The sequence below is a fragment of the Nicotiana tabacum genome, chromosome 9 (assembly GCF_000715075.1).
Source record: "Nicotiana tabacum cultivar K326 chromosome 9, ASM71507v2, whole genome shotgun sequence".
Classification (NCBI taxonomy): Eukaryota; Viridiplantae; Streptophyta; class Magnoliopsida; order Solanales; family Solanaceae; genus Nicotiana; species Nicotiana tabacum.
Window position 1 is genome coordinate 86790523 of NC_134088.1, and position 72089 is coordinate 86862611.

At 39.9% G+C, this 72089-nt stretch overlaps 1 pseudogene; it reads right to left on the bottom strand.

The window, feature by feature from the left end:
• Positions 1–28303: 28303 nt before the first annotated feature.
• LOC107778087 (6,7,8-trihydroxycoumarin synthase-like) lies at positions 28304–47639 on the bottom strand (annotated as a pseudogene).
• Positions 47640–72089: the final 24450 nt, after the last annotated feature.

Genomic DNA, 72089 nt, shown 5'->3' on the forward strand with positions numbered 1-72089 from the left:
GGCTCCAGTAGCCCCGCCAGTTGGGATAGTTCAGCCAATTATTGTGGCACAGATCGGTGATAGGCCCGCCATGTCTTTTGAGACCTTATTGAGACTGGATAAGTTCACTAAGCTGTTTCCAGTTCACTTCAGTGGTACACCTTCTGAGGACCCACCGGATTATCTTGAACGTTGCCATGGGGTGCTGTGGAACATGGGTATAGTTGAGACCAATGGGTTTGATTTTGCTGTATTTCAGATGACGGGTGCCTTCAAGAGGTGGTGGAGAGATTATACATTGACCCGACCAGTCGGATCGCCTGCACTTACCTGGGTGCAGTTCTCTCAACTATTTCTGGAGAAGTTCCTCCCTATCACACTGAGAGAGGAATTCCGCAAGCAATTTGAGCATCTACAGCAGGGCAGTATGACTGTTACTCAGTATGAGTCCCGTTTTGTGGATTTGGCTTGTCATGCTCTCCTTTACTACCTACGGAGGGAGAGAGGGTGAGGTGGTTTATTAAGGGACTCACTCACCCTATCAGGCTTCAGATGTCCAAGGAGACCGGAAGTGAGATTTCTTTTCAGGCGGCTGCTAATGTCGCAAGAAGGATCGGGATGGTTCTTGCACAGGAGAGAGGGCAGAGATCCGACAAGAGGCCTCGTCAGTTCGGTGGTTTCAGTGGTGCCTCGTCTGGAGACAGAGGTAATTTTGGTAGGGGTCATCCTCCCAGACCATTTCACTCATCACTTCATGCATCTCCCAGTGCTTCAGGGAGTCACAGTCCTATTATGCCTTACTCTGGACAGCCGGCATTCAGTGCACATTCAGCTCCTATCAGTGCTTCACCACTCCAGAGTTATTACAGCAGTTATCCGGCCCATTTGGGTCAGCTTCAGCTTCAGCAGCCACGGTATCAGGATGGGTGTTATGAGTGTGGAAACATTGGTCACATCAGGAAGTATTGCCCTAGATTGGCGAGTAACAGATCTCGGCAAGATTCTCGTGCCATCATACCGGCACCGGTTGCTTTATCGTCTGCTCAGCCAGCTAGAGGTAGGGGTCAGACAGCTAGAGGTGGAGGTCAGGCCATTAGAGATGGAGGTCAGACCGTTGGAGGTTGAGGCCGGTCAGCTAGAGGCCGTCCCAGGGACGCAATTCAGAGTGGTGGGGCCCAACCCCGATTCTATGCTTTTCCAGCTAGGCCTGAGGCCGAGTCATCTAATGCTGTGATCACAGGTATTATTCAAGTTTTCCATAGAGATGATTCAGTTCTATTTGATCCAGGATCTACTTATTCCTATGTGTCCTCCTATTTTGCTTCATATTTGGTAGTGCCTTGTGATTCTCTGAGTGATTCTGTGTTTGTATCTACAATGGTGGGAGACTCTATAGTAGTAGATCATGTCTATCGTTCGTGTGTGGTTACTATTGGTAATCTTGAGACTGGTGTGGATCTTCTACTTCTTGATATGGTAGATTTTGATGTCGTCTTGGGTATGGATTGGTTGTCCCCTTATCATGTTATATTGGATTGTCATGCCAAGACAGTGACCATAGCTATGCCGGGGTTACCTCGGTTAGAGTGGAAAGGAACTCCTGGCCATTCTGACAGTAGGGTTATTTCTTATATGAAGGCTCGGCGTATGGTAGAGAAAGGGTGTCTAGCCTATTTGGCTTATATTCGTGACCCTAGTGCGGATGTCCCTTCTATGGACTCAGTACCAGTTGTTCATGAATTTCCAGAAGTATTTCCTACAGATCTGCCGGGGATGCCACCCGACAGAGATATTGACTTCTGTATTGATTTGGCTTCGGGCACTCAGCCCATATCTATTCCGCCATACCGTATGGCCCCGCCAGAGTTGAAAGAATTGAAAGAGCAGTTACAAGAATTTCTTGACCAAGGATTCATTAGACGCAGTGTATTGCCTTGGGGTGCACCAGTATTATTTGTAAAGAAGAAAGATGGCTCTATGCGGATGTGTATAGACTATCGGCAATTGAACAAGGCCACTATCAAAAACAAATACTTGCTGCCAAGAATTGATAACTTATTTGATCAGCTTCAGGGTGACAAGGTATTTTCGAAGATCGATTTGAGGTCTGGTTACCATCAGTTGAATATTAGGGCATCTGAAGTCCCTAAAACAGCTTTTCGAACTCGGTATGGGCATTATGAATTCCTAGTGATGTCATTTGGGTTGACAAATTCCCCAGCAGCATTTATGGATTTGATGAATCGGGTGTTCATGCCTTATTTGGACTCTTTTGTAGTTGTATTCATTGATGATATCTTAATTTAATCCAGCAGTCGAGAGGTGCATGAGCAGCATCTTCGAAGTGTGCTTCACACTTTGAAGAATAATCAGTTATATGCCAAGTTTTCAAAATGTGAGTGTGGTTAGACTCAGTTGCGCTTTTGGGGCATGTTGTATCGGCAGAAGGCATAAAGGTGGATCCTAAGAAGATTGAGGCTGTTCAGAATTGGCCTAGACCTACTTCAGTTACAGAGATCCGGAGTTTCCTGGGTTTAGCAGGTTATTATCGTCGGTTCATGGAAGGGTTTTCATCTATAGCAAGCCCATTGACCAGATTGACCCAGAAAGGTGTCCCATTCAGATGGTCAGACGAGTGTGAGTTGAGCTTTTAGAAGCTCAAGACCGTTTTGTCTACAACGCCAGTGTTGGTATTACCCACAGGTTTAGGATCGTATACGGTATATTATAACGCATATCACATTGGGCTTGGTGCAGTATTAATGCAAGATAGCAAGGTAATTGCATATGCGTCGCGGTAGTTGAAAGTTCACGAGAAGAATTATCATGTTCATGACTTTGAATTGGCAGCCATTGTTCATGCGCTGAAGATTTGGAGGCATTACCTCTACGGTGTCTCGTGTAAGGTATTTACTGATCATCGCAGCCTTTAGTATCTGTTCAAACAAAAAGATCTTAATATGAGGCAGAGAAGATGGTTGGAGTTATTGAAAGACTATGATATCACCATTTTGTATCACCCCGGAAAGGCCAATGTGGTGGCCGATGCTTTGAGTAGAAAGGTTGTGAGTATGGGCAGTCTTGCGTATATTTTGGTTGGTGAGAGGCCATTAGCTGCAGATGTTCAGACTTTGGCTAATCAGTTCATGAGGTTAGATGTTTCAGAACCCAGTCGGGTTCTAGCTTGCACAGTCGCTCGGTCTTCTTTATATGAGCGCATCAGAGAGAGGCAGTATGATAATCCTCATTTACTTGTCCTTAAGGACACGGTGCAGCACGGTGATGCCAAACAGGTTGATGTGGGTGAAAATGGGGTTCTACGAATACAGGGTCGTATTTTTGTACCTAATGTGGATGGGCTTCGTGAATTAATTTTTGAAGAAGCACATAGTTCCAGGTACTCTATTCATCCAGGTACCGCCAAAATGTATCAAGATTTGCGGCAATATTATTGGTGGAGGAGAATGAAAAAGGATATAGTTGCATATATAGCTCAGTGTCTGAATTGTCAGCAAGTTAAGTAGGAGCATCAGAGACCTGGTGGTTTGCTTTAGAAGATAGAAATTCCTGAGTGGAAGTGGGAGCGTATCACTATGGATTTTGTTGTTGGGGTCCCACGGACTCAGAGAAAATTTGACGCAGTTTGGGCCATTGTGGACAGGTTGACCAAGTCATCACATTTCATTCCAGTGGCAGTTACCTATTCTTCAGAGAGGTTAGCTGAAATTTACATTCGTGAGATTGTCCGCCTTCACGGTGTGCCCGTGTTTATTATTTCAGATCGAGGTACACAGTTTACCTCACATTTTTGGAGGGCTGTACAGCGTGAGTTAGGCACGCGGGTGGAGTTGAGTACAACATTTCATCCACAGATAGACGGACAGTTAGAGCGCACCATTCAGATATTGTAAGATATACTTCGCGCTTGTGTTATAGACTTTGGAGGTTCTTGGGATCAGTTCTTACCACTTGCGGAGTTTGCTTATAATAATAACTACCAGTCGAGCATTCAGATGGCTCCATATAATAAGGCATTATACGGAAGGCGATGCCGATCGCCAGTTGGTTGGTTTGAACCGGGAGAGGCTCGGTTATTGGGTACCGATTTGGTACAAGATGCCTTGGATAAGGTCAAGATTATTCAGGATCGACTTCACACAGCTCAGTCTAGGCAAAAGAGTTATGCCGACCGTAAAGTTCGTGATATTGCATTCATGGTTAGAGAAAGAATATTGCTACGAGTTTCACCTATGAAAGGTGTAATGAGGTTCGGAAAGAAGGGCAAGTTGAGCCCTAGGTATATCGAACCCTTTGAAATTTTTGAAAGGGTGGGTGAAGTAGCCTACATGCTTGCATTACCACCTAGTTTATTAGCGGTTCATCCAGTGTTCCATGTGTCTATGCTCCGAAAATATCATGGTGATCCGTTCCATGTGTTAGATTTAAGCTCAGTCCAATTGGATACAGATTTGACTTATGAGGAGGAGTCTGTGGCTATTCTAGCCCGGCAGGTCCGACAGTTGAGGTCTAAGAGTTATCCTTCAGTTTGGGTGCAATGAAGAGGTCAGCCGGTAGAGGCATCTACCTGGGAGTCCGTGTCGGGCATGCAGAGTAAATATCCACACTTATTCACCAGCTCAGGTACTTTTTTTCCTAACTCCGTTCGAGGACGAATATTTATTTTAGAGGTGGAGAATGTGATGATCCAAAATGTCATCTTTAAATTTAATAAGTAATTCTGTGTTCTAAGACATCGAAAAGCACCATTTATCATTCCTCGACTTGCGTGCGCAGTCCGTAAAATATTTCGGAAAGTTTTCATGTGAAAAATGGATTAAAATGTGAAATAGAGCTTTAAAACTCAACTAAGTTGACTTTGGTCAACATTTTTAGCAAACGGACCCGGATCAGTGTTTTGACAGTTCCAGTAGCTCCATATCATGATTTGGGACTTGGGCGTATGCCCGGAATTTAATTTGGAGGTTCCTAGCTCAAGTTATGACCATTTAACGAAATTAGCAATTTAAAGGCTAAAGACTTTCAAGTTTTACCACGGAGTTGACTTTTTGATATCGGAGCCGGAATCCGATTTCGAAAATTTGAATAGATCCGTTATGTCATTAAGGACTTGTGTGCCAAATTTGAAGTCATTCCGGATTCATTTAATATATTTTGGCACGAGATTTGCAAATGGAAAAGTTTAAAACTCAAAGTTCGAATCGGGGTGTGAATTGTAATTTCAGCGTTGTTTGACGTGATTTTTGACCCCCGAGTAAGTCCGTATTATGTTATGGGACTTGTTAATATATTCGGACGGGGTCCCAAGTACCCGGAGTGTGACTCGGATCGAAATCGGAACAAGAATTGAACTTAAGCAAAAATCTAAAATTTGGCCTTCTGGTATAATCGCACCTGCGGATTTTTGACCGCAGATGCGAGCTCGCAGAAGCAAGCTTTTGATCGCAGATCCGCCGGGGCGTGGCTGGGCAAAAGTTCGCAGGTGCGGAAACCTGCACGCACCCGCGCGTCCTCCGCATGTGCGCATTTTTCCTCCGCAGGTGCGAGGCCTCGCATGGCAGTCCCATTTCGCAGATGCGAGATTTTTCTCGCAGATGCAAGATCGCATGTGCGAGTCCAGGCACCGCAGGTGCGGAAATGCTTCGGCAGTGTATATATTGAGAGTCCGATATTTTTACTCATTATGGTCATTTTGAGCTCGGTTAAGGCGAATATTTGGGCGCTTTTCACGGGAAACATTGGGGTAACTGTTCCTTATCCTATATTGATTATATTTCATGATTCTATACTCGTTTATATCATGAATCCGTGAATTTATGGAAGAAAGATCAGATTTTTCATAAATCTTCCAAAAACGAAAAATTTAGATTTGAAGGTCCATTTGACATTGGAATTGGATAATTTTTGTATGGTTGAACTCGTAGCGGAACGGGCATTCAGATTTCACGAGTTTTTTTGGGATTTGAGATGTGGGTCCCACTGTCGAATATTTTAATGAATTTCGGATTTTTATCCGAAAAATTTATAAATTCATATGGAATTAATTTTTATGATTAGTATTGAATATATCGAATTGTTTGTGAATAGATTTGAAGCTTTCGGAGACAAATTTAAAAGAAAAAGTTGTGCTTGATTAATTGATTGGAATTTACAAAGCGAGATAAGTGTCGTGGTTAACCTTTACTTGAGGGAATAGAACCCTCAAATTATTTGTTATGTGAATTGCATGTGAACGATATATAGGCGAGGTGATGAGTGTCTATACGTCGTCAAATTAATTGTTTGCATACTTACTTGAAAAATCATAAATTATTTTAAATCATGAATTAATTATTATAATAATTATTTCTCACCTATTCTTTGTCAAATATTAACTTTTGAATTCCTGCATTAATTGTTACATGCTATTTGAATTATGTACCTTAATTGTTATTTGACATTTAGCATATTAAATATTAAACTGCATATTTTCTCTCTAATTTCCATAATAATTTGTTATTTGCCTTAGTTTGTTTCATAATTAAATCATAATTATTATATGCTTGTTGTCTTATAATTTTATATTAATTGTTGTATTTATTGGGGAAATTTCTTCTATAAGAATTGGTAAATGAATATGTTGGAGGAGCGGGTTGCACGCCGCAACAGAATTAATTATAATAAATATATTGGAGGATCGGGTTACACGCCGCAACACACTTATTAAATGTCCATATTGGAGGATCGGGTTGCACGCCGTAACAGACTTATTAAAATTCCATATTGGAGGATCGGGTTGCATGCCGCAATAGACTTATTTAAAAGTTGACGTACATACACACACACACACACACACACACACACACACACACACACACACACACATATATATATATATATATATATATATATATATATATTGGGGGATCGGGTTGCACGCCGCAACAGACTTGATTAAAATGAATATATTGGAGGAGCGGGTTGCACGCTGCAACAGAACTGAATGTGAATATATTGTGATAGCGGGTTGCACGCTGCAACAGAATTGAATGTGAATATATTGTGAGAGCGGGTTCCACGCTACAACAGAATTGATGGAAATGATAATTGGTTATGACTGCTGAGTTAGCTTCAATTATTATAAATGAGTTACCTGATTTATTTCTATTATTGTTGTTGTTACTAATATTGCGTACAGGTAATGTAAGTGACCCGCCTTAGCCTCGTTACTACTTCGTCGAGGTTAGGATCAGCACTTACCAGTACATGGGGTCGGTTGTACTGATACTACACTCTGCACTTCTTGTGCAGATTTCAGAGTTGGTCCCAGCAGCGTGCCATAGACTTGCTTGGATTTTAGCTACTCGGAGGAGAGTTGAGGTATAACTGCATGGCGTCTGCAGTTCTGAAGTCTCCGTCTATTTTACTTTAGCTGTGTATTTATTTTCAGACAGCTTTATTTTATTCAGACATTTAATTGTATTTATTCTAGAAGCCCGTGCACTTGTGACACCAATTCTGGGATGGTATTTAGACACCGTTGTTTTTATGGATTATTCACTATATTTTAGACTTTACTTCCGCATTTGTTCTTTGTTATTAACAAATTTAAAAATTATTTTATAAAAGGATAATATTATTCTAACGTTGGCTTGCCTAGCAAGTAAAATATTAGGCGTCATCACGGTGCGAAGGAGGGAATTTCGGGTCGTGACAAAGTTATCACGGTAACATAACAAAATCAATTCACATTACAGTTTGCTCAATGGCCACAACAAATTTCAAGGATATACAAAATCAATTAATTTTATAACAAATAGCCAAAAGCTCCACACAATGTGTACAACACCCAAAAAAACTAATAGAGATAGAAACTACTCAACATAAAGCAAAGTCTTCATTAAATTCAAATTTTTAATAATTATATAAACATCTCTTCTTAAGCTCATTTAATTAATTATTTGCAGAGGAAAAATCCATAATGAAATTCAATTCCAATAATTATCAAACCAACAAATTCACGGAATTACATAAATAATCAAGTAACAATCACATCAAATTGTCATATAACAACAGATTCAACAACAACAAGGATTTAGGCACGATAAATAGATGATTAAATATATACCAACAATTACCCAATTTACCACACATTATGCTCAAGACTTTAACTCAATAAACATTTACACATATAAGCCGAGTACGTACTCGTCACCTCGCGTACACGACTTTTTACATTTCACAAATGGCACATAAGACTCGATGCCTAAGGGGTAATTCCCCCACTCGAGGTTAAGCAAGACACTTACCTCTTTGAAGTTATGTTGATATTCCAAAATCGTCTTCTTACTTGAATTGACCTCCGGATAGCTCAAATCTATCCAAATTAATTGTATAACTTCATTAAAATTCATCGAAAATAATTCCGGATAATAATACGTCGACTTAAAAATTTATTCCAAAAAAGTCAACAAAAGTCAATGCGGGACTCGCCCCTCAGAACCCGACATAAATTTCATGAAATCCGAACACTCATTCTGATACGAGTTCAACCATATAAATTTTATCGAATTCTAATAAAAACCCAACCTCCAAATCTTAAATTTTTGTTTTTGGAAGATTTTACAAAAACTTGATTTTTCCTCCATTAAATCTGAATTAAATGATGGATTCAAAGACATAATCATGAAAATTAATCAAAACTGAATAAGAATCACTTACCCCAAACACCCACGCAAGAATCTCTCCAAAAATCGCCTTCTACCGAGCTCCCAATTAGATTTTGAGTTATGAACTCAAACCCCCATTTTTGGGACTTCTAATTCTGCCCAGATAGGCCTTCTTCGCGTTCGCAACCTCTGTCTCGCGTTCGCGAAGGCCAAAAACTCGCTGCCTCAAATTCTTCTTCGCGTTCGCGTTACCAGCGTTGCGTTCGCGAAGGCCTGCCATGCATAACATAGAGTTCACGTTCAAGATCTCGCGTTCGCGATGCACTCAGGTCCTACTGCTTCGCATTCGCGGTTGAAGCTTCGCGTTCGCGAAGGCTAATGACTCCAGGCCCAGTCCCCTCCTTCTTTCTACGCGTTCGCGACTGGCCCCTCGCGTTCACGTAGGTTCTTCAGGTATACCTTCGCATTCGTGAGCCCTCCTTCGCGTTCGCGAAGGCCAAATCCCAGCAGCCTCAAAACTCCTTTTCGCGTTCGCATGACTCTCTTCGCGTTCGCAAAGAAGGAAGTCAGATACCAAATACAGCAGTTTCGGAAGAGCCCGAAATGATCCGAAACTACCCCGAAACACACCCGGGTCTCCCAGGACCTCAACCAAATATACCCACAAGTCCTAAAATATCATACGAACTTAGTCAAATTCTCAAATCACCTCAAACAACATCAAAATGACGAATCGCACTCCAAATCAAAATCTATGAACTTTGAACTTTCAAATTCTATAACTTGTGCTAAAACACATCAAATCAATCCGGAATGACTTCAAATATTTTACACAAGTCTTAATTGACATTATGGACCTACTCCAACTTTCGAAATTGGATTCCGACCCCGATATCAAAAATTCCACTTCCGGTCCAATTCTCCAAAAAATAGACTTTTGCCATTTCAAGCCTAAATTGGCTACAGACCTCAGATTCACAGTCTGGACACGCTCCTAAGCCCAAAATCACCCAATGAAGCTAAAGGAACCAACGAAACTCCATTCCGAAGTCGTCTTCATATAGTTCTGACTACAGTCAAAATCTTAAGACTTAGGCTTCCGTCTTAGGGACTAAGTGTCCCAAATTACTCCGAATCATCCGTAAATCAAACTCGACCACACACGCGGGTCATAATACATATTGCGAGGCTTCTCGAGACCTTAAGTTAATGAACGGGGCGTAAATTCTTAAAACGACAAGTCGGGTCGTTACATTTGATTACAGGCTGGTGGTCATGAATTTGACGAACTCCGATTGACCTGAAACTTGATAGGTTCATCGAAAACGATCTAGTGAGAAAAACTATGCAGCGAATCATGTTGTTTTTCGACATTTTGAGGTCGTTTAGATGGGTTTCCAAGCAGTTTATTAAATTGAATTTGTTATAAATATGAAAAATTATTCTTTATATATCGGCTATATTTGTGTTAAATCTGAAACATGATGATTTAATTTGATATGATATATATCAAGAATGCAAATCACATGGATTTAATCCTAAATACACCATAAATAATTTATTCGAATTTGGTCTAGTTTTTGGCGATCGTGAATTTCATACTTTCTATCATTTTATTTATGTCTAATCTGGAACATGATAACACATGTTGATTTGACATGAATTGGTATATGATAATATTGTAGGTCAATTTTAAATTCTTAAAAAATGTTTAAAATGGTAATTTTCCAAATTTGGTCGCAATTTTTGGAGATTGTGATTTTAACGATCTCTGATTGATCTGAAATTTGGTAGGTTTATCAGAAACAACTCAGTGATCAATACTCACTGCGATGCAGTGAAAAACGTTAATTTTAGCATTTTAAGACTGTTTAAATGGGGGTTTTGAGCATTCTTTTAATTATGGAACTTAATCCTCACAGAAAGGTTCGTGGTTGTGATAAAGTGGTGATAGGAATTAACCCCTATGGTCTCCATTTTTTATTTATAGTGAGATAATAAATTTACGCGTTGACATTAGGTCTTTCTCCATATCGGATAAATTTATTATGAACTCACTGGGTATAGTTACTAGTTATTAATAACATATATTAACTCTCTATCTGAGTTTAAGGGTTGAATCAATTTTGTAACTAAAATACAATCATGATTAAGTGGTGATAGAAATATATTTCTATGATATTCCACTATTAATTTCAAGTGAGTAATAAATTTGCTCGTTGACTTTAGGTCTTCCTCCATATCGGATAAATTTATTATAAGCTCACTAGGTGAAATACTAGTAATTGGAATCGTGTGCTTATTCTCCATCTGAGTATACATGTTGGATCAATGGAACTAGAGCTATTAATTATGATGTTCACTTGACTTAAATTAACAGTATACTCTCCATCTGAGTTAGGTCTGTTTTAATTATTGGGATGAATAGTCTGGCATTACATATGTATGTTGCATGAGTAATTCTTTTCCCATCGAAATTGCTATTTGAGATGCATGAATACATATATGTGTAGCGTGTTTAAAATTTTCGTATTAAAAGGTTATATATAATTGACATAAATTAATAGTATACTCTCCATCTGAGTTGGTTCTATTTATTTTTGAATTGTATAATTCTTGCATTATATAATATACTTTGTATGAATGATTATTTTTCCATCAAAATTTATTATTCGAGATGCATGTATGTATATAAATATTGAATGCAATCTGAATTTTATTATTCAGTATTTTGACTTATTATGATCTATTTAATGTTTTTATCTCAACTCCACAATGACTTTATGCAATTTGTCATATTACTTGTTAAAATTTTCTTTTAGTGATAAGACATTAATTTAAAGGATGCAATATATGTACCTTTTGTTAGAAGGAATTTAATTCCGATTTCTGGGCAAAATAAGATATGGATATTTGTCTTATTTTTCGAATAACTCTTGACTTATTGAGCTTGATAAAATTTTTATCCCTTGTGGTACATGAATGCATGACCTTGTTATGGTATATTAATGTCTCTCCTGAACAGGAAACAATATTAGTCTACCTCATAAGAGAATATGTTCTTCAAAATTGAGTAAAACTTATCTGTGCATTTTTGTTTAAGTCATTGAAAGTAGAGACACTACCAACTTGTGGATCCTGTTTGGAAGGAAATTTGACTAAAGGATATTTCCCTTCAAAGGAAAATAAAGCTAGTGATAAGATAGAATGAATCCCTTCTGATTTGTATGGTTAAATGAACATACTCTAAGATATAGTTTTGAGTATTTTGTGACGTTCATAAATGATTATTCAAAATATTAATATATTTATTTAATGCACCGTAAGTCTTGATGATTTAAGAAATTCAAGGTTTTTAAGACTTGAAAGTGAGAAGCACCAAGGAAATATATTAAGCTACTGTAATTTGATTGTAGTGGCAAGCATCTCTCTAAAAAGTTCTTTTGTTACTTATCAGAATAAGAGATTACATCTCAATTGTCTACACTATAAACTCCATAATTGTAATGACCTAGCCGGTCGTTTTGAGAGTTATAGTCCCGTTTTCCCCATTTCTACTTTTTTGTGTTATTCAGCTATATTATATTATATCGGGTTAGTTGGTTTGGGTCCTAAAGGAACTCGGAGTGAAATGAGACACTTAGTCTCATAATTGAAAAATTAAGTTAGAAAAGTGGACCAGATATGGACCTATGTATAAATGACCTCGGATTCGAATTCTGATAATTCTAATAGCTCTGTATAGTGATTTTGGGCTTAGGAGCGTGTCCGAAATATTATTTGGAGGTCCGTAAAGGAATTAGGTTTGAAATGCCGAAAGTTTAATTTTTGAGAAGTTTGACCGAGGGGTTGACTTTTTTTTATCGGGGTCGGAATCCAATTCTAAAAATTAAAATACCTCTATTATGTCATTTATGACTTGTGTACAAAATTTGAGGTCAATCGGACGTGATTTGATAGGTTCCGGAGTCGTTTGTAGAAATTAGAAATTTCAAAGTTCATTAGGCTTGAATTGGGGTGTAATTCATGGTTTTAGCATTGTTTGAGGTGATTTGAGGGTTTGATTGCGTCTGTATGATGTTTTAGGACTTGTTGGTATATTTGGTTGAGGTCCCGAGGGGCTCGGGTGAGTTTCGGATGGTTAACGGATTGGATTATGGACTTGGAACTCTGCTAGAATTTTTCAGATGCACCATCTGGTTTGCTCTACGTGTTCGCGAAGAGAAGAATGAGTTCGCGAAAGGTGGACTAGGTGTGCATCGCGAACGCGAGAGGTGTTACGCGTTTGCGAAGAAGAGAGGAAGCAGCCGAGGACCTCGGGCAATTGGTCTACGCATTTGCGTAGGGGGTGTCGCGTTCGCGTAATGAGAAGGAACGAAGCATCGCGTTCGTGATGGGTTGAACGCGTTCGTGTAGAAGGCATTGAGGGAAGGAGGAATTTGGACGGGAGCTATTTTGTGCTTCGCGAACGCGTGGCACTGACCGCGTTCGCGAAGAAGAAAAGCCTGGGCAGTGAGTTTAAGTTCTGAAAATGGGACTGAGTTTACGTTCTGAAAATGGAACTTCGTCCCATTTTCAGTTTTTGACGATTTGGAACTCGGATTGAGGCAAGTTGGGTGATTTTCAGAGGAAACAACGGGGTAAGTGTTCTTAACTCAATATTATTTAAATTACCCGAATCCATGGTTGTTTTTATCATTTAATTGGTGAATTGAGTTGGAAAAATTTGAAAACCCACTTGGTTTAAATTGAAGATTTGAGGGTCGAGTTGGGGTCGGATTTTGGTAAAATTATTATAGTTAGACTAGTGGTTGAATGGGATTCCGGATTTTATAGCTTTTGTCGAGTTCCGAGACATGGGCCCCACGGGCGATTTTGAGCTAATTTTCGGATTTTTATGGAAAAATCATTATTTTCTTACGGAATTAATTCCAATGAATTTTATTGACTAAAACGAATTATTTATGACCAGATTCGAGGTGTTTGGAGACCAATTCACGAGGAAAGGACATTGCAGAATAAGAATTTCACGGCTTGAAGTAAGTAACGATTGTAAATCTAGTCCAGAGGGTATGAAGCCCCGAATTTCGTATCATTTTACTACTTTGAGGTGACGCACATGCTAGGTGACGGGCGTGTGGGCGTGCACCGTTGGGGATTGGTGACTTGGTCCGTCCCGTAGCAACTATAAAGTTGCATATTTTGTTGAAACTATATGATACTTATAAGTTTTAGAAAGTGTTTCTGTAAATTGGGCTGAATGCCATGTTTGGGCCTTGTACCTATGCTGTTTGGACCCTTAGCAGCCTTTTCTTACTATCCTCTCATGAGTGTGGATCGGGGCTGGCCGCCTACAGCATACTTTATTATTATAGCACGTGAGTTGTCCGTACAGCACGCGAGTTATCCGTGCAGATTATAGCGCTTGGGTTGAAGGAGCCCCTCTGGAGTCTGTACACACCCCTAGTGAGCGCAGGTACATACTGCGTGCGAGTGCCGAGTGCTGAGTGCTGAGTGACTGGGAGGTATGAGGGATTGTGAGGTATTCCCGAGTGGCACGAGCGACTGTGAGGTTTGCCCGAGGGGCTGTATATGAGTGATGTTTTTGCCCGAGGGGCTGTATTTCATCCTTTTTGCTCACCTTTGCATTTTTCCTCTATTTAAAAATTGTTGAAAAATATTTTAACTGATTTTTACTGGAACTAGGTTTAAACGAGATATTTTCATTCAAATCCTGATTTTTAAAAGCATGTGGTATTTCACTGAGATTTCCTGATATGAATGTTATATGCTTTGTTGCTCGTCACTACTGCTCAGTATTTATTTAATGTTGTTACTTACTGAGTTGGCGTACTCACGTTACTCCCTGCACCTTGTGTGCAGATCAGGTGTAGCTGGACACGGTAGCGGTTATTGATTATTCTCGTTGCAGATTTTCTTGGAGATAGCAAGGTAGCTGTTTGCCGATCACAGCCCCTGCTCTTCTCCCTCTTATCTTCCTCTAGTTGTATTTAGCTATTTTTCGGGCTGAGTTAGCCTTGATATTGTTAGATAGTTTGTAGTAGATGCTCATGACTAGTGACACCCCGATGTCGGACTTTTCCTTCCGCAATTTTATTTTGATTGGAACTCCTTTACGAAGGTTTCTTTTATGTTAAATAACATTAGAATTATTTTTGAAATAAAAATATCGGTTTGTTTTTTTGAAATGAGTCGGCTTGCCTAGTTCCACGATAGGCGCCATCACGACAGGGGTTAGTTTGGGTCGTGACATATTGATATCAGAGCCTAGGTTACATAGGTCTCACGAGTCATGAGCGGGTTTAGTAGAGTCTTGCGGATCGGTACGGAGACATTTGTACTTATCTTCGAGAGGTTGCAGAACCCTTAGGAAACTCCACATTCTTGAATTCTTGTCGTGCGAATCTGTTGATTCTAGTAACTAAACATCTGTTGTTTCATTCTCTCATAGATGGTGAGGACTCGTGCTACCGATCAGGAGGGCCAACCACCAGTACCACCAGCAAGGGTCGCGAGAGGCAGAGGTCGCGGTAAAGGCCGTGGTAGGGGCAGAGGTGCAGCCCGTATAGCAGCTGGGCAAGTACCTGCAGATCCACCGGTTGTCTCAGATCAGGACCAGGTTCCAGTTATTGATGCACCAGCTCAGGCACCACCTGTGCCTATTGTGATTCCAGGCCTTCAGGAGGCCCTAGCTCAGATTCTGACAGCGTGTACCGGCCTTTCTCAGACTGTCTCTATTTCGACGGTCGCAGCCACTTCTCAGGCCAGGGGAGGCACTAAGACTCCCGTCGCTCGCACACCCGAGCAAGTTATTCAGGGACTTCAGACACCGGAGGTACCACCAGCCCAGCCGGTTGTAGTTGCTCAGGATTATGTGGTTCTTGCTATGCTTGAGGATGATCAACGTAGGTTGGAGAGGTTTGGAAGACTCCAGCCACCACCTTTTAGTGGCATTGAGAGAGAGTATGCTACGGACTTTTTGGACAGGTGTCAGAGGATACTCTGTACTGCTAGTATTTTGGAGACTTGTGGGGTCTCATTCACTACCTTTTAGTTTTCTCGGGCTACACTCAAATGGTGGGAGACTTACGAGAGGCATAGGCCTGTTGGCGCAGCACCCCTTACTTGGCAGTAGTTCTCTGTGGTCATTTTGGAGAAGTTCGTGCCTCGATACCGCAGAGAGGAGCTGCAGAGACAGTTTGAGTGGCTCCGCCAGGGTGATATGTATGTGACGCAGTATGAGATGCGGTTCTCCGAGTTGGCACGTCATGCGATCTGGTTGGTTCCCACAGACAGGGAGAGGATCTTGAGGTTTATTGATGGTCTCACTTATCAGCTACAGTTGCTCATGACCAGGGAGCGGGTTTTGGGTGCTACCTTTGATGAGGTTGTTGACATTTTTCGGCAGATTAATATGGTTCGTGGTCATGAGAGTGTTGAGAGGGAGGCCAAGAAGCCTCGTGGTCAGGGTGGATTCAGCGGTGCTCCTTTTGGGGGTCAGTTCCAGCACGATAGAGGTCATCATTTTAGACAGGCTCAGTCAGCTCGGCCATTTCACCGTGGTGCATTATCTGGCCATGGTTCTCACAGTTCTCATCAGGGCCACTCATCACTTAGTGCCCTTCCAGCTCAGAGTCCGTCCCGTGCTCCACCTGTTCAGGGCTCTTCCACGCCAGGTTCGTCTACTAGTTATCCCGGTGCTATGGGCCGCCAGCACCAGGGAGTTATTTTGAGTGTGGGGAACTTGGGCATATGTGGAGGCAGTGTCCTCGTCGTCATGGAGGTCTATCTCAACAGAGGAGTCAGCCTCCAACTACAACACCAGTTACCTCACCACCCGCCTAGTTAGCTCGGGGTGGAGGTCATTCAGCTAGGGGTCACCCTAGAGAGGGAGGCAGATCAGGGGGTGGCCAGGCCCGTTTCTATGCCCTCCCTGCCAGACCAGATGCTATTGCTTCAGATGCTGTGATTACATGTATTGTCTCAGTTTGTCACAGAGATGCCTCAATATTATTTGACCTTGGTTCCATGTATTCATATGTTTCCTCGTATTTTGCCCATTTTCTGGATATGCCCCGTGAGTCTCTAGTTTCTTCTGTTCATGTATCTACTCCTGTGGACGATACTATTATTGTGGACCGCGTATATCGGTCATGTGTGGTGACTATTGGGGGTCTGGAGACCCAAGTGGACCTTTTGCTGCTCAGTATGGTCGACTTTGACGTAATATTGGGTATGGATTGGTTATCTCCATGTCATGTTGTTCTAGATTGTCATGCTAAGACGGTGACGTTGACTATGCCGGGAATTCCGAGGGTTGAGTGGAGCGGTTCTGTAGATTATGTACCAAGTAGGGTGATTTCATATTTGAAGGCTCAGCGCATGGTTGAGAAGGGTTGCCTATCTTATTTGGCTTTTGTGAGGGATGTTAGTGCAGAGACTCCAGTCATTGATTCTGTTCTGGTGGTATATGATTTTCCGAATGTGTTTCCTGCAGACCTGCCGGGCATGCCCCCTGCCAGGGATATTGATTTTGGTATTGATTTGGTGCTGGACACTCAGCCCATTTCTATTCCACCATATCGTATGGCACCGGCGGAGTTGAATGAATTGAAAAACCAGCTTCAGGAACTCCTTGATAAGGGTTTTATTCGGCCTAGTGTGTCACCTTGGGGTGCACCGGTTCTATTTGTGACAAAGAAGGATGGTTCCATGAGAATGTGTATTGATTACAGGCAGTTGAACAAGGTCACAGTCAAGAACAAGTATCCTTTACCTCGTATTGATGATTTATTCGACCAGCTTCAGGGAGCGAGGGTGTTCTCCAAGATTGATTTGAGTTTTGGTTATCACCAGCTGAAGATTCGGGATTCAGATATTCTTAAGATAGCTTTTAGGACCCGATATGGCCATTATGAGTTCTTGGTGATGTTTTTTGGGCTGACCAATGCCCCAGCAGCGTTCATGCACTTGATGAACGGTGTATTCCAACCCTATTTGGACTCATTCATCTTTGTATTCATTGACGACATCCAGGTGTACTCTCGTAGCTAGGAGGAGCATGCTCAGCATTTGAGGGTTGTATTACAAAGATTGAGGGAAGAGAAACTTTATGCAAAGTTCTCCAAATGTGAGTTTTGGCTCAGTTCAGTAGCATTCTTGGGGCACGTGGCGTCTAGTGAGGGTATTCAGGTAGATCCGAAGAAGATAGAGGTGGCGTAGAGTTGGCCCAGACTGTCCTCAGCCACAGAGATTAGGAGCTTTCTAGGTTTGGCGGGTTATTACCGTCGCTTTGTGGAGGGATTTTCATCTATTGCATCGCCCTTGACCAAATTGACCCAAAAGGGTGCTCCATTCAGGTGGTCGGATGAGTGTGAGGAGAGCTTTTAGAAGCTCAAGACTGCTTTGACCACAACTCCAGTGCTAGTTCTGCCATCAGCTTCAGGTCCTTACACCGTGTATTGTGATGCGTCGAGGATAGGCATTGGTTGTGTTTTGATGCAGGAGGGTAGGGTGATTGCCTATGCCTCGCGCCAGTTGAAGACCCATGAGAAGAACTATCATGTCCATGATCTTGAGTTAGCAGCCATTGTTCACGCCTTGAAGATTTGGCATCATTATTTGTATGGGGTTTATTATGAGATCTATACTGATCACCAGAGTCTGCAGTATTTGCTAAAGCAGAAGGATCTTAATTTGCATCAGCGGAGTTGGTTGGAGCTTCTCAAGGACTATGATATCACTATCCTGTACCATCCGGGGTAGGCCAATGTGGTGGCCGATGCTTTGAGTCACCGGGCAGAGAGTTTGGGGAGTTTAGCATATCTTCTAGCAACAGAGAGACCTTTGGCATTGGATGTTCAGGCTTTAGCGGTCTAGCTTATCAGATTGGATATTTCGGAGCCTAGTCGGGTATTGGCTTGTGTGGTCTCCAGGTCTTCTCTTTATGACCGTATCAGGGAGCATCAATATGATGACCCCCCACTTGCTCGTTCTTCAGTACAGGGTTCGGAGAGGTAATGCTAGGGATGTGACTATTGGTGGTGATGGCGTGTTGAGAATGTAGGGCCGAATATGTGTGCCTAATGTAGATGGGCTTCGAGAGTTGATTCTTGATGAGGCCCACAGCTCGCGGTATTCCATCCATCCGGGTGCCGCGATGATGTACCAGGATTTGAGGCAGCACTATTGGTGGAGGCAGATGAAGAAGGATATAGTTGGGTTTGTGGCTCGGTGTCTCAACTGTCAGCAGGTTAAGTATGAGCATCAGAGACCGGGTAGCTTGCTTCAGGGATTAGAGATCCTAGAGTGGAAATGGGAGCGGATCACCATGGACTTTGTAGTTGGTCTCCCACGGACTTCGAGGAAGTTCGATGCTATTTGGGTTATTGTGGATCGGCTGACCAAGTCCGCGCACTTCATTCCAGTTGGTACTACTTACTCGTCAGAGTGGTTGGCTGAGATTTATATCCGAGAGATCATTCGCCTTCCTGGTGTCCCAGTTTCCATCATTTCAGATAGGGGTACTCAGTTCACATCGCAGTTTTGGAGGGCCGTGCAGCGAGAGTTAAGTACTCGGGTTGAATTGAGCACATCTTTTCTCCCTCAGACGGACGGGAAGTCCGAGCGCACTATTCAGATATTGGAGGACATGTTACGTGCTTGCGTCATTGACTTTGGGGGTTCATGGGACCAGTTTCTGCCACTCTCGGAGTTTGCATATAACAACAGTTATCAGTCGAGTATTCAGATGGCTCTGTATGAGGCTTTATATGGGAGGAGGCGTAGATCTCCGGTTGGATGGTTTGAGCCAGGTGAGGCTAGGCCCTTAGGTACAGACTTGGTCCAGGACGCATTAGATAAGGTGAAATTGATTCAGGAGTGGCTCCGCACGGCGCAGTCTAGGCAGAAGAGCTACGCGGGTAGGAAGGTCTGTGATGTGTCTTTTATGGTTAGGGAGAAGGTTTTGCTGAAGGTATCACCCATGAAGGGTGTTATGAGGTTTGGGAAGAGGCGCAAGTTGAGCCCTCGGTTCATTGGGCCTTTTGAGGTGCTTCAGAGGATTGGGGAGGTGGCTTATAAGCTTGCGTTGCCACCCAGCTTGTCGAGTGTGCATCCATTATTTCATGTTTCCATGCTCCGGAAGTATATTGGAGATCCGTCCTATGTTTTGGATTTCAGCATGGTTCAGTTGGAGGGTGATATGACTTATGATGTAGAGCCGGTGGCTATTTTGGATCGGCAGGTTCGAAGGTTGAGGTCAAAGGATATAGCTTCAGTGAAGGTGCAATGGAGAGGTCAGCCAGTGGAGGAGGCCACCTAAAAGACTGAGCGGGAGATGCGGAGCAGATATCCATGCCTATTCGAGACTCCGGGTATGTTTCTAGACTCGTTCGAGGACGAACGGATGTTTAAGAGGGGGAGGATGTAACAACCCAGCCGGTCGTTTCGAGAGTTATAACCTCGTTTTCCCCATTTCTACTTCTTTTTGTGTTATTCAACTATATTATATTATATCGGGTTAGTTGGTTCGGGTCCAGAAGGAACTCGGAGTGAAATGAGACACTTAGTCTCATAATTGAAAAATTAAGTTAGAAAAGTAGACCGGATATGGACCTATGTATAAACAACCTCGGATTCGAATTCTGATAATTTCAATAGCTCCGTATGGTGATTTTGGGCTTAGGAGTGTGTCCGGAATATTATTTGGATGTCCGTAGAGGAATTAGGCTTGAAATGCCGAAAGTTTAATTTTTGAGAAGTTTGACTGGGGGATTGACTTTTTGGTATCGGGGTCGGAATCCGATTCTGAAAATTAGAATACCTCTGTTATGTCATTTATGACTTGTGTGCAAAATTTGAGGTCAATCGGACGTGATTTGATAGGTTCCGGAATCGTTTGTAGAAATTAGAAATTTCAAAGTTCATTAGGCTTGAATTGAGGTGTAATTCATGGTTTTAGCGTTGTTTGAGGTGATTTGAGGGTTCGACTAAGTCCGTATGATGTTTTAGGACTTGTTGGTATATTTGGTTGAGATCCCGAGGGGCTCGGGTGAGTTTTAGATGGTTAACGGGTTGGATTATGGACTTGGAACTCTGCTGGAATTTTTCTGATGCACCATCTAGTTTCCTTCATCGCGTTCGCGAGTGGAGCCTCGCATTCGTGAAGAGGAACTGAGAGGCTGGCAATATCTGCTCTTCGCGTTCGCGAAGAGAAGAACGCGTTCATGAAGGGTGGACTGGGTGTGCAACACAAACGCGAGAGGTGTTACGCGTTCGCGAAGAATAGAGGAAGTAGCCGAGGACCCCGGGCAATTGGTCTACACGTTCGCGCAGGGGGTTTCGCGTTTGCGTAGTAAGGGGGGAACGAAGCATCGCATTCGCGATGGGTTGAACGCATTCACGTAGAAGGCATTGAGGCAGGGGCATTTTGTGCTTCGCGAACGCGAGGGTGATGTCGCGTTCGCGAAGGAGGAATTTGGACGAGAGCTATTTTGTGCTTCGCGAACGCGAGGCACTGACCGCGTTCGCGAAGAAGAAAAGCCTGGGCAGTGAGTTTAAGTTCTAAAAATGGGACTTTGTCCCATTTTCAGTTTTTGACGATTTGGAGCTCGGATTGAGGCGATTTTTGGATGATTTTCAGAGGAAACAACGGGGTAAGTGTTCTTAACTCAATATTGGTTAAATTACCCGAATCCATGGTTGTTTTTATCATTTATTTGGTGAATTGAGTTGGGAAAATTTGAAAACCCTCTTGGTTTAAATTGAAGATTTGAGGGTCGAGTTGGGGTCAGATTTTGGTAAAATTGGTATGGTTAGACTCGTGGTTGAATGAGCTTCCGGATTTTGTAACTTTTGTCGAGTTTCGAGGCCTGGACCCCACGGGCGCTTTTGAGCTGATTTTCAATTTTTTATGGAAAAATCATTATTTTCTTATGGAATTAATTTCAATGAATTTTATTGACTGAAACGAATTATTTATGACCAGATTCAAGGCGTTTGGAGACCAATTCACGAGGAAAGGACATTGCAGAATAAGAATTTCACGTCTTGAAGTAAGTAACGATTGTAAATCTAGTCCTGAGGGTATGAAACCCCGAATTTCGTATCATTTTACTACTTTGAGGTGACGCACATGCTAGGTGACGGACGTGTGGGCGTGCACCATTGGGGATTAGTGACTTGATCCGTCCTGTAGCAACTATAAAGTTGCATATTTTGTTGAAACTATATGATACTTATAAGTTTTAGAAAGAGTTTCTGTAAATTGGGCTGAATGCCATGTTTGGGCCTTGTGCATGTGCTATTTGGACCCTTAGGGGCCTTTTCTTACTATCCTCTCATTGTTTTCGATTGAAAATCTACACTCAGTCATGTTTATACTTGTTTAACGCATAACTCAGTTTTATGACTCTATTTTGATGCATATAAATATTTTGGGCTAAATGCCCTATTTTATTGAAATGCCCGAGTGGCTTAAGAGGTTTATGACTGAGTGAGGCCGAGGGCTTGATTGTGAGGATGAGTGTGGATCGGGGCTGCCCGCCTGCATCATACTTTATTATTATAGCACGTGAGTTGTCCGTGCAGTACGTGAGTTGTTCGTGTAGATTATAGCGCTTGGGCTGAAGGAGCCCCTCCGGAGTCTGTACACACCCCCAGTGAGTGCAGGTACCTACTGAGTGCGAGTGACGAGTGCCGAGTGCTGAGTGACTGGGAGGTATGAGTGATTGTGAGGTATGCTTGAGTGGCACGAGTGACTGTGAGGTTTTCCCGAGGGGCTGTATATGAGTGATGTTTTTGCCTGAGGGGCTGTTTATGATTTCATCATTTTTGCTCACCTTTGCATTTTTCCTCTATTTAAAAATTGTTGAAAAATATTTTAACTGATTTTTACTGGAACTGGGTTTAAACGAGATGTTTTCATTCAAATCCTGATTTTTAAAAGCATGTGGTATTTCACTGAGATTTCCTGATATGAATGTTATATGCTTTGTTGCTTGTCACTACTGCTCAGTCTTTATTTATTGTTGTTACTTACTGAGTTGGCGTACTCACGTTACTCCCTGCACCTTGTGTGCAGATTCAGGTGTAGCTGTTCATGGTAGCGGTTATTGATTGTTCTGGTTGTAGATTTTCTTGGAGATAGCAAGGTAGCTGTTTAGCGATCGCAGCCCCTGCTCTTCTCCCTCTTATCTTCTTCTAGTTGTATTTAGTTATTTTTCAGGCTGAGTTAGCCTTGATATTGTTAGATAGTTTGTAGTAGATGCTCATGACTAGTGACACCCCGATGTCGGGCTTTTCCTTCCGCATTTTTATTTTGATTGGAACTCCTTTATGAAGGTTTCTTTTATATTAAATAACATTGGAATTATCTTTGAAATAAAAATATCGGTTTATTTTTTTGAAATGAGTCGGCTTGCCTAGTTCCACGATAGGCGCCATCACGATAGGAGTTAGGTTGGGTCGTGACAACAATAGAGTGGTGTGGTAGAAAGAAGAAATAAGTCTCTTTTGGATATGGATAGATTAATGAAGTGTTATTCAGACTTGCCTTATTCGTTTTTGGAATATTTCCTAGAAACTACAAAATACATTCTGAATTTAAGCTCAGTCTGTGGCATGTTCAGATATAGGATTGTCCAGCATATGTGCTGAAAGGGAAAGCAGATATGTAAGTTGGAACTAAGAATGGATAGGTGCATGTTTATTGAATATTCAAGAAAACGAATGTAGGTTTATTTTATTGTCCTAAAGAAAATAAGGCAATTGTTAAAACAAATGCATTTTTCTAGATAAGGACTGCTCAATAAACCATGTTCCTAGAAGTAAACTATGTTTACAGGAACTAGGCAAAGAAATAACTATATGTTCAAGAACATCAAAACTCACACGTCGGAATTGACGTTCCATTGCATTTAAGTAGTGGGAGAACATTAATAGACAGAATATGCCATTGTCGAGTGGGAGTGATGTTTGAACAGTAAACAATATAGTAAGAAGTAGCTAATATTTCAATACCGTAAGGTAATGAAGGTAATATTGGTAGTACTTCGTCGTAGTGGGAGAATATTAAGAAAAATCATAGTTCGGTGTACACTCTTGGGATATTTTCGGTAACAGGATCCCTGAAGATTTTAATACCAAACTAGATAGTTACGACAAAGCACTACTGGACAAATATTGCATCAGAAATAACTTGGCAAGATTCTTTAACAAAACCTTATTTGGTGAAGACTTTTAATAGTCATGTAAAAGAATGCCTGAGAAAGTTGTAGATGCATGGTTATGAGTGGGAGATTGTTGGAGCATATACTATTAACCATGCATTTAGATATAGTATATTCTAACAATTGTCATGGTTAAAAGTCTAAGTGAAAGATTGTTGGGATATATACTATTAATCATGTATTTGGTTTAGATATAGTATTTATTATGAAATAATTATTTATTCAATTTTAATAAAATTTTAAATAGATCATATATTAGTGTGTGGCCTTTGCTTATATAGTATATGATTTAGCGTATAGAGTTTAGCTTATACACGGAAGATTAAATTATCGGTTCTTATAAGTATAAAATTTGAGTTCATCTAATGATGGAATTGGACAAACCATCATGGATGATTGTAGCACAAGATTAAATATAATTTATCTTGATTATGGGAATGGTTTAATTTTAACTTCTTGTGCTATTACATTTTGTATGTATTGAGGGGACCAATTAGAGATAAGTATTTTATACTCACTTAATAAAATAAACTCTCTAACCATTAAATGTACTTATACACTTAATCTTGATATAATTATTATTAGTTGTGTATATTATTATTGTTTTGATTTATTAAAAGGTGAGATCCTTTGGTGGGTCAATATGCCTGATAAATTGGATAATAATAATATACATTGGCGAAGTAATAGTTAGTTGATGGAATACATGTCTCGGTTTAGAGATTGATGATACACCTTTATGAAAGCTTATAAGTTTTCATGTGTAAACCCGTCCGGTGGATTTTGTATCCGACACATGAAATAAGTTAAGCGAAAGTCTAAAGAAAATAATCAATAAATTAAATCGTCAATAATTTAATTTAATTGATTAGTATCTAAATCTTAACATGAGAAGTTAAATAAGATTTAATGGATGAATTTTGAAATTGAATAAGGAATGCAATTACGAATTTTTAGTGGAATAATTCGAAATTAATTATGGTGGATATTAATTTTGAAAATTAGAAATTAATTCCATAATTGAAAGCCTTGTTAATTAAATTTTGTGGTCCCTGCTGTACCTAAATAATAGGAAATAAAAGAATCCTTTTTCTGGTGGAAAGGAAAGCCTAACAGGTTTTGGAAAAGGATTTTAACCCTTAAAACTTGTGCTATAAATACATAAGATTTTCCACCTAGAGGGGATAATACATGGTGGCCGAATTTCAGCCCCTTTTTCCTTGAAATTTCGCCCACACGAAATTGCTATTTCCGGATATTATTTGGATAATACAGTAGAAGACCGTGGAACATTCAAAGATCGTGATCGTGCTGGTGGTGGAGATTTCATTGAGTTGCTGTGGAATTGGAGGTTCACGTGATAAAGGAGCTTTGTTCACGCTTCAAGAGGTAACCCGTGAAATCCCGTTTATACTAGTTGTCTAGATTACATGTGATTTTGATACTAGGATTGCTTCCGCATAATCCATCAGTTTAATAGGGTGTGATAACTTGTTTTAACCACTTTTAGTTATTTCTCCTAACCGGGTGTGGGACAACCTACATGAAGCGACACACAATCCGTAATCCAACAATTTTGATTTTATGGTATATATATTGATGTTCTATTTCTCCTTTTTTTTTTTTGCCCTCCTTCTCAATGGCTAGCAAAATTAATTTTTTACGTGATGAATGGAATCTTTAGCATTACTTCTTCTGCTACAATGATACATTTTTTGGGATAAATTAAAAAACATTATTACCAAACTGGAGAATTGCAGCTCAAGGAAACAAAAACACAGAAAGGAACTCAAAACATGCATAAGGTTGGACATGAAGCCCCAACTTTAATACTCATTTCTGACTACAATCTCTATCATACTGCCATATATCACACACCAGCTATTAAGATCACCAGTACATCCCAAAGCTCCTGTGCTACCTAATTCCTATGATACTATTAAAGACTATAAACACAATAATTATTATTAATTAGTCTTTAATTTGTGCATCGTGCATTGCACCTAAATAAAATAAAAATGCTCGTACATTAATATACATGAATAAAAAATGCACGTACATTCCACATGTATTTTATTTTAATTAGTATAAAATTAATGAAGATAAAATAATGAATTCATATGCCTTTCGAAAGATTTTCCGTATCCAAGAAAATTCTCACAGTCAATAAGGAATTTTCAGGGCCAACAATATGTGCTCACGCAAGAAGAACTCTTGTAGTAGATACCGAGACAAAAACAAAGGCAATATCACTATTTCATGGTATAAATATTGAACTTCTCTAGCTATATGCTTTGTTTTTTCTCCTCAATGTGTATATTATTAGCCTACTAATTATTGTTTTGTTCAACTGTACCAAGCATGGAGGCAGACACTTGAAATCAGACCCCGAAAGCAAATTGAAATGGTTAATTCAACCAAACATTCAATCAGAAATATCATATTATCTGAAGAGGATGGTATATCTGTTGGGTTTAAGCCTCTTGGAGCTCAAAAGTGGGTGAATGGGAAATTGAGGAAAAAAAATAAAAAATTAATTTTCTCTCCTTGACAAAGGGATATTGTCCCATATTGTAGGAGAAAAAGACTTTTGATGGGTATATATACAACTGTTCTTCTTCTAGCTCTTAAAGAGTTGAGAAGAACGCAAATCTCATGCCGTCGTTGCTCAGCTTCAGATATTTGATTGATTGATTAATTTTTTGGACTAAATTTATTTATTAATATTAACGCAATATTAATTAATCCAAATTAGACCGTTACTGTAACGGTAATTTATTTGCATAAATAGTTGTTTTATAAAACAATAATTTTGAGTTGCAACCTTACCTGAAGAGTTGTAACTATTCAGTATAACCCAATATTTTTTGGCTATAAATATATGAACTCTCCTTCCGGTTTTCCTTACGAAAATTATGATTTCTCCTTATTCTTTCTGCATTGTTTTAACAGAAAAGAAAATAATAAGTGTGATTTACTACTGCTCTTTGAGTTCGTTGATCACTGGGGTTTGAAGTACCGCTACACCAGTGAGATTATCCGTTCTATCCTGGGAGGAAATAATCCTAAACCTCGGGTACTAGGAGGGATTAAGTTCCTTAAGGAAACACTGTGAATTCAGTGGCTCTGATTCATTTTTTGTTTTTCTACATTTCTTATTTTTTCCATTGCTATTGGATTTGAATATATTTTCGAATACATATTTCTCTAACCAGACAAATTTCTAACAATATCATGGTGGCATGCAACATATATATGGCAAAGTGCCACGGTTCACGCAGGGACGGATTTTGGGGGCGGAAGGGAATTCATTCGAACCCTATTCGCCGAAAAATTACACTGTATATATAAGGCAAAATCTATTTTTTACCTCTATATATTAAGTTTTGAACCTCCCTAACATAGTCCAAAAGTGTAGCTTAGTGGTCAAGGGGGTTCAAAATTTTTGAAAGGCCATAGGTTCAATTCCCACTAGCTACGATCTTTTTTTTCTTGAACCCCTTCGCGGAGATTCTGCCTCCGCCACTGGGTTCACGTATGGTGCCTTTATCGTCCATCCCAAGCGGCCCGCTCCTTATCATTTTCCAAAGCCTTATGCAGATATAACCATCATTCTAGGTACAAGTATCTTGTTAGTAATTAACAATAATATTCGAACAATATTTCAATGTAAATGATTTTTTCGTATTTAATTTCTTGCAAAAACCAAGTCTCTATACTATTCTTATTTTTCTTGATCCACAGGCGAGTGGTGGAAGAAAGATATTAAGGAAGTTACGTTGTATCTGAGTAATATTGCCTCAGGAGGCAAGATTAGTAATCTCGTGCTTTCACTATAAATGGTCAGCCTAGTGATCTTTATCCTTGCTCAAAAAATGGTAGGAATCCACTGACTTATAATTATTTTATTCCAACTTGAATTTAATACATTACTCTGGTTAGCTTCTTGACATGGGACGTAATATACATGTGAAGAATTATTAAATTTTTAATAAATATTAAATTATAAATTCATATTTCCAAACGTGCAATAAAGTTAATGATAATAATTTAAATGTTAAATCTATCAAATTTAAATTATGAATTCATCATTTAAATTATGAATTCGTCTTTACTTAGACTGCTTCTACAGTCCACCCTGTGAGAGAGGAGGCGCAAAAACAAGGAAAATATAGACGCATACTACACGGAGGCAGCTTAAACATGCCTCCCCATCGCATTAAATAGCAGGTATAAATGCTTTTGACAGGTGAATATCAAAGTCAAATGATAGAAATATTTTAGAGCTTATCTTGACCACAAGAGTTAAAGATTTCTTATTGATGCTGTAGACTCTACAAAGCTTGTTAGCATTTGGGGAAAAGGAGCAGAATTCTCATTAAAGTACATTATCTATGAAAAGAAATACTAACACACAAGAGAGCCACAAACAGAATACAAAAAGTGCTGCAACCATGATACCAACAGAATTATAACAAGAAAAGATTTTCTGCTTAGTAATTAATTAGTCATAAAGTTCTGCGACTAGACAAAGAGGATTCTTCTTGTGCATAGTGAGACCTGGCAAAGTATTGGTATCAATATCTTCTTTCACCATACCAAAAGGCAGTTCCCAATCAAATGTATAAAGAAGATTGGCAAGTGCAAGCTCCACTGTTGCTACTCCTAGTGAAATCCCAGGACACCCTCTCCTACCACCTCCAAATGGAACCATTTCAAATTCAACTGACTTGTAGTCGATATCGATATCGATATTGTTGCTGATTACACTACTGCAGAATCTCTCAGGATTGAAGTCCTCTGGATTTTTCCAACATTCAGGATCTCTACCTATGGCCATGCATTGAAGAAAACCAGAGTATTTGGTTGGATTTCATATCCATCTACCATACATTTTTGAATGGATTCTCTAGGCAAAAGAAGAGGAGCTGGTGGATATAATCTCAATGTCTCCTTTATCACTGCCTTGAGATAGGGAAGCTTTTGGATATCATCTTCATCTACTCTTCCTTTTTTACCAACCAATTCTCTTATATTCTCTTGTAATTTTTTCATTTGTTTTGGCTCCTTCATTAAAGCTGCCATTGCCCATACTACTACAGCTGCGGTCGTGTCCGTTCCAGCAATAAAGACGTCCTGAATTGAATACATTTAATACATTGGTTAAACTATACAATATATGTATCATCAAATGATTTGATTTAACTCTTGTAACAAATATTTCCTCTGTTACAAGTTTGACTAGGCACAAAGTTTAAGGATATAAGAAGACTTTCAAATAACATTTGAATCTTGTGGTTCTAATGTGATGGTCATCTCATGTTTTAGAAAGCTTTTATGTTAAAAATAGTGAAAAATATGAAATTTTGCTTTGAAAACCATTTGAGTTGACTTTGGTCAACGTTTTGAGCTAACGGATCCGGATCCATATTTTGATGGTCCCAGTGGGTCCGTATCAAAATATGGGATCTGAGCGTATGCCCGGAATCAAATTCGGAGGTCCCTAACCCGAGTTATGAATTTTTGTTGAAAATTAAAAGTCTGAAAGTTTAATGGCTTTTAAGAATTGACTGATGTTTAGTCTTGTTGATACCCGATCCGTATTATAGTTCTGGAGCCTGGTACAGGTCCGTTATTATATTTATGACTTGTCTGTCGAATTTGGTAAAAACAGAGTTGATTTGACGTGATTCGGACGTTCGGTTGTGAAAATAGAAGTTTAAAGCTTTCTTGAAAACTTCCTTCGATTTGGTGTCTAATTCGTGGTTCTAGGCGTTATTTTAGTATTTTGATCACACGAGCAAGTTCGTATGAGGTTTTTGGACTTAGAGCCCCGAGGGCTCGGGCGAATTTCAGATAGGCTACGGGTGATTTTCTTCTACGTGAATGGGGTATCTAGATCGCGAACGCGGAACAATGGGGAGGGGGGGGGGGGTTCCCTTCACGGACGCGGCTAGCTTCTCGCGAACATGAAGCTTGAGGGACCTTGGGGAGGGGACACTCGTTCTCCTACGCGAACGCGAGCACTGGCTCGCGAACGCGAAGACCAATGGGGAGCAGCCTTCACGGACGCGAATGAGGACTCACAAACGCAAAAGCCATTTAGGCTGTTGCACTTCGCGAACGCGGCAAGCCCTTCGCGAATCCGAAGAAGGCCTGACACCCAGACCTTAAAACATTTCAAAAAAGGAATTTTACCCATTTTTCATAAACTCTCCATTAGAGCTCGGCCTAGGTGCGATTTTGAAGGGAAAAGTCAATACCAATTCATAGGTTTGTACTCTTTAACTCATTTTTTTCCATTTCTACCATCACCCATTAAATTCTCAGCCTTAATCTTTGTTCTTTCATGGTAGAAAACTAGGGATTTAGGAAGAATTAGGAGGGGTTTTGCAAATTGGGGATTTAGACCTCAATTTAGTATTGAATTCCGAAACTAATTACATAATCGGTCTCGGGGGTGAATGGGTAAATGGATTTTGGTCCGAACCTCGGGTTTGGACCAATCGAGCCTGGGTGTTGACTTTTGTTGATTTTTTCAATAATGACCTAAATTGAATCTTTTGCAATCGTGGGTGATTCCTAAAGCTTATTTTGACTCGTTTGGTTGGTAATTTGCTAGATATTATTAGTTCGGAGGTGTCAAGACCCAAAATCCCACCACAGGCGTTGTGATAGCACCTAGTCTCGAAGACTAGGTAAGCCGATTTCCATTACATTTCGAAGCCATTTTTTTTAAACGAAACTGAATTAAATAAATAATCAAAACCAACAGTGGAACAAATATGAATATAGCAACCTCCCAAGACTGGTAGTACTGAGTCACGAACTCTAACTAAATACATGAAATGATCTCAAAGATCGAATACTCAATATTGTTTGATTAATAATTAACAGTACAATAAAATAAAAAGATTTCAAGGGACTACGACGACCAAGCAACTCTACCTTGAATCTTTGCGATCACATTTTAACTCTGTCCGAGTCTGATAGCTTTAATACTCGGCTCTGTACAAAATGTGCAGAAGTATAGTATAAGTACACCACAGTCAGTACCCAGTAAGTATCAAGACTAACCTCGATGGAATAGTGACGAGGTACAGTCAAGACACTCACTAGTCAAAAATAATAATAATAATAATAATAATAATAATAATAAAAATAATAATAATAATAATAATAATAATAATAATAATAATAATAATAATAATAATAATAATAATAATAATAATAATAATAATAATAATAATAATAATAATAATAATAATAATAATAATAATAAAAATAATAATAATAATAATAATAATAATAATAATAATAATAATAATAATATAAACAATAAGGCAACAAGAACACCATAAATATTGCTCAAACGAATAAGGAACACAAATACAACCAATCAATTAAGTCTCTCAAACATACATTTTCCAATGTAAGTACTTCAAGTATAAATCTTTCAAATATAAGTTTTTCAATAAAAATCCTTAGAATATAACCTTGTCAAATAAATATATATTTCGAATATACTCCCTTCAAATAAATTTCTTTCAACTATAATTCTTTAAAATAATATTTTTGGAATATAATTCCTTCAAATAAAAGTCACCGTGTGACACCTCATTTCATAATCATAAAAATACGGGTCTCAACCCACTTCCATATTTTTACGGCACCTTGTGCCCATATTTCTATCACAACTGCACGGACAACTCACGTGCCAATAATATCAATGTATATAAGATCCACATGATCAATTTATTTTCACTAAAGTGAGTTTACAATTTTTAAACCAAGTAAGAAATCAATAAAGAAATGAATTTATTTTAAAAATTATTTGGGTGAAGAAAATAACATAGTACCTAAATTAAATCATCAGATAAACTACTTATTTGGATGTAAAACTATTTAATGTAAAACATAATAATAATTTTTTTTTATTTAAATCAACTCAATCATCGAAAATTAGTAAGAAAAACCAGAAATATACTTTTTCAGAGTCTCGTGCTAAAAAGCCAAAGCCAACACAATACAACTAGGAGCATAAAACACATAATAATAAAGTCAACTAGTACATCACGGAAGAAGACAAGAATTTACATATTAAATAAAACAAAATCACCCAAGACAAGAACATAAATAAAGAAATATCAACAGGGCACTCCCGAGGTACTGCCTCATAGTACCAAATTATAAATAAATTCACAATATCTCATTTCCTTATATCAACACGGGAGCCTTCACATTTAATTTTAAAGAAATCATTTTTTCCGAAATAGCATCCCGCGTTTTAGCCACCCTTATCACACCGCATGACTTCTAGTAGTTTTCCTACTAGCTACGCGTTTTAAGCCACCCTTATCTCACCGCATGCGTTTCAACACCATGACATTATATCACCGCATGACTTCTAGTAGTTCCCCTACTAGCCACGCATTTCAAGCCACCATTATCTCACCGCATGCGTATCAATATCACAATATTTCACAAATCGCAACTCAAGTGCCCAAATATCACAGCATAATACAACTTGCACCTCAAGTGCCCAAATATTACAACATATCACAAATTGCACATCAAGTGCTCAAATCTTACAACATATCACAAATTGCACATCAAGTGCTCAAATCTTACAACATATTACAAATTGCACATCAAGTGCTCAAATATTACAACATATCACAAATTGCACATCAAGTGCTCAAATCTTACAACATATCACAAACAGCACATCCAGTGCTCAAATATTACAACATATCACAAATTGCACATCAAGTGCTCAAATATTACAACTTTCCAAAGAAATCAACAATACATTATTTTTCCAAAATAAGGAGCCCACTACTCAATCATAATGTGTACAACATCTTAACAAAATATTCGGGAGTGAACAACTCAACCGAATAATATTTCACAATTTGGTACTTTGCCTCAATATGATTCACGGCCTTTTTAATTCAATACCAAATTTTCAACAACGTGAATTGAAAATTAATTCATCAAGGAACAACACCTCTTTTAAATCACAACTTCAAGAAATAAATAGATTTATTCATCTTATTAACTAAATTTTCTCTTTAAATTATCTATAGGTAAAATCAATAATGAAAGTGTTTTCCATAAAAATGGCAACTCAAACAAACACATAGTTCACATAAAAGTCAAGTGACAATCACAACCAATTATCATATAAAAATAACCTCGGCAAATAAGAAATGAGGCATGACAAATAAGGGATTTAATAAGTTACAATAATTTTCTAATTTAATACTTAAGGGCGTCTACGAATTTCAACCGATATAATATGCACATATAAACCAAGTACGTACTCGTCACCTCGCATACATGATTTTCAATTACACAATTTTCATATAAGACTCAATGCCTAAGGGGTAATATCCCTCCACTCAAGGTTAGGCAACATACTTACCTTTTTGAAGTTATGTCGATATTCCAAAATAGCCGTCTTGCTTGAATAAATCCTCCGGACAGCTCAAATCTATTCAAATTAATTCAATTTAGTCAATACTAATAATAAGAATTAATTCCATATGAAAATACTAATTTTCCAACAAAATTCGAAATTTAACTAAAAAATCGTCCGTGGGGACCACGTCTCGGAATCCGACGAAACTCACAAAATCCGACAACTCATTCAATTACGAGTCCACTCATAACAATTTTATCAAATTCCGATAACAACTCGACCTCCAAATCTCAAATTTTTATTTTTAGATGATTTTGCAAAAATCTTGATTTTTCTTCCATAAATTCACGGATTCATGATGTAAATGAGTATGAAATCATGAAATATAATCAATATAGGATAAGGAACACTTACACCAATATTTTCCCATGAAAATCGCCCAAAAATCCCCCAAGATCCGTGTTCCAAAAATCCAAAACGAAATGAAGGAAATGACCATTTTTGGTCCTTAAGTTTCTGCCAATCCATCACTAAAAGTCCATTTTCCGTCACTAAAAGTCCACACCAGAATTTGCTTGCACTAGCCTTCTTTCAATCGATCATAACTTTATGTACAAATGTCCAAATGATGAATGGTTTAACTTTATGGAAACTAGAATCAAAATACTACAACTTTAATGTTTTCATGATTTTCCGATTCCTTATGAATTACTAGATATAAGCTTCCAAAGTCGGCTCTATGCATCAGAAATTTCTGGCGAAACTGCCCTACTAGCCTTCATTCAATCCATCATAACTTTCTGTACAAATGTCCAAATGATTAGTGGTTCAACATTCTGGAAACTAAAATCAAAATACTACAACTTTCATGTTTTCATAATTTTCTGATTTCTTAAGAATTGCGAGATATAAACTTCCAAAGTCGGCTCTGCGATTGTACCAGCTGCTGTCCAAAAACAGCTTCTGCAGCAGAAAAATTCCAGCAGCTCCTTTTTGTCCAAATCCATTCTATTAACCTTCCGAAATCCACCCGAGGCCCTCGGGACCTTAACCAATTATACCAACATCTCCCAAAATACAATACGAACTTAGTCGAGGCTTCAAACTACATCAAACAACATCAAAACGACGAATCGCATCTCAAATCAAAATCTATGAACTTTGAACTTTCAAATTCTATATCTTGTGCCGAAATACATCAAATCAATTAGGAATGACTTCAAATTTTGCACACAAGTCATAAATGACATAACAGACCTATTCCAATTTCCAGAATTGGATTCCGATCTCGATATCAAAAAGTAAACCCCCCGGTCAAATTTCCCAAAAATTCAACTTTTGGCATTTCAAGCCTAATTCCACTATGGACCTCCAAATAATTTTCCGGATACACTCCTAAGTCCAAAATTACCATACGGATCTATTGACATCATCAAAATTCCATTCTGGTGTCGTTTGCTCAAAAGTCAACTCTCCGGTCAACTCTTTCCATTTAAATTTCTAATTAAGGATTGTTTATTTTAATAATTCTGAATCTTCCGAAAAAATTAAACTAGACTATACCCGTGGGTCATAATACTTATTAAAAAGTTGCTCGAGACCTTAAATCGCTGAACGAGGCGTTAATTCTTAAAATGACATGTCGGGTCATTAGAGGAGGCTTGTTTGAAAGGCAAAGCAGTGGTTGAGTTTTGAGTGGTCTTTGGAGCGAGGTAAGTTTTGTGTCTAACCTTGACTTGAGAGAATTAGGAACCCTCAGACTATGTGCTATGTGATTCCCATGTGAGCGGCGTATATGCGAGGTGACGAGTGTTTATACGCCATCGAATTATCTATTTTTCCTGATTTACCGCTTTTCCTTAATTATTTCCTTTCCTGTCTTAACTATTATATGCTCTAAATGCTTTTCATGCTTAATTGCTACTTGTTATTCAATATCTTCTCTTGTTCACGACCTTAGTTCTTCCATAGTTTCATGATTCCCTACTATTTGCTTAAATTGACTTACTTGCACCTTCTAATTGTCAATTACTGGATTGGTCTCGTTGTGTAGTACTACTTGTGTAGATTTTCTATATTGTACGAGGTTTCCATTTGGTTCAGTTTGGTATTTGTTGGTCGTAAAGGTTATTGTGGTCTGAACTATTGATTTGATTGTGCATTGAGTACATGGTACTGATATGGTGGGATCGGGCTGCACGGCGCAGCAGGTGTAATAAGGGTGGATTGATGTGGTAGAATAAGGGTGAATTTATAATATACGGTGGGATCGGGTTGCACGCTGTAACATGTGGAATAAGGGTGGATTGACATGGTGAAATAAGGGTGAATTATGATACTGATATTGACATATGGTGGGATCGGATTGTGCGCCGCAACATATATATATTATTTACTGTTGTTGATATTGTTACAGTGAAATAAGGGAGGATTTTGTGTTGTCTAGTAGGATCAGGTTGCGCTCCGCAATAACCTATATGTTCCCATTTCTTGAGCTATGTTGGTTTTTCCGTCATATGTATCTGAATTATTAAAGATTGGTAATTCTGGATGACACTGGTTTATTCTTGAGGCTGTGATTATTATTTTTAGTTGGCTCTTTAATTCTGTTCAGTATTCCCATTTTATGTCATTATTATATACTGCGTTCAGGTTGTAGTGTAGGTCACTCACCTTAGCCTCGTCACTACTTCGTCGAGGTTAGGCTCGGCACTTACCAGTACATGGGGTCTGTTGTACTGATACTGCGCTCTACACTTCTGTGTAGATTTTGGAGTCGGCCCTAGCGGTGGCTACTAGAGAGCTCAAATTGGACAGCCTACGGAGACTTGAGGTATAGCTGCTCAGCGCCCATAGCTCCTAGAGTCCCCTTCCTGTTTTTATTTAGCTGTTTATCCCCTTTTCAGAGAGCTTGTTGTTATTTCAAACTCTTGTATGTACTATTCTAGTAGCTTGTGCACTCGTAACACCATGTTCAGGGATTTGTAGCAGATGTTTACAGTTTTAGCTTCCATATTTATAAATTTTGGATTATTGCAGTTCAATCGGATCCTATTCATTAATAAATTTTAAATTGTTAAAAAGGATAAATTGTTCTAACGTTTGCCTAGCAAGTAAAATGTTAGGCGCCATCACGGTCCCGACGGTGGGAATTACTGTCACCATCCAACATCCGACTAGTCGTGATAGCACCTAACCCAACCCACTAGGTAAGCCAATTAACCACTAACTAATTCCATTAACAATTAATAAAGCAATTAAGTAAAGAAATATCTGAATCTAATACATTCCCCAAGAACTGGTAGTACAAATCATGAGCTTTTAAGAATAGAGTTTACAAAGAGGAAATGAAATAAATACATGGTCTATTTGAATAGTACATAAACAGTGTTTTATACATCTAAAGCTACCACGAACAAGAGGCAGCTACAGCCGGGACGCAGGTACATCTTCAATCCAGCTCCCATCGAACACAGCAACATCAGCAACCAACATCTACATACAAGGTGCAGAAGTATAGTATGAGTACAACCGACCCCATGTACTCAATAAGTAATAAACCTAACCTCAGGTTGAAAGTAGTGACAAGCTAACACGAAGGTCGGATCCAACACCAATATTTCACAACTCAACATAACATCATAGTAAGAGTAATAAAAGAGTATCTCATAAATAAAAGGCTTGGTTTGTTCACATTTCTAGAAAAGTAGGCATTTCTTTTCAAGTATCTCGGTGAAAACTCAAATCTTCTACCGAAAAAGCCAAAATATGAGTAAGTTTGAAAACTGTGATTTTTCCCAAAAACTTCTTTCAATAATAAGTAAGATGTCTCATTTTTCAGATTGCATGAGGAAAATACGTCTCTATGCCTACATGTCAAGATACAGGTAAAATCATAAAATGTCACCAACACCGGGTAGCAGAAGGAAATGCATCTCTGTGCATGTATCTCAAGTACGCATGTCAAATGCAATGCATCTCAATGATGGGCTCATGTACTCACACTCTTAGAGTACTCAACCTCACTGTCTTGCATTCTCTCTCACTATGCTCAGCGCACTCAATCACTCAGCGCTGTACAATACCCGATGCGGCGTGCAGCCCGATCCCTGTTTATAGTCGACTGCGCTCACTGGGGGTGTGCATACTCTGGAGGGGCTCCTTTCAGCCCAAGTGTTGTATCGCTGCGGCATGCAGCCTGATCCCAAAATATCAATATACCATGCTGCGGCGTGCAGCCCGATCCCAAAATAGCAATATAACATGCTGCGGCATGCAACCCGATCTCAAAATATCAATCTCACTCAGGCCCTCGGCCTCACTCAGTCATCACTCTCCAGTCTCACTCACGGGCTCACAATGCCATGAAACTAGTCCGACAACAATGATATGATGTATCAATAAATAACAATAGAGACTAAGATATGATATGAATGCATGAATATGACTGAGTACATAATATCAATGAAATCAGTGAGACGGCTTTAAGAAACGACCACTATGGGTCTAAACAGTATTGGCATAATGCCTAAACATGATATCTTGCATGATTGACAGCTCAATTACTTTATAACATGGTGAAACACGGATATCAACAAAATAGGACCACTATACAGTGCCATAGAAACAACAGAGTCCCAATTCACATGGTGCACACCCATACGCCTGTCACCGAGCATGTGCGTCACCTCAATACTAATCACATAACACGTATTATGGGGTTTCATAGCCTCAGCACTAAGATTAGAAGACTTACTTACCTCGAACAAGCCAATATTAATGTCGAACAAGCCAAGCGGTGCTCTAAAGATGCCATCTCGCGCGTTCCGACCTCAGAACGGCTCGAAACTAACCAAAACAACTCGAGTACATTAAACAATGTTAAAGGAACCAATCCCAAACGAAAAGATCAAATATTTAATCAAAATCCCAAAATCGGCCAAAAGCCCAACCAGGGCCGGCACCTCGAAGCCGACAAAATTTACAAAATCCAAAAACTCATTCAATTACGAGTCCAACCATACTAGTTTCACTCAAATCCGACTCCAATTCGATGTTCAAAACTCGAAAATTCATTTTATAAAACTTTTGGCCAAAACCCCCAATTTCCTCTATAAAATTCACAATCCAATTACCAAAAAACGAAGGTAGATTCGTGATATAAGATCAAAAATGAGTAGAGAACACTTATCCCAGTCCACAAGATGAAAATTGCTCCAAGAATGGCCTCAATCCGAGCTTGGAAATGTTAAAATGAAGCCAAAATTGCGAACCCTTGTATTTATCATTCTGTCTAGCACTTCTGCATTTGCGGAAAATTCGTTGCACCTGCGACCTCCGCTTTTGCAGAAATCACCTCGCACATGTGACCTCTGCTGACACCCTCTAACTCCGCACCTGCGCTCGAGCTGTCGCACCTGCGGCATCACATATGCGCCCAAATCTCCGCTTCTGCGGTCTTCCTCACACAACACTATTCACGCATCTGCGATGCCTTTTTCGCTTCTGCGGCCATCACACCTGCGCAAACCAACCGCAGGTGCGATCCTACCAGAACGAGCAACCTTCAACTTTGCACATGAAGTGAAAAATGATCTGAACCTTGTCCAAAACTCATCCGGGTCACTCGGGACCCAGTCCGAATATACTAACCAGTCCAATAACATAACACGGACCTACTCGAGGCCTCCAATCACGCATAACCACATCGAAACGACGAATCGCACCTCAAATCGAAATCTATGAACTTTAAAACTTCAACTTCCACAACCGATACCGAAACCTATTGAATTACGTCCGATTGACCTTAAATTTTGCACACACATCACATTTCACATTACGAACCTATTCTAATTTCCAAAATCAGATTCCGACCGCGATATCAAAAAGTCCACTCCCGGGCAAACTTTCCAAAATTTTAACTTTCGTCATTTCAAGCCAAATTCCACTATGGATCTCCGAATCATAATCCGGACGGGCTCCTAAGTCCAAAATAACCCAATGAGCTAACAGATCCATCAAAACTCCGTTCCGGGTTCAAATTCACCAAAAGTCAAACTTGATCAACTCTCCCAATTTAAAGCTTCTGGCTGAGAATCATTCTTTCAAATCAATTATGAATAACCTGAAAACCAAAACAGACGATTCACATATGTCATATTACATCATACGGAGCTACTCATGCCCTCAAACAACCGAGCGAAGTGTAAATGTTCAAAACGATCGGTCAGGTCGTTACATCCTCCCCCACTTAAACATACGTTCTTCCTCGAACGTGTCCAGAGTTGTTCTCAAAACCATCAAATCGCCGTATAACCTTACCATGCACATACCCGGGGGTGATCCCATGTCACCCAATCCCATACAGGTCTGATAACACAACATAACAAAAACATTTCAATTCACCCTAGCCCATAAGCCTTCGAATCAAATTTCAAACATCTGGAATTTCTTATAAGATCAGAATTTCGCATCTACATATTGTATAAATCTAAACAAGCTGTACAAAAAGCCATAACCATAACTCAAATACCACATAGCTCAAATGCTCGAAGCAATGATTTCTAATCACACTAGCTGCTCAAAACAACCCAATACTGGTAATAAACCTCATATCAAACAAGACTCTATTCTAAAACCTTCGTACACTACCGATGATGAAAGAAACATACATAAACTCATAACCATTCATCAGATCCACCAGCCGTGGAGCTCCCTCGCCTTCGACAAGAACCATAGCAAATTTCTAAGCCGACTTTCGATATTATCCTTCCAAATATACTACAATCAAATCTGATAGTACCTATCCTAGATCCGACGACTTCATCTTATCAAATACCAGCTACTCTACTATCATGTCACCCCAATACTATCCAAAGACGCAACCCGTGCAATCCGTGCACCAATAAGCATTATTCCAAATGTACTCAATCACAAAAATGACTCAAACAAGAGAACTTTCCCGCAAGCTCGACGGGTACCACCCCAACGCAATGCTAAGAGCCCATCACACATCGTAGAACCATAACACACGAATCTAACACAAAGGATCATATCTCAACATAACTTTGCCGCAATGCGCGACCGCATCCAAACATTGATCCGTATGAAATACCTCAGCCACCATGCTCAAAATCAATAACTACGCGCAATCCGACATCAAGTACTCACAGTGCATTACCATAACCATGGAGAAGCAAATGAAACAATGCCACACAAACCCGAACGAACAGAACCAATGCGCAACTATTCATGTATCGCCTAAATACCCATCTCGTGCGAATTCAGCTATAAGGCCCCAATAGAACTGCACCATGGGTACATACAACCAACGAATAATAACCCCTCGTAGCATAGAAGAGTAACTCACCGAACATAACAGAACATGAATAAGCTCATCTACAATCGAATGACACATCCCTCAACAATAGCAGTATGGAGCCAACCAATCCGGATCGGTGTAGAATACATATCCTAATTGGGCCTACCAATAGACCCCAAATCAACTCTGGTCACCCACCAATAGATAAGTAACCCTCCGAAAGCCCACAATGATTGAATCATAACACATACTATCAACTGGCTAGCTTCGGCCACGACCTCACAGTTCACAACCATGAAACAATTTGCTCCTGAGAACTCCCAGCCTCCAAATCCATAAAACACACGAATCACCATATCTGATCCCAACTCCACCACCAGAATGTCTAACTCATCCCTCATACACGATCATCCCACGAGGAATACTCCTAAAATTCTTCCGTGCCACATAGCAAAATTTGAATATCAGTAGTCGATCAACCAGAAGAGTGCCGTAATACCAATGAGGTATCCATAAATCGAAACACATTGCCCTTTCTGAAATGTACACTCTCATCGAGCCATACCAAATAGTAATATCATTTACCCAGTCATCTAAAACCGTCCATGCTGCCTAAGAAGTTTACGACCTTCCCTTCAAAACTGAACTGTGACATCGCTCATGCAAATCTCAATCCCACACAACACCTGCATATACCATGCCATCCTATGAAGAGTACAAGAATCTCATAATCAACTCTGAGTCTCAAGCAGAATACATACCCGATCAGTCAGAAACGTTCCATTTGATCTCATCCAGGAGAAATTCACTATACACCACATGCTCCTCACGCCAGCAGGAAATATACCCCTCAAATCTTAGTAAAAACCATTGAGAATTCTTCGAAACCCATCTACACATAACCAAGCTATCTGAACCGAATCTCTCTAACTCAACCCAGCCACGCAGGTTGCCAAAACCTAAGAGCATTGCCTCGAAACACTTGTAGAAACTAGCCACATCATAAGTACCCAAAGAACCGATTATATCCATTACTACCAAGCTGCTCTTTTTCTCCAAGTCCTTTACAAATTAGCTTCAAATTGATACTTCTCCTTGTTAGAACACCACGATCCTTAACCAAAGTTCACCACACAAGAGACCCTATTATAAAACCACAACGCCCTAAGGCCCATAAGCCGCTGACTCCTCTCTTAAGCACCCCAAAGCACCATAACCAAGATACCCACTCTAAAGAGACCTTATGTGAACCTAAAACTGTTTCCTTCACCTTCTTGATACCGAATTGCATAATCCACAATGATATAAAAATGCCACAATCTCGACACCATCCCATGCAAATATCAGATCCTAGCCATATACCAATCCGAAATTCTCAATTCAGATCCTAGCCATATACCAATCTGAAATTCTCAATTCCTACATATAATCCTTGAATCCATTAGAACCATTCTCGAGAGTCATCTACTCTACTCAAATCTCAATTAAACCAACCAAATGAACCGAACGACCTGTGCCCCATTAGCACACCAACACCCAAGGGAATAAAGAGTAACCCACACTCATAAGCAACAGAGCAAATTCCTACTCCATGTACACTACATCCTTTGCGAATAACCACTCGATTATTTTATGATTCTCATATACCCATAGAGTACAATGCAATCTGTATCCAGAAATTCATTTACCCGAGTCATCCTCGATCTCAACCCATGCAGTCATAGCTAATTCACCAGTGTACCTCGAACCGAAACCAATACAACACATAATCATGCAATCAACTTGTCGATAGCAGACTCCCATACTTGGCTCAAAGCCATAGATCAAAACACACAACTCACAATGCCTATACTCTATTACTGCAATAATACCGCAGTGAGATTCAACCAAATCCTTCCTGAGCTCCTGTAACGCAAACCATCTAAATCTGCAAATCTCGCATTCACCCTTGTAATAGTCAAGCCAACTTCCACCAGCAATCCAAACTCAAATTGCAACATATATCATTCACTGGTAAAATAGAACTCTCTACAAAACATCATAAGGACCACACAACCTCATGACACCTCACAGGAGATAACCTACCTTCTCTGCCTCAAGCTGGCATCTCTCTATACTCTTCCACGGTCATAACTATTATGTAATCACTTAATCTTCCTGAGTCTGAACTCATAACATGACATAAAATCTACTGCACTCCATAACTAAACAACATGAGAGGTCCTTCAACACACCCATAATTTGAGGCCATATGCCAAATCAAGATAGAAATCAAACACCCAATAGTTCTTGCTACATCTCAAGTAAACTCTTCCCGTCACATTCGAACAATCCGAACACATCTCGCAGTCATATCATACTCACCACATAGCTATTTCACTGCTCATCGAGCCACAAATTCCTCTCGTAGGGACATTACCGGACATATGAGTCCAATGTACAAGTTACCACTGAAGCTACCGAGCTCAAGCTGCGGTCTAACCATGGCCTCAAGTCCTCTAGACTGGCCCATCACCAAAAAACAGAACACACATCTCGAACCTCGTTCATAGAATCACAAGCCAGCGATGCACCGATGATACCGAGTGCTCGCATGCGCATACGAATGCGTGGAAGGAATTCAAAGAGTTATGCTTCAAGCTTAATCAATGTCGCACGATAAGAAAAGAAAGATGGGAAGTATATCCTAAATGTCCTGTAGCCTCTCGGAGATAGGTATGGACGTCATCATACCGATCCACAAGACTCTACTTGACACTTGCTCATGACTTGTAGAACCTATGAACCTAGAGATCTGATACTACCTGTCACGACCCAAAATCCGAATAGTCGTGATGGCACCTAATCTAACCCGCTAGGTAAGCCAATTAACCACTAACCAATTCTATTAACAATTAATAAAGAAATTAAGTAAAGAAATATCTGAATCTAATACATTCCCCAAGAACTGGTAGTACAAATCATGAGCTTCTAAGAATAGAGTTTACAAAGCGAAAATAAAATAAATACATGGTCTGTTTAAATAGTGCATAAACAGAGTTTCACAGATCTAAAACTACCACGAACAAGAGGCAGCTACAGCCGGGACGCAAGTATATCTTCAATCCAGCTCTCATCGAATACAGCAACATCAGCAACCAACATCTGCACGCAAGGTGTAGAAGTGTAATATGAGTACAACTGACCCCATGTACTCAATAAGTAACAAACCTAACATCAGGTTGAAAGTAGTGACGAGCTAACACGAAGGTCGGGTCCAACACCAATATTTCACTACTCAACATAACAACATAGTACAAGTAATAAAATAGTATCTCAGAAATAAAAGACTCGGTTTGTTCACATTTCCAGAAATGTAGGCATTTCTTTTCAAGTATCTCAGAGAAAACCCAAATCTTCTACCGAAAAAGCCAAAATACGAGTAAGTTTGAAAACTGCGATTTTTTCCAAAAACTTCTTTCAATAATAAGTAAGATGTCTCATTTTTCAGATAGCATGAGGAAAATACGTCTCTATGCCTACATGTCAAGATACAAGTAAAATCATAAATGTCACCAACACCGGGTAGCAGAAGGAAATGCATCCCTATGCATGTATCTCAAGTACGCATGTCAAATGCAATGCATCTCAATGATGAGCTCATGTAATCACGCTCTCAGAGTACTTAACCTCACTGTCTCATATTCTCTCTCACTATGCTCAGCACACTCAATCACTCAGTGCTGTACAATACCCGATGCGGCGTACAGCCCGATCCCTTTTTATAGTCGACTGCGCTCACTGGGGGTGTATAGACTCCGGAGGGGCTCCTTTTAGCCCAAGTGCTGTATCGCTGCGGCGTGCAGCCCAATCCCAAAATATCAATATAACGTGCTGCGGCGTGCAACCCGATCCCAAAATAGCAATATAACATGCTGCGGCGTGCAGCCCGATCCCAAAATAGCAATATAATATGCTGCGGCGTGCAACCCGATCCCAAAATATCAATCTCACTCAGGCCCTCGGCCTTACTCAGTCATCACTCTCCAGTCACACTCATGGGCTCACAATGCCATGAAACTAGCCCGATAACAATGATATGATGTATCAATAAATAACAACTGAGACTGAGATATGATATGAATGCATAAATATGACTGTGTACAAAATATCAATGAAATCAGTGAGACGACAGTAAGAAACGACCATTATGGGTCCAAACAGTATCGGCCTAATGACTAAACATGATATCTTGCATGATTGATAGCTCAATTACTTTATAACACGGTGAAAATACGGATATCAACAAAATAGGACCACTATACAGTGCCATAGAAACAACAGAGTCCCAATTCATATGGTGCACGCCCACACGCCTGTCACCTAGCATGTGTGTCACCTCAATACCAATCACATAACACGTATTACGGGGTTTATACCCTCTGCACTAAGATTAGAAGACTTACTTACCTCGAACAAGCCAATACCAATGCCGAACAAGCCAAGCGGTGCTCCAAAGATGCCATCCCGTGCGTTCTATCCTCCGAACGGCTCTAAACTAAGCAAAACAACTCAAGTACATTAAACAATGCTAAAGGAACCAATCCCGATCGAAAAGGAACAAATCTTAAATCAAAAGTCCAAAATGGGCAAAAGCCCAACCAGGGCCCGCACCTGAGAACCCGACAAAATTTATAAAATCCAACAACCCATTCAATTACGAGTCCAACCATAATAGTTTTACTAAAATTCGACTCCAATTCGATGTTCAAAACACGAAAATTCATTTTATGAAACTTTAGGCCAAAACCCCAAATTTCCTCTATAAAATTCACAATCCAATTACCAAAAACGAAGGTAGATTCGTGATACAAGATAAAAAATAAGTAGAGAACACTTACCTCAGTCCACAAGATGAAAATTGCTCCAAGAATGGCCTCAATCCGAGCTTGAAAATGTTAAAATGAAGCCAAAATCGCGAACCCTTGTATGTATCATTCTGCCCAGCACTTCCGCATTTGCGAAAAATTCGTCGCACCTGCGACTTCCACTTTTGCATAAATCACCTCGCACTTGCGACCTCTGCTGACACCCTCCAAATCCGCACCAGCGCTCGAGTTGTCTCACCTGCGGCATCGCATATGCGCCCAAATCTCCGCTTCTGCGGTTTTCCTCACCCAGCACTATTCTCGCATCTGCGACGCCTTTGTCGCTTCTGCGGCCATCGCACCTGCGCAAACCAATCGTAAGTGCGATCCCACCAAAACCAGCAGCCTCCAGCTTTGCACATGAAGTGAAAAATGATCTGGACCTCGTCCAAAACTCATTCGGGCCACTCGGGACCCTATCCGAATATACTAACAAGTCCAATAACATAACACGGACCTACTCGAGACCTCAAATCACGCGTAACCATATCGAAACGATGAATCGCATCTCAAATCGAAATTTATGAATTTCGAAACTTCAACTTCCACAATCGATGCCGAAACCTATCGAATTACGTCCGATTGACCTTAAATTTTGCACACACGTCACATTTCACATTACGGACCTATTCCAATTTTCAGAAGCGGATTCCGACCCTGATATCAAAAAGTCCACTCCCGGTCAAACTTTTCAAAATTTCAACTTTCGCCATTTCAAAAACGTTTCCACTACGGACCTCCGAATCACAATCCGGACACGCTCCTAAGTCCAAAATTACCCAACGGAGCTAACGGAACCATCAAAACTCAGTTCCGGGTTTAAATTCCCCAAAAGTCAAACTTGGTCGACTCTTCCAATTTAAAGCTTCTGGCTGAGAACCATTCTTTCATATCAATTCTGAATAACCTGAAAATCAAAACCGACGATTCACATAAGTCATATTACATCATACGGAGCTACTCATGCCCTCAAACAACTAAGAGAAGTGTAAATGCTCAAAACGATCGATCGGATCGTTACAATTTCGGGTCGTGACACTTAAACATGCCATGTAACTTTTATAAGAGAGTGTCATTATGCATAAAGTGAAAACTTTGGAAGTAAAAACTTACTACATATAGAAATGCGAAATTTTTTTTGAACAGATTAAAACGGAAAGTGAATTAAAACAGAGGGAGTAACTAGACAGAGAAGTGAACAACCATTAGCACTGCTTTGATATGATCCCAAGTGTGAGTCAAAGATGATGACAGTGTTTGATCTCGCAAGACAATTGACGTATCAAGAATATCACCATCCATTGATTTTGGCCTGGTTGGGCTGAGGTGCTCCTCAATGAGTTCTTGATAGAATAAGTCCAACTCATTGTAAATCTTTTCAAGTCTAGCAACCTTTCCATTGACTTTATTAACCCACCCAAAAATTGGGAAAAAATGAGAGACAAAAAAATCTCCAAGCACAGCTTCTGCTTCACGTAGAAGTTTGTGAAATCTCCTCTTTTCATCACCTTTCTCATCATATCTCTTGCCAAATCCAACTCTACATATTATGCTGCTTGATAAAGACAATATAATCTCACTAAGATTAACCAATTTCGACATCGAAGCAAGTTCTGTTACATGATTGATCATCCTGGACACTTCATCTACACGAATTGGACGAAAAGATTGCACCTTTTTGGTGTTAAAGAGATGTATGACACAAATATTTCTTATTTCCCTCCAATAAGCACCGTAAGATGAGAAGCTAATATCCAAACCGTTATACGATAACTTTTGTTGGCTGGGAAATGATGGTTTGCCAGAAAATGCAATGTCATGAGTTTTCATTGCTTCTTTAGCAATTTTTGCTGATGAAATTACTACTACTTGGGAAAAACCAAGTTTCATGGACATTAAGGGACCATATTTCTTTGAAAGTTGCCATAGGTATTTATGAAGGGATTCTTTATTTAATTGATATAAGTTTGCAACAAGTGGAAGTCCAGGGGGACCTGGTGGATGATTATGTACCCTGACTCCAATTTTTCTGTAGTTTTTTAAAAGGAAAATTACGACTGCAGGTATAGCTATTAGGAAGAGGAACAACATTTCTGTTTTCCTGCTTGTGTGTTCAATGAACATGGGATAATACATAAAGTATCCCTCGACTTGTCTCGAGTTTCCGACTGAACACCTAAATTTTGCGGCTGTCGTACGGCCACTTAGTGTATCTTAGGACCAATCACATTTTGCCACGTATCTTAGGGTGGGCGTTGGGGCAGTTCGAATTGCATGTGAAAATTTCAGTTTGGATTTTCGATTTTCGGATTGAAGAAATGACAATCCAAATCCAATTCAAATAAGTTCGGATTGAATCGAATTTTTTAAGTTCGGTTTCGGATTAATCGGTTTGAATATTTTGAATTTTCGGTTTTGAGCTTATAGGTTGACATGTTTTTTCTTTTTACAAAAATAAATATCCAAATGGAATACTTATGTTAAATTGCCTGAAAAATTCCGCGTTTGCATCGCAATCATCCAAATGAATTATTCAAGTAATGAAATTATTATCAAAAAATATAATAGAGACATTAATACGGCATATAAGAAGTAGAAATAATAAAACCGAGCAAGATCTAGGCTTTCCTTTTGATAACCACAAATTTTCACACCACAAGAATCAAACCCAAGAGAAGACAAAATATTTGAGGAAATTCTTGCGGCAAAGTAAAAGCTTGGTAATGTAAAGGAAGTGTCTGAGAATTATTTTTTCGTGGGTTCAAAAGGTAGTATTTATAGATACTACAAACTTTAGGTGTTCAACTGAAAATTTGATATAACTACAAATTTTTTTTTACGTATTATCTAAAAAAACATTAATTAGATACTAACGAATTGAAGAATAGTACTATACTACGTCGAAAATTTCTTTTTATCTTTTAAACTCTATAGGCGATCAATTGTCGTTACAAAAATAGGATGAAGGTACAAATGCATATCTTGAAAATGTGTCAACAATAAACAAAACAATAATATACCAGTTTATTCCTACAATATGGGGTCTGAGTAGGGTAGTGTGTACGCAGACCCTACCAGTACTAAAAAACTATCAAAAAGCGTCTAGAAACACCGACCGAAATCAGTTAGAATCGAATAAAAATCGACCGATTTCCGACTGACTTTAATTCGTCGAAAAAATAATGGTCGCTAATGCGAGGCAACCGCAAACGGTCAACATATCCGACCGAAATCGATCAGTAATTTTCAACGGATTTTGACCAAATAATCTGACACAAACTAAATTTACCGACTGAATTCGGTCGACATTCTTAAAAATAATTTCTAATTATGTTAAAATAAAATTTCTAGAAATTTTAAAAATTTAAAATCAAAAATTCCGATCGATTTCGGTCGGTAATTTCAAAACCTGAAAAACATTTATTGCTGATACAGACCGAAGTCGGTCGGTAATTTTAAATTTTTAGGAATTTTATTTTAACATTTCCGACCGACTTCGGTCGCTATGCGGTCAATTTTCTAGGTAAATATTTGGCAGAATACAACTGCACCAACTGCCAACAATCAATAACCTATAATGGCAGCATTACATTGCAAGAAGATTGGCCAACTGACCTTTGAAGGACATTAAATTGTTCATCCCTCTTCTCTAGCCTTTGCCTCTTCAAGTTATGATGACAACTTTGCGATCTTCTTCTTCATAGCCGAGAGAGTCGAGAGAGTCGATGTGATGACTCGATTGGTCATCTTATATTTTAGAACCTAATTCTGTATTTTGAGGTCTCAAAAACCTTATTTTAGCCTTTGTCGATTTATGTGCGCAATCCGGGTATTCTTCCGGAAGGCTTATATATTAAAAAAACGGATAAAAATAAGATATTTTACCTTAAAAATTAATTTGAGTTAACTTCAATCAATGTTTTGAGTAAACAGACCCGGATCCATATTTTGATGGTCCCGGTGGGTCTGTATCGAAATATGGGACCTGGGCGTATGCCCATAATCGAATTCGGAGGTCCCTAGCTTGAGTTATGAAATTTTGATGAAAAATTAAAAGTTTGAAAGTTTAATAATTTTAAGAATTGACTGATGTTTGGTCTTGTTGATACCAGGTATGTATTTTGGTTCTGGAGCCCAGTACAGGTCCATTATTATATTTATGACTTGCCTGTAAAATTTAGTGAGAAACGGAATTAGTTTGACGTGATTCGGACGCTCGGTTGTTAAAATAGAAGTTTTAAAGTTTTCTTAAAAATTTCATTTGATTTGATATTCAATTCGAAGTTCTAGGTATTATTTTGGTGATTTGATTGCACGAGCAAGTTCGTATGATATTTTAGGACTTGTGTGCATGTTTGGTTTGGATCCCCGAGGGCTCGGGTGAGTTTCGGATAGGCTACAGAGTGTTTTGAACTTAGAAAACATAATAGCTGCTGCAACTGATCTGCAGACTTCACATTTGCGAGGTCTGGCTCGCAAATGCGGGCCTCACAATTGCGAAGAGATCATCGCATTTGCGAGCAGTGGGTTGGGGGGAAGACCTTCGCAATTGCAAAGTTTTGATCACATTTGTGATACTGGAAGTCCGCATTTGCGAAGGCAGCAGACATAGCCATTATTCGCATTTGCGAAGAATGAAGAGGTGTGATGTTTCTCGCATTTGCAATGAAATCTTCGCATTTGCGGTTTTGCAATTTCGAAGCCCAGGTAACAAATGCGACATCTGCAGCTGAGCAACTATGACTTAGACGGGATTTTTGTTTCATTTCCCAAATTTTCAAAACCTGAAATATTAGAGGCGATTTTTCCAAGACTTCTTCTTGCCTAAATCGTTGGTAAGTGATTCTAACCTATTTTCTTTAAATCTTTCACAAGTTTTCAACCTAAAATCTAAAGTTTTCAAGGTGAAAATTGGGAGTTTTTGGGTATGGATTTGGTAAATTTGGAATTTAGACCTCAAATTGAGGTCGGATTCCCAAAAAAAAATACATAATCGGGCTCGGGTGAATGGGTAATCGGGTTTTGATCTGAATTTCAGGTTTGGACCAAGCGGACCCAGGTGTTGACTTTTGTTGACTTTTTCAATAATGGCCTAAATTAAATTCTTTACAATCGTGGGTAATTCCTAAGGCTTAATTTGAATCGTTTGGTTGGTAAATTGCTAGATTCTATTGGTTTGGAGACTTGTTTGAGAGAAAAAGTCGTGGTTAAGCTTTGAGTTTGGTCTTCGGAGCGAGGTAAGTATCGTGGTTAACCTTGACTTGAGGGAATAGGATTTGTTTGTCTATTTACTATATATTTAAATGTTGGGGAACAACGTATGTGTGAGGTGACGAGTACTTATGCATTGTAGTCGGGTTAACGCATGTGGGCGGGGCTTGGTTTCTTGCAATTATAGCTTCCTTTATTCCTATTATCCGTGTTTAGACTAGTATTGCTAAATTGATCGTTCTTATCATATTTACGAATCTTCTGGTGATAATTGAGTATTGATTCCGAAGTTGAGGTTGTTATTATAGAACTAAATATTGAAGTAAGGCTTGTACTTCTTATTTTATCTCCATGTTGTTATTTGTTCATTGCATTATGGTAAGGAAGAGTGTTAATGTACGAAGGATGATTCCATACCATATTGTGAGTGTTAATGCATGAAGGGTGATGCCGTGCCATATTGTGAGTGTTAATGCACGAAAGATAATTCCGTGCCATGTTATGAGAGTTAATGCACGAAGGGTGATGCCGTGCTATTTCTATTGATCTTATGGTGAGGTTGAGAGTAAAAACACGAAGGATGATGCCGTGCATTTTTCCTTTACCGTGTTTACTTGTTCTTATTGGTTCATAGTATATTGGTTGTTCAAGTTACCATTCTGCTATAGTTCTCTATCTCGTATTCCCCTCAGCATGTTCCCCCTCCATGTCCCTCCCCCCTCCAATAGTACATGTTTAGCTGTTATTTGTACATATACTGTTAAATTGCACAGGTTTATGTAGGTGTCTTGTCATAGCCTCGTCACTACTTCGTCGATTTTAGACTCAACACTTACCAGTATATGGGGTCGGTTGTACTGATACTGCACTCTGCACTTTTTGTGCAGATTTTGGTACCGGCCCTAGCTAATCGTGAGGCTTAGCCGCTTGGATTTGATGTCAGGAGACCCAAATCAGATCTGTTGGCATCCGCAGACCCTGGAGTCTCTTCCTAGTGTTATCATTTACTGTTTCCTTACTTCAAAAAAGTGTATTTTCCCTTTTCAGACTCTGTTTGTAGTAAATCATAGTAGCTCGTGAGTTATGACTCTAGATCCGGGTGGTAGTAATTAATAAAGTTTTTATATTATTCTGCACTCGCTGTATTTCATTTTAGTTTATTTCCTGTTATTTATGAAATTGAATAAGGATTGGTTTAATAATTCTCTAATGTCGGCTTGCCTGGCAAGTGGAATGTTAGGCACCATAACGATCCCGACGGTGGAAATTCTGGGTCGTGACAAGTTGGTATTAGAGCACTAGGTTGCCTAGGTCTCACAATGCACGAGCAGGCTTAGTAGAGTATGGAGGATCGGTACGGAGACGCCTGTACTTATCTTCCAGAGAGTATGAAGTTTAGGAACAAATTTCACTTCTATTCTTCTCTATCGTGCGATTTTGTTCTCGCAATGCTAATTGAACTCTTCTGCTCTTATTCTCTCACAGATGGCGAGAACACGTACCGCATCTTCAGCTGAACAGCAGCTAGAGCCTCCAGTGGCAGCTCCTACGAGGGGCAGAGGTCGAGGCCGAGGTCGTGCTAGAGGCCGAGGCAGGGGCAGAGCTCAACCTAAAGCTCGAGCAGCAGCACCAGTGGTGGAGCCTCAGGTAGAGTTTGATGAGGGGGTTCCAGCCCAGGCCGTGCCCGTCGGACCAGCTCAGGTCCCTGAGGGATTCATCGCCACCCCTGTGCTTCAGGACGCTTTGGTCCGTTTAGTGGGCCTTATAGAGAGTGTGGCCTAGACTGGTACATTTCCCATGGCACCAGCCGTCTCTTAGGCTGGAGGAGGAGCACAGACTCCTGCTACTCATACTCCGCAGCCGATGGCTCCCCAATATCAGACTCCAGCAGCTCAGCCAGCCGGAGTAGTTCAGCCGGTTATTGCAGCACAGGCCGGTGATGGACCAACTATGTCTTCTGAGGGCTTATTGAGATTGGACAAGCTCACCAAGCTCTTCCTAATTCACTTCATTGGTGCACCTTCTGAGGACCCACAGGATTATCTTGACCATTGCCATGAGGTTCTGCGGATCATGGGGATAGTTGAGACCAATAGGGTCGATTTTGCTATGTTTCAGATGACAGGTTCCGCCAAGAGATGGTGGAAGGATTTTGTATTGACCAGACCAGCGAGGTCGCCTGCTCTTACTTGGGACAAGTTCTCTCAGCTCTTCTTAGAGAATTTTCTGCCTGTCATATTGAGAGAGGAGTATCGCCGTCAGTTTGAGCGTCTCCAGCAGGGCAGTATGATTGTTACTCAGTATGAGACCCGTTTTGTGGATTTGGCTAGTCATGCTCTTCTTCTACTTCCCACCGAGAGAGAGAGGGTGAGGAGGTTTATTGACGGACTTGCTCAGCCTATCAGATTGCAAATGGCTAAGGAGACTAAGAGTGAGATTTCTTTTCAGGCGGGTGCCAATGTTGTCAGGCGAGTCGAGATGGTTCTTGCACAGGTAGATCAGGGGTCTAACAAGAGACCATGTCATTCCGGGGGGTTCAGCGGTGCCTCATCGGGAGGCAGGGGTACTTTTGGAAGAGGCCATCCTCCTAGGACGGTTCATTCAGCACTCCAGGCATCCCACGATGCTTCAGGTGGATGTGGCCCTCATATGCCTTATTCCGACCAGCTAGCCTACAGTGCACCACCAGCTCTTATTAGTGCACCTCCGCTCCAAAGTTTTTAGGATGGTTACTCAGGTCGACAAGGTCAGTTTCAAGGTCGGCAGTCACAGCAGCCGAGGTCCTGTTATACTTGTGGTGATCCGATGCACAGTTCTAGATTTTGCCCTCGGGCATCGGGCAACTCACAGCATCAGGGTTCTTGTGCCATGGTCCCGCCACCGGGTGCTTCACCGCCCGCTCAGCCAGCTAGAGGTAGGGGTCAGGCAGCTAGAGGTAGAGATCAGGCCATTAGAGGTGGAGGTCAGGCCGCTAGAGGTGGAGGCCAGCCAACTAGGGCCCGTCTGAGAGATATAGTTCAGAGTGGTGGGGCCCAGTCCCGATGTTATGCTTTTCCAACCAAGCCTGAGGCTGAGTCATCTGACACTATTATTACAGGTACCGTTTCAGTTTGCAGTAGAGATGCTTCAGTTCTATTTGATCCGGGATCTACTTACTCCTATGTATCATCCTATTTTTCTTCATATTTGGTTATGCCTTGTGATTCTTTGAGTGCTCCTGTCTATGTGTCCACACCTGTGGGAGATGATATTGTTGTAGATCGTGTTTATCGTTCGTGTGTGGTCACCATTAGGAGTATTGAGACTCGTGTAGATCTTCTACTTCTCGATATGGTCGATTTTGATGTCATCTTGGGTATGGATTGGTTGTCATCTTATCACGCTATATTGGACTGTCATGCTAAGATGATGACCTTAGCCTTGCCGGGGTTGCCTCAATTAGAGTGGAGGGGGACTCCTGGCCATTCTACCAGCAAGGTTATCTCTTATATGAAGGCTCGGCGTATGGTTGAGAATGGGTGTCTAGCGTATTTGGCTTATGTCCACTATTCCAGTGCGGAGATTCCTTCAATGGATTCAGTGCTAGTTGTTCGTGAGTTTCCAGAGGTGTTTCCTACAGACATGCCGGAGATGCCACCCGGCAGTGATATTGATTTCTGTATTGACTTGGCTCCGGGCACCCAGCCCATTTCTATTCCGCCATACCGTATGGCCCCGCTAGAGTTGAAAGAATTGAAGGAATAGTTGCAAGATTTGCTTGATAAGGGGTTCATTAGACCTAGTGTCTCGCCCTGGGGTGAACCCGTGTTATTTTTGAAGAAGAAGGATGGATCGATGAGGATGTGCATAGATTACTGCCAGTTGAATAAGGTCACCATCAAGAACAAGTATCCATTGCTGAGGATTGATGACTTATTTGATCAGCTTCAGGGTGCCAAGGTGTTTTTGTAGATTGATTTGAGATCTGTCTACCATCAGTTGAGGATTAGGGCATCTGACGTCCCTAAGACAGCTTTTCGGACTCGGTACGAAGCATTATGATTTTCTGCTAATGTCCTTTGGGTTGAAAAATGCCCCAGCAGCATTTATGGATCTAATGAACCGAGTGTACAAGCCTTATTTGGACTCCTTTGTGATCGTGTTTATCGATGATATCTTGATCTACTCCCGCAGCCGAGAGGAGCATGAGCAGCATCTCAGGATAGTACTTCAGACTCTGAGAGTCAGCCAGTTGTATGCTAAATTTTCAAAGTGCGAGTTTTGGTCGGATTCAATTGCTTTCTTGGGGCACGCTGTATTAGCAAAGGGCATTTAGGTGGATCCTAAGAAGATTGAGGCAGTTCAGTACTGGCCTAGACCCACTTCAGCTACGGTGATCAGGAGTTTCTTTGGTTTGGCGGGCTATTACCGTCAATTTATGGAGGAGTTTTCATCTATAGCAGCCCCGTTGACCAGATTGACCCAGAAGGGTGCCCCGTTCAGATGGTCCGACGAATGTGAGGTGAGCTTTCAGAAGCTCAAGACTGCTTTGACTAGAGCGCCGGTGTTGGTATTGCCCACAGGTTCAGGATCTTATATGATATATTGTTATGCATCCCGTGTTGGGCTCGGTGTGGTATTGATGAAGGAGGCAGGGTGATTGCATATGCGTCATGGAAGTTCAAGGTTCATGAGAAGAATTACCATGTCCATGACTTAGAGTTGGCAGCCATTGTTCATGCGCTGAAGATTCGGAGACACTATCTTTATGGTGTGTCGTGTGAGGTTTTCACGGATCATCGGAGCCTTCAGTATTTGTTCAAGCAAAAGGATCTCAATTTGAGGTAGATGAGGTGGTTGGAGCTATTAAAAGACTATGATATTATTATTTTGTACCACCCCGGGAAGGCCAACGTGATGGTCGATGCCTTGAGTAGAAAGGCAGTGAGTATGGGTAGCCTTGCATTCATTCCAGTCGGTGAGAGGCCGCTTGCATCAAATTTTTAGACTTTAGCCAACCAGTTTGTGAGGTTGGATATTTCAGATCCCAACCGTGTTCTAGATTGTACAGTCACTCGGTCTTCTTTGTTTGAGTGCATCAAAGATCGACAGTATGATGACCCTCATTTGTTGGTCCTTAGAGACAGTCTGGCACGGTGGTGCCAAGCAGGTTACTGTTGGAGATGACAGATTTTTAAGGATGTAGGGTCGTGTTTGTGTGTCAAATGTGGATGGACTTCATGAGTTGATTCTTAAGGAGGCCCACAGTTCCCGATATTCTATTCATCCGGGCGCCACCAAGATGTATCAGGACTTGCAGAAGCATTATTGGTGGAGGAGGATGAAGATGAAGAAGGATATAGTTGCTTATGTAGCACGGTGTCTAAATTGTTATCAAGTAAAGTATGAGCATCAGAGACCCGATGGTTTGGTTCAGCAGATAGAGATTCCCGAGTGGAAGTGGTAGCGTATCACTATGGATTTTATTGTTAAACTCCCACGTACACAGAGGAAGTTCGATGCAGTTTGGATCATTGTGGACAGGTTGACTAAGTCAGCACATTTCATTCATGTGGCAGTTACCTATTCTTCAGAGCGGTTGGTAGAGATTTACATTTGCTAGATCGTCTGTCTTCACGGTGTACCTGTGTCTATCATTTCTGATCAAGGTACGCAATTCACCTCGCACTTTTGGAGGGCAGTACAGTGTGAGTTGGGCACGCAGGTTGAGTTGAGCACAACGTTTCATCTTCGAACGGACGGACAATCCGAGCGCACTATTCAGATCTTGGAGGATATGCTTCGCGCATGTGTTAGAGACTTCGGAGGATCGTGGGATCATTTCTTTCCCCTTGTAGAGTTCGCCTACAACAACAGCTACCAGTCAAGCATTCAAATGACTCCCTATGAGGCATTATACGACAGGCGGTTTCAGTCGCCAGTTGGGTGGTTCGAGCCGGGGGAGGCTCGGTTAATGGGTACAGATCTAGTATAGGATGCCTTGGATAAGGTCAAGATTATTCAAGATCGACTTCGCACAGCTCAGTCCAGGCAGAAGAGTTATGCCAACCGCAAAGTTTGTGATGTTGCATTCATGGTCGGGGAGAGGATATTACTCCGGGTATCACCCATGAAGGGTGTAATGAGGTTTGAAAAGAAGGGCAAGTTAAGCCCATGGTATATCGGGCCTTTTGAGATTCTCGAGAGAGTGGGAGAGGTGGCTTACAAGCTTGCGTTGCCACCGGGGTTATCAGCAGTTCATCCGGTGTTCCATTTGTCCATGCTCTAGAAGTATCACGACGATCCGTCCCACGTGTTAGATTTTAGCTCTGTCCAATTGGACAAGGATTTGACTTACGAGGAGGAGCCGGTGGCTATTCTATCCTGGCAAGTTCGACAGCTGATATCTAAGAGTTATCCTTCAGCTCGAGTGCAGTGGAGAGGTCAGCCCGTTGAGGCAGCTACTTGAGAGTCCGAGTCGGACATGCGGAGTAGATATCCCTACCTTTCACCAGCCCAGGTACTTTTCTATGTTCGTTCGAGGACGAACGATTGTTTTAGAGGTGGAGAATGTGATGACCCTATAGGTCATCTTATATTTTAGAATCTAATTCTATGTTTCGAGGTCTCAAAAACCTCATTTTAGCCTTCCACAATTTGCGTGCGCAGTACGGGTGTTCTTCTGGAAGGCTTAAATGTTAAAAAACTGATAAAAATAAGATTTTTTGCCTTAAAAATTAATTTGAGTTGACTTCGGTTAATGTTTTAAGTAAACGGACCCGGATCCATATTTTGACGGTCTCGGTGGGTCCGTATCGAAATATGGCACCTGGGCGTATGCCCGAAATCGAATTCGGAGGTCCCTAGCTCGAGTTATGGAATTTTAATAAAAAATTAAAAGTTTAAAAGTTTAATGATTTTAAGAATTGACTGATATTTGATCTTATTGATACCAGGTCCGTATTTTGGTTCTGAAGCTCGATACAGGTCCATTATTATATTTATGACTTGCCTGTGAAATTTGGTGAGAAACGGAATTAGTTTGACGTGATTCGGACGTTCGGTTGGGAAAATAGAAGTTTTAAAGTTTTCTTGAAAATTTCATTCGTAGTTCTAGGTGTTATTTTGGCGATTTGATCACACGAGCAAGTTTGTATGATGTTTTAAGACTTGTGTGCATGTTTGGTTTGGAGCTCCGAGGGCTCGGGTGAGTTTCGGATAGGCTACGGAGTGTTTTGAACTTAGAAAACACAACAGTTGCTGCAACTGATCTGCAGACTTCGCATTTGCGAGGTCTGGCTCACAAATGCGAGCCTCGCAATTGCGAAGAGATCATCGCATTTGCAAGCAGTGGGCTGGGGGGAAGACCTTCACAATTGCAAAGTTTTGATCGCATTTGCGATCCTAGAAGTCCGCATTTGCGAACACTGGTTCGCATTTGCGAATGCAGCAGACATAGCCATTATTCGCATTTGCGATCAAGCCTGAGTTCGCACTTGCGAACTATTCTTCACATTTTAGAAAAATGCAGAGGTATGATGTTCCTTGCATTTGCGATGAAATCTTCGCATTTGCGGGCTTTTGAATTTCGAAGCCCAGGTCGCAAATGCGACATCTGCAACTGAACGACTATGACTTAGACGGGATTTTTGGTTCATTTCTCAAATTTTCAAAACCTAAAACATTAGAGGCGATTTTTCTAAGACTTCTTCTTCCCCAAATCGTTAGTAAATGATTCTAACCTATTTCCTTTCAATCTTTCACTACATTTCACAAATTTTCAACTTAAAATATAATGTTTTCATAGTGGAAATTGGGAGTTTTTGGGTAGAAATTAAGGATTTGGTAAATTGGGGATTTAGACCTTAAATCGAGGTCGTATTCCAAAACAAATCACATAACCGAGCTCGGGGGTGAATGGGTAATCAGGTTTTGGTCCGAATTTTGGGTTTGGACCAAGCGGGCCCGGGTGTTGACTTTTGTTGACTTTTTCAATAATGACCTAAATTGAATTCTTTACAATCGTGGGTAATTCCTAAGGCTTAATTTGAATCGTTTGGTTGGCAAATTGCTAGATTCTATTGGTTCAGAGGCTTGTTTGAAAGGAAAAGCCGTGGTTGAGCTTTGAGTTTGGTCTTCGAAGCAAGGTAAGTGTCGTGGTTAACCTTGACTTGAGGGAATAGGACTTGTTTGTCTATTTACTACATATTTAAATGTTGGATAACAACGTATATATAAGGTGACGAGTACTTATGCGTTGTAGTCGGGTTAACGCATGTGGGCGGGGCTTGGTTTCTTGCAATTATAGCTTCCTTTGTTCATATTATCCGTGTTTAGACTAATATTGCTAAATTGATCATTCTTATCATGTTTACGAATCTTCTGGTGATAATTGAGTATTGATTCCGAAGTTGAGGTTGTTATTGTAGAACCAAATATTGAAGTAAGGCTTGTACTTGTTATTCTATCTCCATGTTGTTATCTGTTCATTGCATTATGGTAAGGAAGAGTGTTAATGCACGAAGGGTGATGACATGCCATATTGTGAGTATTAATGCACGAAGGGTGATGCCGTGTCATATTGTGAGTGTTAATTCATGAAGGGCGATGCCGTGCCATGTTATGAGAGTTAATGCACGAAGGGTGATGTCGCGCCATTTCTATTGATCTTATGGTGAGCTTGAGAGTAAAAGCACGAAGGGTGATGCCGTAAATTTTTCCTTATAATATGTTTACTTGTTCTTATTGGTTCATAGTATATTGGCTGTTCAAGTTACCATTCTGCTATAGTTCTCTATCTCGTATTCCCCTCAGCATGTTTCCCCCTCTCAATAGTACATGTTTAGCTGTTATTTGTACATATACTGTTAAATTGTACTGGTTTGTTATCTAGGTGTCTTGTCATAGCCTTGTCACTACTTCGTCGAGGTTAGGCTTAACACTTACTGTTGATACCCAATTTTGCCCTCATATTTATTTAAATAATATATATACTTTCAAAACATTATTTTTGCATCATTATTTAGCTTACAAATCTATACAAGCACTTTTTATAATTTTTCATAATATTTAGAACTTTAAAATTAATTTTCTTGTATTTAAATTATATAAATATTTAGTAATTATCCCTTTGAATTTTTTATGATGACTTAATCATCCAAAATTACTATTTTTTATACTCATATATGTCTCATAATAATTTCACTTCATTTTATTTTTTTTATATAATCACATTAGCATTTTAAAGTTATTTGCACAATCTTGCAATAATAGCCTATATTCATATACAAATGCTCCTTATTTATATTACTGGCACCAAAATAGCATTTTTATAATGCTAAATCATTATTTTAAATCATTGTAGTACATAAAAATATTTTTATTTATTTACTAATTACTTTTATAAATTATTTTGATAAATTATGTGTGTTTAAAAGGGTGGCCCAATTTTTAAACCAATTTTCGGACTAAAAAATGGCCCAACACCTTAGCCCAGTAACCCCAACCCAAAGTCAAACAACCCTTTACAAGACCCGGTCGATACCCGTTTTAATTAACCCGTACCGTTCATTTTAAATCTCAGGATCTTTCAAGATCAACGGCCCTCATTTATTCCCCTCATTTTAACTACCCACCCCAACCATAATCCTCTCATTCTCTATAACCCGCCGCCCTAAAATTCTCTTTTCTCCTCTCCACCGAAACCCAAGCCGCCCTCTCAAATCTCTCAAAATTCTTCTCAACCATGGATTCTCTCCATGATTTCCTTACCTTTTGTGTGTTATCTCTTTTTTATACAAAACTATGATATCACCTAGTACTTTCCTGAACATGGCAAGTACTATCTCTCAGAATCCGTCCATTCAACTTCAATCGCTTGAATCTGGACAGTATTTAGTCCATATAAATCATTACCAGGCTATATGGGTTTGATTAGCCAAGATTTCCGACCAATTTCCAATTTCTGTCAAATAGGGTTTACCTATATTTTTCCCTAATCTGATTTTTATTGATTCTGCATGTTATTACTTCCTTATTTATGTTTGATTTTACAGTGTTTCCTTGTTTACTTGTTCGATTTATGTCACTATATAAACCCCTCCCCATTCCCCTTTAAGAGGGAGCAGAATAGATATACTTTTACTAAATATTAGAGCTTTGTTCTGTGATATTCCCTCATTCTCTTATTCTGTACTTTGTTTTTGGCCGGCTGAAAGCCAAGGCCACTGAGATTCTATTATTTGAACTTTCTCTTGGTGCGAGCATAGCCCAGGGTTCTTTTGAAGCTCTTGGAAACTTTGACACATTGAGATTCTGGGTTCTTGTAGAATTTTTGTTCTTTATTGTTGTCCGTTTAACTGGTAAGTCGCTTGACCTTTTGCAATTTCATTGTTTATGCGTCTCTGATTTGCATGTGCTCTCGCTTCTAAAATCTATGGCTTAATGTGTCTCTAGCTACTTTATGCGTAACTCTATTAGTTTTACACTCGTTTTAAATCTCTTTAGCATTTAACTTCTCCTAATGTTGCTAGTTCTGAACCCTCCTAAGCTCATTTAGCTAGTGTTTTGGGGCCTGAATGTTCATGAATATGCTTACCAGCTTTGTCCTAAATCTCTGTAATGAATGCCTCACATCTGTAATAACCTGTGTTAAGATCTTCACTGTTAACTATGACTTGTTTTCCTGCTATTGTGTCACTCGGCATGCTCACTTGATCCTATACTCCTTTAGTGATTGCTTGAGGTTTTAGAACAGTTATCTCAACTTGTTTTCCCTACCATGTTTGAACTGTTTTGTTTCATGATCTTAGGATGAATCCCTGGCATAACTTGGACTTTCTCTAGTTAATTAGTCTATTGTGTCAATACCTAAATGCCTACATTTGCTATTTGAGATGTGTTTACTTTCCCACTCTGTTCTGAATCTCTGTAATGATAAACTTGCATATGTAATATATTCTAATCTGTGCTAAGACCTTTTCTATCAACTATGATCTACTCCCTCACAACATGTTTCTGTTTTGCTTAGTCTTATATTCTTAATGACTGTTTGAAACCTTTAGAATGACCATCTTAGTTTGTGTTCCCATACCATGTTTGATATAATTAGCACCTTTAGGCTTCAAATCTCTAAGTCAGTGCCTTACTTAAACTTGTTTGGTATTATGCACCTATGTATAATAACTTTTATCAATCTTGCAAACTTGTTTCTCCCCTAACTCTTTCAATATGTGGCTGCTTATGTGCTACTTTGCTAAGTGTTGAACCTGCTTCTAAGTCATGTGACCTGCTTGATTAGATGCTCTGTATGCTCAACTTTACTATGTCTACGTTAAGATATAAGTGTATTTCCTCAACTTTGTCCCTTAATCGTTGCCCATTCTCTCTCATTTGTTGCCTACGCTATTCTGAACCTATCATTCTTGGCCGGCTGAAAGCCAAAGCCACCAAAACTCTTGCTACTGAACTCCCTAGTGTGAGCACTGCTTGGGGTCCATTTGAGACTCTTGTGAACTCTGGCACAGTGGGGTTTGGGGTCTTTTAGCCACTTTATCTTCTACTGAGACCTGAACTACCCACTCAATTCCTTCTTCCTATTGTCTAATGAACATGTAAGTTGTTTGGTTTAAGTGATTTAATGTCTGGGTAATATGGTTGATCTATGGTTGTGTGATTTGGCTTTGAGCTTTTCTATGGATTCTGAGTTGTGCTGATGAATATGGTTCCTTGTTGAAAATCTGGGTATACCACAGGAGAATTGTTGGAGGCCACTGCTTTATTTTGGGCCTGCTGTAGGCCTGCTGTCATTATTTGTATAATATTTGTAATCATATTCATTATTGGGCCTGTAATAACTTTGTAATAAGCATTTGGGGTGTTAGTAAAATCGGGGGATGGGTAAATTCTGATGTTTGCATGCAAGGGTAGAAAACATGCCTATAGGATTCAATGATTCATTTGCTCTATATGCCATTCAATTTCTATGTGCACTGTAGAAATCATGGCATTAAGAGAAGCACACACTCATACTACTTGTCTACTAGCAAAGTATGAGTTCAAATGCTTCAATTATCCATGCTGCTACATGTTATTAGAATACATGCCCATAAAAAATAAAAATCATTGAATTTTCCTTCAATTTGCATCGCTGCAGCATATCCACTAGAAATCATGCCTATAGGATTTTAATCATTTCATTCGCTACTGTATCGCACTGTTCACCTAGAAAGAGTTGAAGCCACTGCCCCGGCTGCATGTATCCATGGCCGTCCCAACAATACATTGTAAGTAGCAGATATATCTAGCACTTGGAACTCAACATCAAACCAAGTTAGACCCATCTGTAGATCGAGGTTGATTTTTTCGATAGTGGCTCTCTAAGATCCATCGAACGCCTTCACATTCATGCTTCCCATTCGTATCTCGTGCAGGCCTTTACCCAATCTCTTTAGAGTGCTCAGTGGGCATATGTTCAGACTCGAACCTCCATCTATCAAGACCCTAGATATGAACGTGTCCTCGATTTGCACTGTGATGTGCAATGCCCTGTTGTGACTCAGTCCTTCTGGTGGTAACTCATCTTCGTGGAAAGTGATTTTGTGGCTCTCCAATACCTGTCCGACCATATTATTCATCTCTCCACTAATTATGCCGATGAGTACATAAGCTTCACTTAAAACCTTCATCAAAGAATTCTTGTGCGCGTCTGAGTTTTGCAATAGTGATAAGATGGATATCTGAGCAGGAGTCTTGTTCATGTGGTCAATAACAGAGTACTCCATTGCTTGTATCTTCCTCCAGAGATCGCCAGTGCCAGTCTCAACAACAAGCAGCTTAGGTGCAACTTCCTTGCTCGTTCCTCCTAGATTCTCAAGTGTGTAAACTCTGCCAGTCCTAGTCATACCTTGCACGATACCTGTTTCTTCCATTTTGGCTTTTCCCTTTTGCCTTGCTTCCGCAACATAATCCCACGGGATGGCATCAAACTTGTAAGATGGTGTGGGAGCTACCATTACAGTGAAGGGTATAGCTATCTCAACTTCAAATGGTGCATGGGTTTGCACCACAACTGACGTGAGGGTGACCAGAGATGTTTTAGGAGCGTCTCCCTCTCGAATGAGTCTAATAGACCCTTCCTGTCACGACCCAAAATCTCACATGTCATGATGACGCCTATCTCGATACTAGGCAAGCCGACAACCTCAATAAACCACAATTTCATTTAAGTTTCAAAATATAATATTTAAGGTCAATACAAAATCTCATTAATACCGACATAAAACACTCCCAAAATCCGGTGTCACTGAGTACATGAGCATCTAAATGATAACATAGTCTGACGGATAGAACATTGTCTGGAAATATAGAACAGTACAAATAACTGAAAGGAAAAAGAGTCAAAGTTTGTGGTTGCCAAGTAGCTACCTCGATAGTCTCCGCAGAAAAAGCTTCGAATAACTAAAACCGCCGTGATCGGAGGTACCTGGATCTGCACACGAGGTGTAGGGTGTAGTATAAGTACAACCAACTCAGCAAGTAACAATACTAAATAAATAACTAAATATAGTGACGAGCTTCACAGCTAAGTCCAATTACAGTAATTTCCAACAATAGAAGGTAGGCATGCTTTACAATTCAACATTTAAAACTCAACAGTAATTTCATATCAAGTTCGACTAAAACAAGAGATAATATCTTTCAAAAGTTTCCAAAATATTGATATATGATAGCTAAAGTGCAACAATAATGAAATCAATGCATCTTCTTAGAAAAACAGTCTCTCAGTCCTCCCATTCACTCCAACTTCACAATCACTCTTTCCTTACAATCACTCATTCCGCTTAATCACTCAGCACTCGGCACTCGGCACTTGCACTCAATAGATACTTGTGCTTCTTCTTAATCACTCAGCACTCGTCACTTGGCACTCGCACTCAATAGGTACCTGTGCTCACAGGGGGTTGTACAGACTCCGGAGGGGATCCTTCAGCCCAAGCGTTATAACAAGCCAATCATGGCATAAATCAATAAAACATGTTGCAGTGTGCAGCCCGATCCCATAAATATCCTCACAATCAGGCCCTCGGCCTCACTCAGTCATCAACCTCTCCAGTCTCTCAGGCTCAAGATGTCATAAAAATCAGCCCAAAAATGATAATATGATGTATCAATAAATAGCAACAGAGACCGAGATATGATATGAAATAAATGAACATGACTGAGTGTGAAATTACAATTTGAACATATAATTCAACCGCAAAATGACCCTAGTGGGTACCAATAATAACAGCATATGCCTAAGCATGATTTTTAATATGAGTCTCAACTCAATTTCTCTAACACATGGAAAATGTACGGATATCAACAGATTATTCAACCACACAATTCCATGGAATTGACCAAGTCACAATTCCTACGGTGCAAGCCCACACGCCCGTCACCTAGCATGTGCGTCACCTAAAAACCAATCACATATCACAAAATACAGGGATTCATACCCTCAGGACCAAATTTAGAACTGTTACTTACCTCAATCCGAGCAATTCTTTATTCCGCTATACCTTTGCCTCGCGAATGGGCCTCCGAATGCCTCGAATCTATTCATAATTAATTCGATTCATTCAATACATATTATAGGAATTAATTCCATTTAAAAATACTAATTTTCCAAAACAATCCGAAATTAACTCAAAAATCATTAGTGGGGCCCACATCTCGGAACCCGACAAAAGTTACAAATGTGAACGCCCATTCAACCACGAGTCCAACCATACCAAATTTACCAAATTCCGACATCAACTCGACCTCCAAATCCTCAAATCAAAATTTTAAATCCCTACGCTCAAACCTTCGAATTTCACCCCAAAAATAAGTAATCTAGTCTGAATATTCGATGATAATTACATATTATTGACTAACAATGACCACAAGTGACTTACCTCAAGTTTTCCTGTGAATTCTCGCTCAAAAATCACCCAAAAATGAAATTGAAAACTAGGGTATGGAACCTTACCTCTTAGATGAAGAACTTGAGGGATTTCTTGTTGGATTTCAAGGCTTGGACAAGATTTTGATGAACAAAGCACTTGAGCTTCTTCCTCTCTCTAGAACACTCTCACTTCTCTCTAAAATATCAGATATTCCCTTCAAAAATAGTCCATTAAGTATATTTAACGAGATAGGGTCGGATGTAAAGATAGAAGAATGGACCCTCCAAATTTCGGACCGGGCTACAGACCAGGCTAGGCACGCTCTGTAGCGAGCTACAGACCAGGCTTCGCGAGAGATATAGCACGGTCTAGTGCACTACCGACCTGGCTTGGCAAGTTATATAACATGGTTTTGTGCGCTACAGACATGGCTTCGCGAGGTCGAAATGATTCAACTCCCCAATGCACTGTTCAACCCAAAAGTTCGAAAATGCAATACAAACTTAGTCGTGGCCTCAAACCATGTCAAACAACATCGAAATTACGAATCACGCATCGAATCGAATTAGGAGTTTTCAAATCTTCCAACTTTTATATTTTTGGGCCGAAACGTATCAAATCAAGTCCGACTGACCTCAAATTTTGCACACAAGTCATAAATGACATAACGGACATATAAAATTTTCAGAACTGGATTCCGACCCCGATATCAAAAAGTCAACTCCCCGGTCAAACTTCCAAACTTAAATTTCTCATTTTCGCCATTTCAAGCCTAATTTAGCTACGGAACTCAAAAAAACTATCCGGACATACTCCTAAGTCCGAAATCATCATACAAAGCTATTAGAACCATCAAAATTCCATTCTGGGGTCATTTACAGATATTTCATCATCCGGTGAATTATTTCAACTTAACCTTTCATCCATAAGACTAAGTGTCTCAATTCATTCTGAAACTTCACTGGACCCAAAACAATTACCCCGGCAAGTCATATAATAACTGTAAAGCCCAAAATGAGCAGTAAATGGGGAAACAAGACTGAAATGCTCAAAATGACCGACTGGGTCATTATATTTTTCCTCTCTTAAACAAACGTTCGTCCTCGAATAGGTTTAGAATTATACCTGGCGCCTCAAATAGGTGTGGATATTTGTTCCGCATTTTCCGCTCAGTCTCCTAGGTAGCTTCTTCGATTGGCTGGCCTCTCCACTGCACTTTCACTGAAGCTATGTTCTTTGATCTCAACTTTTGAACCTGCCGGTCCAAGATGGCCACCTGCTCTACATCATAAGCCAAATTACCATCCAACTGAACTGTGCTGAAATCCAAAACATGAGACAGATCCCCGACATACTTCCGGAGCATAGATACATGAAATACTGGATGAACCCCCGATAGACTAGGTGGCAAAGCAAGTTCATAAGCCACCTCTCTAATCCTCTTAAGTATTTCAAAAGGTCTAATATACCTAGCTTTCAACTTGCCCTTCTTCCTGAATCTCATGATACCCTTCATAGGCGAAACTCGGAGTAGTACCTTCTCTCCTACCATGTAAGCAACATCACGAACCTTTCGGTTGGCATAACTCTTCTTTCTAGACTGCACCGTGCGAAGTCGTTCCTGAATCAATTTAACCTTTTCTAAGACATCCTGAACTAAATCAGTACCTAATAGCCTAGATTCACCGGGCTCAAACCAACCCACTGGAGATCTACACCATCTCCCATACAAAGCCTCATACAGAGCCATCTGCATGCTCGACCGATAGATGTTATTGTAAGAAAACTCTACAAGTGGCAAAAATTGATCCCAACCCCCCCCCCCCAAAAATCTATAACACAAGCACGTAGAATACTCTCCAGTATCTGAATAGTGTGCTCGGACTGTCCGTCCGTCTGAGGGTGAAATACTGCACTCAACTGAACCTGTGTACCTAATTCTCATTGCACTGCTCTCAAAAACTATGATGTAAACTGTGTGCCAAGAGTTGTTCCTAAACCTTCGAATCCCTATTCCACCTTATCACGCACATACCTAGGGGTGATCCCACGCCACCATATTCCATATAGGCCTGATAATACCACGTAATTGAAGATTATTACTTCAACCTTAGCCCATAAACCTTGGAATTCAATTTCCAACATTCAGGACTTCTTTTCAAGACCCGAATCTCATATCTATACACTGTATATATATGAACAAAATGTATCGAGCCATAGCCATAACTCCAGATATAATCGCATAACATACTACACAATTCGCATACTCGAAGCACCATTCTCGATCACAGTAACTACTCAAAACCAACCCGATACTAGTATGTGATGACCCAAAAGGTCATCTTATATTTTAGAACTCGAATCTGCGCTCTTAAGCCATAGAAATCTCATTTTTACCCTCCTCGATTTGTGTGCACAATCCGGGCAGGTTTTCGGAAAGCTTTTATGTTGAAAACTAATAAAAATAAGAATTTTTACCTTAAAAGTTGATTTTAGATGACTTCGGTCAACATTTTTGGTAAACGGGCCCGGATTCATGCTTTGACGATCTCGGTAGGTCCGTATCGAATTATGGGACCTGGGCGTATGCCCGAAATTGAATTCGGAGGTCCCTAGCTTGAGTTATGAATTTTTGATTAAAATTAAAAGTCTAGAAATTATTTATTTTTAAGAATGGATTGATATTTGGCATTGTTAGTATCGGGTACGTATTTTAGTTTCGGAGCCCGGTACATATTTATTATGATATTCAAGACTTGTCTGTAAAATTTGGTGAGAAACAGAGTTGATTTGACGTTATTCGGACATCGAGTTGAGAAAATAGAAATTTTAAAGTGTTCTTGAGAATTTTATTTGATTTGGTACTAAATTCATAGTTCTAGGTGTTATTTTGGTGATTTGATCGTGCGAGCAAGTTCGTATGATATTTTTAGACTTACGTGCATGTTTCTAATCTCGCAATTGCGAGATCAGGCATCGCAAATGCGAACTAAGCAGGTATGGAAATTGCGAGGTTTTTATCGCAATTGCGAAGAAAGCCTAGGCCAGCAGTTCTCGCAATTGCGAGTTTTCTTTCGCATTTGCGAAGGGAGTTGGGGAAGGGCAGTGATCGCAAATGTGATTATTTAGTCGCATTTGCGAAGATTCAGTGGTCGCAAATACGACCCTTTCCTCGCATTTGCGAAGGCAGCGAGACTGTGAAGGGACTCGCAATTGCGAGTGTTCCTTTGCATTTGCGAAGCTCAGGTCGCAATTGCGACACCTGCAGCTAAGTAAAAGGGACTTAGACGGGATTTTTCATCCATTTTTCATATTTTCAAAACCCTAAACCTTAAGAGGCGATTTTTCAAAGACCAAATCTTCTCCAAATCATAGGTAAGTGATTCCTAACTCTTTTCTTTCAATCTTTTACATCTTATAACAAGATTTCAACCTAGAATCTAGAATTTTTATGGTGAAATTAGAATTTTTGGGTAGAACTTAGGAATTTCAAAATTTGAGGATTTAGACCTCAATTTGAGGTCGGATTCCAAAACTAATTACATATTCGGAATCAGGGGTGAATGGGTAAAAGGATTTTGGTCCGAACCTCGTGTTTTGACCAAGCGGGACCGGGGTCGATTTTTTGACTTTTTGGTGGAAAATTTGGAAAATTTAATTTATGCAATATAATTATTTCCTTTAGCAGTATTTGATATTATTGATCATTTTTGAATAGATACGAGTGGTTTGGAGGTGAATTCCAAAGGAAAAGCTGTGATTGAGAATTAAGTGGCCTTCAGAGCGAGGTAAGTGTTGTGTCTAACTCTGACTTGAGGAAATTAGGAGTCTTAGATTACTTGTTAAGTGAAATTCATGTGAGCGGCGTATATGTGAGGTGACGAGTACCTTACATAGTCTGACAGATAGAACATTGTCTGGAAATATAGAACAGTACAAATAACTGAAAGGAAAAAGAGTCAAAGTTTGTGGTTGTCAAGCAGCTACCTCGATAGTCTCCGTAGATAAAGCTTCGAATAACTAAAACCGCCGTGATCGGAGGTACCTGGATCTACACACGAGGTGTAGGGTGTAGTATGAGTACAACCAACTCAGCAAGTAACAATACTAAATAAATAACTAAATATAGTGACGAGCTTCACAGCTAAGTCCAATTACAGTAATTTCCAACAATAGAAGGTAGGCATGCTTTCCAATTCAACATTTAAAACTCAACAGTAATTTCATATCAAGTTCGACTAAAACAAGAGATAATATCTTTCAGAAGTTTCCAAAACATTGATATATGATAGCTAAAGTGCAACAATAATGAAATCAATGCATCTTCTCAGAAAAATAGTCTCTCAGTCCTCCCATTCACTCCAACCTCACAATCACTCTTTCCTCACAATCATTCATTCCGCTTAATCACTCAGCACTCGGCACTCGGCACTCGGCACTTGCACTCAATAGGTACTTGTGCTTCTTCTTAATCACTCAGCACTCGTCACTTGGCACTCGCACTCAATAGGTACCTGTGCTCACTGGGGGTTGTATAGACTCCGGAGGGGATCCTTCAGCCCAAGCGCTATAACAAGCCAATCATGGCATAAATCAATAAAACATGTTACAGTGTGCAGCCCGATCCCATAAATATCCTCACAATCAGGCCCTCGGCCTCACTCAGTCATCAACCTCTCCAGTCTCTCGGGCTCAAGATGTCATAAAAATCAGCCCAAAAATGATAATATGATGTATCAATAAATAGCAACAGAGACCGAGATATGATATGAAATAAATGAACATGACTGAGTGTGAAATTACAATTTGAACATATAATTCAACCGCAAAATGACCCTAGTGGGTACCAATAATAACAGCATATGCCTAAGCATGATTTTTAATATGACTCTCAGCTTAATTTCTCTAACACGTGGAAAATGTACGAATATCAACAGATTATTCAACTACACAATTCCATGGAATTGACCAAGTCACAATTCCTACGGTGCACGCCCACACACCCGTCACTAGCATGTGTGTCACCTAAAAACCAATCACATATCACAAAATACAGGGATTCATACCCTCAGGACCAAATTTAGAACTGTTACTTACCTCAATCCGAGCAATTCTTTATTCCGCTATACCTTTGCCTCGCGAATGGGCCTCTGAATGCCTCGAATCTATTCATAATTAATTCGATTCATTCAATACATATTATAGGAATTAATTCCATTTGAAAATACTAATTTTCCAAAACAATTCGAAATTAACTCAAAAATCGTTAGTGGGGCCCACATCTCGGAACCCGACAAAAGTTACAAATGTGAACGCCCATTCAACCACGAGTCCAACCATACCAAATTTACCAAATTCCGACATCAACTCGACCTCCTAATCCTCAAATCAAATTTTTAAATCCCTACGCTCAAACCTTTGAATTTCACCCCAAAAATAAGTAATCTAGTCTGAATATTCGATGATAATTACATATTATTGACTAACAATGACCACAAGTGACTTACCTTAAGTTTTCCTGTGAATTCTCGCTCAAAAATCACCCAAAAACGAAATTGAAAACTAGGGTATGGAACCTTACCTCTTAGATGAAGAACTTGAGGGATTTCTTGTTGGATTTCAAGGTTTGGACAATATTTTGATGAACAAAGCACTTGAGCTTCTTCCTCTCTCTAGAACACTCTCACTTCTCTCTAAAATATCAGATATTCCCTTCAAAAATAGTCCCTTACATCTATTTAACGAGATAGGGTCGGATGTAAAGATAGAAGAATGGACCCTCCAAATTTCGGACAGGGCTACAGACCAGGCAAGGCACGCTCTGTAGCGAGCTATAGACCAGGCTTCGCGAGAGATATAGCACGGTCTAGCGCACTACCGACCTGGCTTCGCAAGGTATATAACATGGCTTTGCGAGGTTGAAATGATTCAACTCCCCAATGCACTGTTCAACCCAAAAGTTAGAAAATGCAATACAAACTTAGTCGTGGCCTCAAACCATGTCAAACAACATCGAAATTATGAATCGCGCATCGAATCGAATTAGGAGTTTTCAAATCTTCCAACTTTTATATTTTTGGGCCGAAACGTATCAAATCAAGTCCGACTAACCTCAAATTTTGCACACAAGTCATAAATGACATAACGGACCTATAAAAATTTTCAGAACTGGATTCCGACCCCGTTATCAAAAAGTCAACTCCTCGGTCAAACATCCAAACTTAAATTTCTCATTTTCGCCATTTCAAGCCTAATTTAGCTACGGATCTAAAAAAACTATCCGGACATACTCCTAAGTCCGAAATCGTCATACAAAGCTATTAGAACCATCAAAATTCCATTCTGGGGTCATTTACAGATATTTCATCATCCGGTGAATTATTTCAACTTAACCTTTCATCTATAAGACTAAGTGTCTCAA